Source organism: Cryptomeria japonica, chromosome 1, assembly GCF_030272615.1.
Source record: "Cryptomeria japonica chromosome 1, Sugi_1.0, whole genome shotgun sequence".
Classification (NCBI taxonomy): domain Eukaryota; kingdom Viridiplantae; phylum Streptophyta; class Pinopsida; order Cupressales; family Cupressaceae; genus Cryptomeria; species Cryptomeria japonica.
In genome coordinates this window covers 411,492,731-411,564,819 of record NC_081405.1, presented here as the reverse complement: position 1 = coordinate 411,564,819, position 72,089 = coordinate 411,492,731, and positions in this window count along the sequence as shown.

The window sequence follows — 72,089 nt, the reverse complement described above, 5'->3', positions numbered from 1 at the left end:
TAGAGTCCACATATAGAGCGACTGGTCAAAAGACCAGCGAACAGAAAAAATAGCTAAACATCAAAAAATAGCAAAGAACCCAAGGAGACACTACATTGTAATTTTCTTAAGCAGATCCTCTGCCTTTGTCACCAGCTCATCATAGGTCACCCCAACTGCTTTCAGCTCCTCTAGGTCCTTATTCACTTTCTTTTCCTTCCTCTTCCCACGGGTGCGGGTTCTGGGACCCTGGGCTTCCCCTATTCCTTCTGCATCCAGGTCAATTTCCTGGATTTCCTTTTCGTCATCAAGCTTGTTGATGAGGGTATGGGTGTTGTTGGCTGAGATTTTCAGAATGTTGAGGCTCTGCTCCGCAATGTTCTTGAGGCACTCCTCTATCTTGTCCACTTTGGCGACTGTGTCTGAGAGCGTTTTTTCACTAGTTTCCTCCAGGGTTTTTCTATCCTGTATCTCCTTTTCAATTTTCTCAAACCGGGGATTAAAGGCATCTCTGATGTCTTCTGCTTTAGCAATTGCGTTCTTCAGATCCTCGATATAATCAACAATAGTGTTCCCCTCTCCAATGTTAATAGTCTCTAGGATCAGGACTCTGTTGCAGAGTTTTTTGTACTCATCCGCAGTTTTCTTATTCCCATCAATAAGCCATTCTATGGTTTTCATAAAACCATTCAAGGCCTCGGGAGGAGGGCCAGAAGAGGGAGTCACTTTTCCAAGGGTTATCTGTTCATCCTTAGAGATATGGAGGGTAGAAATAGTGTCTGCGGCCCTGAGAGTCTCCTCCATAGTCTCCATATCCAGGCTGTGTTCAGCTTCCAGGGTCCTTGTTTGCTTGTCATCTTCCGGTTCCTTGCCAGTCTCCTCCGGATCTTTGCCAGTCTCCTCTGTTTTCTTTTGCTTCTTCCTAGTCTGGGCTTGGTCCTTACTTTTTTTCTTCATCACCCCCTTAGGGTTCTTCTTCTCCTCAGGGAAATCAGAGTACTCTTCTTCCGAAGAAATACTAATCAAGGGTTTGCTTTGAGGTTTTTTGCTCTCAGAAGAAGACGGTCTTGATTTCCTCTTCTTACTCTCATACTCTGAGTCATCAGAGCTTTCCTCATTATCAATTGAGGAATCATTGTCTGATTCCTCCTCCTCCAAGAAATCAGAATCAGACATTTCTTCTTCTGAATCCACAGAGAGCTGCCTCTGGTTGATTTTACTGGCCTTTAAATGGTCATAAATGAGGAACATAAGTCCCTGGTGCATTGCAGTATCACCCTGAGGTTTTTCTATGTAAACTTTTAGGGAGGCATTCATAGAACAGAGCAAGAAGTAAGGGAAATTCACCTTATCATTATGCCTAAAATGATTTAACAGGACAAAATGATACCCATATACTTTCGTAAACCTACCATCTAGAGTTATATACCTCATTAAAACAAAGAGAATTTCTCGCCAAGGTTTTGCAAAAGCCCTGGGCGGGTAATAGGTTTTACTCAACTTTACCAGTCCTTTCTTCTCTTTCTCAGTGACCGAGTACCTTTCAATGGCTTCCCTGCTGACCTTCCTGTCTCTGTAGAAGTTGCAACCCTCCCTGTTGAGACCCGTGGCTTTAGCTATTAATTCTTCGTCAATTTCCACCAGTTGGTCACCCATTTTAAGCATGCCCTTCTTCCAATTTTTGCAGAAGAAGCTAGTTATCTTTCCATCACGGCCATGGAGTCTCTCAATGAAGCTCGAAAGACCAACCTTCTGCAAAATTTCCCACACCTCTTCTTTCTGCTTCCACTCCTTGCAACTGCTTGGCTCATATCTTCTCCTATTTCCGCCCATGGTGTCGTTTCTCACAGCCAAGTTTAGATTATAGAACTAGTGAAACAAAGAACTTTTCAGAGATAAAACAAAAACCCAGAAAGCATGTGTAGCATTAATGATTTGATGGGTTATAAAACACGTTTTGCTAGCTTTGATGTTATAATGAGTAATAACCTCATTATAAAAGTAACTCGAAGTGCTTACTTTAGTACTTATCATAATTGCCTTGTCAATCAAGAGTTTTTGGGGTACTTCGATATCTTTCATTAATTATGATTTATCTGACATTTTGGGAAGACCGCTCTCACCTATCCACATGGTGATAGTCTCATTCTTAACCGCCACGTTTGCAGCCCAATCAACAGAACAGTTGGCCTCCTGATAGATATGGGATATGTGGCATTTTTTGAAGGTTCTAATGATTTCAATAGCCGAAAAAATTATATTGTGAATCGATCAAGAGGGATTTGAGGTCCCATTGAGACACTTAATTATATTATTGGAGTCCCCTTCTATCCAGAGATAGGGACAATTCCATTTTTGGGCTAGAATAATGCCTTGAAGGGCTGCCATAGCTTTCGCTTTATGATTGGTTTGAGTGCCAATAGGGACAACAATCATACCTTTGCAAATGCCTTTGTAGTCTCTGAGAATAGCTCCACAGCCTAAGGGACCTGGGTTTCCTTTGGCTGCTCCATCAAAATTGATTTTAAGCCATCCTTGGGGAGGGGTTTGCCATTTAACTTCAAGCCTTTTATTGTAGCTGAGATTATGACCATCAGTGATCTTCATATTCCAAGCTCTTAAGATGTTTGACTCCAAGGAGTTATTAGAGTAATAAGAGACCTCCATGGTTCCCATGTTTTCCTGAATAGCCCTTTGAATTTTATGAAAAACAATGTCTTGATTTAGGGACACATCCCTGAATATTCGGTTGTTTCTTTCCTTCCAAAGACCCCACAAAATGTGTGGAAGAGAGAGCTGCCACATACATCTCAGAAAAGAGTTGGTCCAATGAATTTGCCAGGAAGAGAAAAAATCTCTGATGTTACTGGGAAACACCCAAGCTAGACTAAAGCTCTTGAGGAAGCTTTCCCAAACAGAGGTTGAGAAAGAACAGTGGAGGGCAAGATGGTCCACTGACTCTTCCTCTTGAAAGCACAGCACACACCTATTTGGAAGGGCAAAACCTCTGCATTTAAGGTTGTCAACAGTAAGGATCTTATTTTGGAGAATAGTCTAGAAGAACAAATTGATTTTGGGAGTGAGACCTTTTAACCAAGCTTTAGACCAGAAGGGATTCATAGGAGGGGAGGGGGAAAGGATATACATCGAAGACACAGTAAAAATACCTTTGGGGTTATATTTCTAGATCAGGGAATCCTCTTCCTTATTCAGCCAAATAGCAGACAATTGGGTTTTGAGCTTAGAGAGACTGGGATGAACACTATCAATGTTCTGCTAGTTGTTCCCATCCCAGTAATCTACCACTAGGGTACCAAAAGAGCCAATACAGGAGGGAGCATGGGAAGCCCACTCATAGAAATCCATAAGGGGTTTGTCAAAAAGCTAGGGGTCCTCCCAGAATCTAACTTTTCTGCCATTTCCAAGTTTCCATGTCACACATTTAGCAATCACATCTTTACATTTAGAAACATGGTTCCAGATATGGGATCCATTTATGCTGAGATCCGAATTAAGAAAAGAAGAAAGAGAAGAGGATAGAAGAGAATACTTACTTCTCCAAATTTTGCACCATTCAGAATCATAATGAAACCATCTCCAAGCTTGTTTAGACAAGAGAGCTTCATTTAAAGTGCGAATCCTCCTGAGCCCCAGACCACCTTTGTTTTTTGGCTTGCAGACCTGATCCCATGCCACCAAGGACATTCTTTGCTTTTCCTCAACCCCAGACCATAGGAATCTTCTTTAAAATTTCTCAATAGCTTCAGCGTACTTGACTAGAATTTTGAATAGGCTTAGAGCATAAATGGGGATACTTTGAAGAGTAGCCTTAAGGAGAAGGAGCTTACCAGCTTGACTTAAGAGAGCCCCTTTCCAACCTGCAAGTTTTTTGTGAAATTTATCAACCAGCGATCTCCAATAGGAGTCAGGAGGGGCAATCCCCATGGGGAGACCAAGGTAGGTAGCAGGAAGGTCAGCAATCTTACACTCCAGAATTCTGCTGATCCTTTGTTGTCTTCTCTCCGAGGTATTAATGAAAAAGACATCACTTTTGGCTTAGTTAATAAGCTGCCCCGTAGCAGAAGCATATTTACACAAGGTACTCTTCAGAACTTTAGCTTCTGAGATGCTTGATTCCCCCATAATTATTGTATCATCAACAAACTGCTGGTGTGAACAAATAAGGTCAACAGAAGAAGGTTGGAGGCCCTTAAAGGATCCTTTCTGCACCAAGTTTTCCATGGTCTGACCAAAGCATTCTGCCATAATAATGAAAAGGATGGGGGAGATAGGATCTCCTTGCCTAAGACCTCTCGAAGATTGGAAAAAAGTTAAGGAGAACCATTGACAAGAACAACAAAGGACGCAGTAGTGGTAAGTTGGGAGAAAAGATCCACAACTCTTGGGGCACACCCAAAGGAAGTGAGAACTTTCTGAAGAAGAGACCAGTCAACCCTATCATAGGCTTTGGAGAGGTCGAGCTTAAGGATGAGACCCTGCTTCTTCGCTTTAACAAGAGAGTGAATATTCTCATGAACAGTAATAATGGAATCGAGAATTTGTCTTCCAGGAACAAACCCATTCTACTGGTGTTTAATTAAAGCCGGGAGAATAGACAAGAGTCTAGAAGTCAGGACCTTAGAAATGATCTTGTAAAAGGAGTTGCAGAGGCTAATAGGTCTGAACTTGTCCAAAGAATCAACACCTTGAATCTTGGGGATGAGAGCAATAAAAGTACCATTGATTTCCTTCAAGAGTTTTCTAGCCCCAAAGAATTCCTTAACCCCATTAGCAACATCAGTCCCGATAATGTCCCAAAAATCTTGAAAAAAGAGCATTGGGAAACCATCAGGACCAGGAGCTTTGTTTCCATCAAAGGAGAAAACAACATTTTTAATTTCTAAGATGGAAGGAATGGAAGAGAGAAAGACATTATTTTGGGCATCAATGAGATGAGGAATGTTCTGAAGAAAAGAGGACTGAGCTTCAGCATCCAGACTTTGATCCCTCGTTAGGAGGTTCGAGAAATACCTCTTAGCTTCATTCCTTATTTCATCTTCCTTGACCAGCTCCCCACTATCCACAACTAACTTGTTCATCCTGTTGGCTGCTTTATGTTTGATGGTTGACATATGGAAGAATCTTGTATTCATGTCCCCTTCCTTGAGCCAAATGCATCTCGATCTCTGCTTCCAGAACATTTCCTCTTTAGCAATAATGTCATGGTATTTCTTAAGGATCTCATTCTCCTCAGCAATAGAAACAGTGCTGAAACCATCCTTCTGGATCTGGTCCTGTATTTCTTTAAGGTTTTCCTGAATTTTACTCTTGGCCTCAAATATATTCTCAAAGTTGTTCTTATTCTAGATTCGAATGTTGTCCTTCACACTTTTGAGCTTCTTAACCACTTTGAACATTTTCGTTCCCTCAACTTGGATACTTCACCATTTTTGAATATATTTTTTAATGTTGGGGTGAAGGGTCCACAATTTTTCAAATCTAAGGGGATAGTTTTTCCTTCTATTGATCAGATCAGCATTGAAGGTGATTGGAAAGTGATCAGAACCAACGTGGATATTTGCAGACAAAGAACAGAAATACTAACTATGCCAGTCATCAGAAAAAAGAGTTCGGTCAAGGCGCACTTGAATAAGGTCATTACCATTTCTTCTATTTGTCCATGTGAAATTACAACCCTGTATCTCCAAATCATTAAGAGCTTGGGAATTAATAAAATCCATGAGGGTCATCCTACTTTCCAGCTAAGGAGGACTGCCTCCAAATTTTTCCTCCTCTTTCAAAGGCGTATTGAAATCCCCCATAACCATCCAACTAAGATTTTTGAAACTTTCCCTAGCCTGTCTAATCCTTTTCCAAAAAGAGTTTCTAGCCTTTAAGGTATTAGGAGCATAAATGTTTGTGAGAACCCATGAGGAACCATCTTTAAGATGCTAAAATTTAATACAAGCAAAATTACTTTCCTGAAAAATGACCTGGCCTTTAACAGTGTTAAGATTCCAAATGGTTGCAATGCCTCCAGAAGCACCCTCTGAACTTCCCCCACTAATATTACCATTTTTGAAGAACTTCAAAGATTCAACTTTTTCTCTACTCATTTTGGTTTCTTGAATAAGAAAAATGTCACGATTGTTATCTCTTATCATATTCCTAATAATATCATGTTTATGGGGATTATTTAGACCCCTTATGTTCCAAGAAATTATCTTCATAGCTACTTACCAATTCCCAGCTCCTTGAGAGTTTTTTGAGTTCCATCTGCTATGTTCTTGCTGGCCTCCATATCTCTAACTTTGTGGTTAGAGGGTCGTCCTGGGGAAGAGGAGACATATCCCACATCAACTTGAGCTATTCTGCTGGATTTCCTAATCAGGGATATCGAGGGTGTTGCTGCTTTCTTACTCCTGTGTTTAGGCTGCTTCCATTCCGTTTCTGACACAGGAGCCGCTTTCGGATTGATGAGGATTTTGGAAATTTCATCTTCATTACCCCATTTAGGAGTTTTGGACTCAATTGAAATAATGTTTTCTATTCTTGAGTTCTGATCCGAATCCAAAAGACTCAATCCTAAAATTGCACACTTTTGGGCTTCTTGAATTTCAAAACTAGGTATGGCTATAGAAGAGTCTATCCTTTCAACTTGTGGATCTGGGATCTCACCTTCCTCAGGTTGATAGTCTCTAGCTTCCACTACCCTGTTTTCATATGTGTCATCAACCACTTCATCTTTTGCTTTTGGAGGATCATTCTAATTCAAATCCTTTTTCTGAGTTGTTCTTATGGGACTGGCTTTGGTTGTTTCATTTCTATCTGCTTCCTGTACAGTGGGACTGAAGATAGAGTTTGAGGCTTCCTTCTGTTCCCCCAAAGGAGAAAAGCGATTGGAATTTTCTTCTTTATTTTCTGTGTTTTGAACTTGCCACACCCGTTTCTCTGGCATATTCTGGCTTTCAATCTGAGGTTTTAACTATTTAGGCTCCACCTTTTGCTTTTTTGGGCAAGATTTTGCCCAATGACCTACCTTTTTACAGTGGAAACATGCAAAAGGAATAGTTTCATATTCTATATGTTGCTTCTAGGTTCCCAGTTTTGAAACCAGGTCAATCTGTTCCGGCATATCTGCCTCAGGGGCTACTCCAACACAAAACCTTGCATGGGTTAATCTTCTTTTTGAAGCAGTGGCTGGGTCTATAGAGAGCAACTCTCCAAAAGAACTTGCTATTCCAGAGAAGATGCTTTCTGCCCAATACTCAAGAGGCAATCCTGGGAGCTTTATCCAAACTGGAACCTGCGCTAGAAGAGAATCATTCATGTTTAATTTCAGATACCATTTTCTTAGAACCAGGGTCGTCTTTCCCACCATCCAGGGAATCCCGCACAAGATCTTAACCTTATCTTCTTCGCATGAAAAAGAGAAAGATAGAAGACCTTTGGGTAGTGCTGAGACCTCAACGTTTCCCTTAAGGGCCCATTTTCGTTTAACAAAGGCCCTAACAACTTCAATGTTTGGGCGCGGACCCATAAATTTCCCTACCAAGGAGTTCGACATACTGTTGATATTATGGTCCAGAACCTGGTTAGGGATGGAGATAGCAAACTTACCACCAGAAGGGTCAGAAATGTTCTTAACAGGAGGAAGGGAGGATTTACCAGTTGGTCTAGATCCAAAAAAGGAAGACTATTTTTTCCCCTCCCTCCCGCTATCCATGGGGACAACTAGTGGCATGGGCCCCCCATTGGACCCTTCCCCCAGATGCCCAGAAGAATCCGCTGTCACAGCAAACAGAGTACCATCGGACTGTGAGTTAGCAACAGGAACTAGGAAGTCCGGGGGCTTGTCCTTATCGTCAATAGGACCAGCACCATTGATCTGGCCGCTCTCACCATTGGAACCAGGGTTCTCGCCTTGCTGGAAATTTGAAATTTGAGCTCCTGCTTCCGCTCCCGCTCCTCCCATGTTTTTAATTGACCGCTTGCCAATTTATTAAATTGTATGGTTTGAACCAAGGATGAAACTGATTAACATTAAGAGATTGATTCAGATGAAAACAAATATCAGCTTGATTTGAAGCGATGAAACTGATATACCCCTAGCGATTGATTCGATTCCGATGATCGAGAAATCTCAACTTGATATGAAGCGATGAAGCTGAGATGCCCCTTAGCCATAAGAATTTGATTTTCTTTAGTTGAAAAGATTTTTACTCAACTTTTGATGAAGATTTGAAAATTTTCTCAACATTTGAAGATGTGAGGTCATGAGTATGCCCCCTCGGGAGCGAAATCGAAAGATAGCGAGGGTACATGATGATTTTTGGCAATTGTTGACGATGATAATGATTTGAGAACAAATGATTCAGAGGAATTTTTGAAAATTTGGCGTTGATTGATGAGAAATTGAGCGCAAAATTGATTTGTAGAGTAAATTTGAGATTCAACGTTGATTCATTAGAAATTGAGCGCAAATTGGAGAAAGAGTGAGCTTTTTGATGAAAAGCGCTAAGTGGTCCAATTTTTAGAAATTGACTAGTAAAATGATCTCGAATTTCAATTTCAATCCCGAAAATGGAATCAAGACCGACAAATTAGCTAAGGGTACAATTTTCATGTCCAGCGGAGCAAGTTGAAAAATTAGGGTTTTGGCTATATATGGAGTAAAAGTGTCATTTTCAATTCATTTTAACCCTCCAAGTTTGAAAATTCAAAAAGCCTTATGTGAATAAAAATGGTGGTTCCCACTCATGTGCATAGATTCGAGCACCAGAGACGACATAATCAACCGCGGAACTATGAGCCAGCGGTAAGTGATCAATCTCAAGCCTTTTAATCATTTCATTTTTGAATTTTTTGTTGAATTTTTCATTTTTTTGGCATGTTGAAGTTCGACTTTATCGTTTTGTCGTGCGAGATAGGATCCTGTCTTGTACGACAAACTGGTTGAATGTCTTTTATCATTTGAAGTTACTAGTTTTGTCGTACTGCAACTACCCTTCTATCGTATGAGTACCTTCAAAAGAGCCCATTTTGTCGTCCTAGGGCTAGTCATGTGTCGTATCAGAGTCTTTTGTCATATTAGACCAATTCCTTATTCGTACGAGTTGCTGCCTCTGTGATGTTTTGTCATTTGAAAAACAATAAGTAGTTTTGAAGGTGCAAACTTGAAATTTTGTTTTCGCAATTGATGTAGTTGGATTTGCATGATGTTTTACTTCTCTTATAGGCTAATTTGAAATGTTTCCTGATGATCTTTTGTTTGATTTTTGCAGGTTTGATTGCCCCATGTGTTGTTCAGATGTGTATATCCACCTACGATGACATTAGTTCATCAATTATCGGATGTTGACTAGGCACATATAAATTTGTGTAGATTGACTCATCTTCTTGAGTTGTCTGATATTTGTGTGAATCACGGTATGCTCACTGCATTAGTTGAGAGGTTCCATTCAGAGCATAATACATTTCATTTACCAGTTGGGGAGATGACGATCACTCCCAAGGACATATACAGGATTCTTCGTATCCCTTTTGCTGGGGGTAAGGTAGATTATGATGCAGCATAGCGTCCTGAGCTACTAGCTGTGAGATAGGTATTTAGGGATGCAGACATTTTGACACGTTCTATCAGTTGGGACGTGATGATGACCAGGTACAGTGAGAACTTTCCACTGGCTTGCGTCTTGCCAGTTTTCATCGGCTGCTTTCTTATGCCAGATAGTGGACAGAAGGGGTTTTTATGTGGATGGGGCAGGATGTTAGAGAGACTTGCAAAGAACCCCCAGAGGTTAGGATGGGGTTCATGTATATTGGCACACATGTATTGCGAGATGCATGAGATTGTCTACCGAGAGGGAAATAGTATGGCTGTAGGAGTTTTGATACTACAAATATGGGCTTGGGAGCATCTCCCAGTATGTAGACCAATTGTGGATGATGTCAGAGATCCATAACAGCCTATTGTTTATAGATATTGTGGATGCATTACGCAGCCCCATCTGGGAAAGACCGATTATTGGAGATGGCAGCTGGACGACTTGATAGTCGTGATATGGAGACCATATAGGGGTCTGGAGCCTTGGGATGATTGGAGAGTTGTTTGTAGAGACCTATTTATGACATGACCTCTCATAGGTAGATCACAGACAGTGGTCGAGCGGTTTGTTGTTACTCGAGTGATGAGGCAGTATGGTAGACCTTAAGGGATCTCGCAGGAGTTTATTGCATATGCGTGTTATGTAGATGAGGAGAGGTAGGGATAGGGACCGAGGCTATCATACACCTTAGGCATGCAGGATTTGACTGGGTTACAATGGCTAAGATGGGATTGCCTAGATGATATTGCAGATGCGGCGTATTACCCTAGTATAGGGATTGGTTTCAACAACACCCTTTCCCGAGATTTACTGATCCAGTAGAGCAGGCACCTCATATAGAGGAGGTTGAGGATGATGCCCCTGTGCAAGCACAAGGACAGGGACAAAGGCAGGTACCGAGAGCTGAGGCTCCGAGGTGGACAAGTGGCGATCCTGACATTAGCAGCATCAGGGTGCCAGTTGGTGGTAGGCAACAACAAAGAGGAGAGGGTGGATCCCTAGGGACTGTTGGCATGAGACTGGGTGGAGCTAGGGTGACGAAGGGTGGAGGAGAGGAGGAGAGAGTAGCTCCTAGACAAGTGAGACAGAGGAGGGAGGAGCAGGAGGAGCCAGAGGCAGAGAGCCTGCGAGGGATCAGGGGGCCGACATAGCGCGGTCAATGAGAGCATGCCTACGGGTTTACAGTCACAGCTGACGATGGCACAGACTCAGTTGGCGGAGCGAGACCAACAACTAGCAGAAATGAGGGTAGAGCGAGACAGTTTGTGGCAGGAGGTACTTCATCAGATGAGTCGAGCAACCTATTATGTTGTGGCTTACAGCGTAGCAGTTCCATTAGTGCAACAGGTTGTACCTTATTTCAGTATATGGCTCGATTAGAGGGAGCTCGAGCACCTAGGCAGGATCCGGGTCAGTAGGCTCCACCTCCTCCACCACCTGGCGATGAGGGAGAGGCAGAGAGCTAGATTTTATTTTTATAGCTCTGATATTTTTTTTGTAGACACACCCATTTTTTGTAGTCCTTACAATTCTTGCTCCGATGGGAGTTTGTCAGTTGACATCATTCTGTACCTTGAGATACTGATGATTATATATATGAGATCTTGATTTGCCTTCATTGTACTTATGTTGATCGATTATGAGATGCTTTTTTATATGATTTATTCTATATGTATGCATATCTGTTTAGTATGGATGTATGTAATGCAAATGAATATGGATGTTTTTTTTTTTGTTTCTTTTGATATACAAATAAAATGAATGAAAATGAGTAATGAGTAGTGTAATTGTTTTTCATTTTTCTATGCAATAAGATGAATGCAAATGAATGTATGAATATGTATAAAATGCTTATGTATGCAGCTAACATCTCAATACACAAGTACTCGATCAGAGAAGTGATGAAGAAGAGACCACTTAGCTAAGAAATGATGATGCTTCCAACTCTCATTCAGAAGATAAAGAGATCATTGTTACCATACTGAAATCACTCTAAATTCACAAAATACAACATGAAATGCAAGATGAGATGCAAAATGAAATGCAACCTAAACCTAGTCATTAGATTTGAAATGCTTAAGTTTCATCACTGAGCGTTAACAAACATAGCAGGCAGATTAGAGTTCATTTCTTTTTATGTGCAATATTAATTATCTTGTTCGCAATGACCCTTTTTTCGTTCATATCCTTGGACAAATTTCGCAGGGACCCGGATTGCATGATAAAGAAATTCCCTCAAAACAGACAAAGAAATGATGTGAGCCTCCCTATAGCATATAAGTAAGCGGAGTCGAGGTATGTGTGGCGATTTCACCTTGATGTGAAGGCTCTTATCATAGACACCCAGCTTATTAGATGTTTCCAGATCATCAGAATCATTCCTACAAGCAGAAAACAAAGAAAATATTATGCCCCCGATCCTTGCTCCTCTTAGTCAAGATAGACTTCCTCGAGTTACTCAGAGGGATAATAATCGAAAACCAATATAAAAGACAACACACAAAGAAAATTTTCATGCATAGCTCAAACTGTTTAGTGATTGTTTTCAGTTGTGTTGTATTGCTTGTGTACTCAATGATAAAACTCTTCAGTTGTCAAGAGACAGGTGACTGACTCGGAGTAGACGACCAGGTTTCACTGACGTAAAGGTGACTTGGTTGATATTGCTTAGGTCATGTAATGTGCTTTGTCGATTAACATAAGACTATGACATTAATCAGTTTCAAGCCATGAGGGTTCCAACGAACCAGGATGTCACAAAAGTGACTGAAATATGTACAAGCAAAAGCAAAGATGTATGAACGCAAGAATGCCAACGTTGCATTGATAGATGGAGTGCTTGAGTACAAGAGGTGCCTGTTTGCTAGGTTTTCATCTGCTTGGCAGAGATTCATTTTATTTTTTTACCAAGGTGCTTGTTTACCAGGTTTTCACCATGGCATTTTCTCTCTCTTTTTTTTTCAGGACTTTTTTGTGATTTTTATGATTTTTTTCAAGACATTTTTCAACTATACAGGTTGTTGGAGTAGAGAATGCTAAGTGAAGAACTTTTTCAAGTGGATGGTGTTAATTGATTCATGAAGCTGTTCTCCTTCCGATGTTGAGAGCTTATAGGCACCAGAGCCGAAGACTACAGTAACAATGTAGGGACCCAACCATTTGGGTTCAAATTTCCCTTTGTTGTCTCGAAACTGTTGATTTTTAGGATTTTCTCTCAGAACTAGGTCACCAACCTGAAATTCTCTTTGTCGAACCTTCTTGTTATATCCTCTGGACATTCTCTTTTGATACACTCTGAGATGATCAAACACCACTTGCCGACGTTCATCCAGCAATTCGAGTTCTTGCAATCTAGCTATTCTGTAGTCTTCATCATTAACAAAACCTTGCAAAAAACTCTTAGAGATGGTATTTCCACTTCAATAGGTAATACTGCTTCGGACCCATACACCAAATAAAAAGGTGTAGCCCCAATAGGTGTTCTGATACTTGTTTTGTAAGCCCATAATGTAGGATTGAGTTGCAAATGCTAATCCCTCCTAGATTTGTTCATTGTTATGTGTAAGATAGTCAGCAGGTTTTTGTTAGATGCCTCAGCTTGTCCATTACCTTGAGGGTAATATACAGATGACCAGTGTTGTTTAATTTTGAATTTCTCACAAAGCTCATCCAAATATTTATTCTTGAATTATCCTCCATTGTCAGTCACGATGGATGAAGGTATCCCATACCTGAAAATGATATGGTTTAGGATAAACAGAGCTACTTGTTTACCGGTCGCTTTAATGATCGACACCACTTCTACCCATTTAGTGAAGTACTCAGTGGCAATTATGATAAACTTGTGTCCGTTGGATGATGTAGGATATATCTAACCAATGAGATCAAAGGCCCATTTCTGAAAAGGCCAATGTGTGATGAAGGGTATGAGATCTCTTGCTGGAGCATGTATGAGATTTCCATGTAGCTGACACTTCTCACAAGTTTTAGAAAACTTTATAGCGTCCTTCTCCATGTCTGTCCAGTAGTAGTTAGCCCTTAGGAGTTTTTGAGCTAAAGTAAGACCATTCGAATGAGATCCACAAATACCTTCATGGACTTCCGATAATGCACGTTTAGACTCTTCAGTTTCTAGACACCTAAGCAATGTACCATCGAAACCTCGCCTAAACAAATCGTTAGCAATGATGACGTACCGTGAAGCATTTTGGTTTAGGTTCCTTTTCTCATTACGAGTAAGATTTTCTGGGATAATTTGGTCATGCAAATAAGAGTAAATAAGGCTGTAGCGAGATGAGTCGTGTCCAATAATAGAACAAACTATTTGGGACTCGGGAGAATCCTAAGCAGGGTAATGTAACTCTTCCACCAGGAATTCAAAGCGAAAATTAGACTCTTGTAACTCTGGTATAGATGCTGTAGACACCCAAAATTGTCATGTCTAATTAAATAAATATTTTATTTATTTAATTATCTAAGCCTAATTCTTCTATTAATTAAATAAATCTTTATTTATTTAATTAATTCATTTATCCTCTTCTAGCCTTATTTTTCATTTAAATAAATACATTTATTTATTTAAATTATCCCTTTCCTATATTAAATAAATATTTTATTTATTTAATTGCCCTACTTCTTCTATTAATTAAATAAATCTTTATTTATTTAATTAATTCATTATCTTTTTCTACACATGACACATGTCATTCATCTCTTATTTCCTACACTACCTACCCCTTTCATTATTTTGGTATTTCTTATACCTACCCTCTAATCCTAGCCGACCTCCTTTTTACACCTCTCAATCTTAACCCTCCATTTTCTATTGTGTCTTCTATTTAAGGAGATGCTTTCTTCATTACCAAACCCTAACTACTGGATCAATTGACTACACTACAATTCTACTTGCAACCACATTCCGTTCTTTGTTGAGCTCTTGTGCATACAAAAATCTGAGAGCAAGCATATCAAACAAGATCAATGGAGATAGGAAGAATGGAGATCAAAACCCTAGTGGACATGTGATGGTATAATCTTTGTGATTTTTGAGTTATTTTGCATTGTCTTAGGTTATCTTCATATGTTATGGTGGATCTTTGTTCATTGTTAGGCTAGGGTTTGGTGGTTGAATCCATTTTAGTCTTTCAATATTGTTGTTTATTGCTATCTATTTTCACCATATACATTTTGGCACGCCCGGTGGGACTCTTGTCCCTTTGCATTTAACATTTTTGTTGCAGATTTTGCATTTTTGAAGTTGCAGATCGGACGATTTCGACGACATTTTAGGTTTTTTCCGCGTCTGCGAGTGTTCGGATCGCGTTTTTGTATTTCAGAGGCGTCTGTGATATCTTTTATCGCGTCTGTGTTTCTGTCATTTTTATTTTTTGCAGGTTTCCGAAAGTCGCGTCTGTGATCCCGAATCGCGTCTGTGAACCATCTGATCGCGTCTGCAGAATAAAGAGGCGTCTGTGTTCTGAAATCACGTCTGCGAATCACAGAACCGCGTCTGTGTTGGACAGACGCGTCTGTGTCTGGTATAACAGCGTCTGTGCATTCTGTTTTGCAAATTTTTTTAAGTTTTTCGATTCGGGTTTTCGGATTTTGTACTTAGGGTTTCAGATCTGGTTTATTTTTGGCTAACCTTTGCAGATCTAGCTAACCTGGTTTGTGCAGCTTGCTTTGGAGGCAAATACATTTTTGTTGAAGGCCCCTTTTCACAAAGTCTTTTTGGGTTTTCTTAAAATTTACCTAACTTGTGTGCTTGCAGGAAGGGGTTATCACTTGAAACAACCCAAACTACTAACAATTTTGTTGCAGGGCCTTAGCTAGGGTTTTGTAATTTTATTTGTGTGCCTTGTCTTCATAGCTTAGCAAACACTTCAATTGGTGCACTAAAATTGAACCATTGTCTTTTGTGTCTTGAGCAATAGGCTCTTTTTGTTTATTCTTTAGAGGGCCTGTCTTCCCGTGTGGTCATTAGGACTACTAGTGAGAAGAGAACGACCCAAGTGGTAGCAAAAGAAAAGCCATCTTCTTCCAAGCCACTATAATCAAATGTATTCATGGTGAAAACTATGAATAACGTGTGCTGATTAGTTCATACCGACACTATGTCTCCCCATAAACCCGTTTGATCAAATTTATTTGATCATTTGTAGGGCGTAACCCCTACCGGCTGGGAGCCTTCTGTATTTACAGAGCTGAAAGTGCCGCATGTATGGCCACACGAGCGGATGCCCTTACTAGCACCTCATTGTTTTAGATGCCCAAATCCTTCTAGTTGTTGAGGCAGGAGGTCGGACCTCTGGTAGCGGCCCACACACATACGGTTCTTAGTAGAGATACAAAGTTCGCCATGGGGAGTTTTCATGGGGACTGATGCTTGGCTGACCCGAGAAGTGAGTGCCGAGGGTGGAGCCAGTGAGGTCAAGCATCTAAGTATCCGCTCTGAATAGCGTAGCCTCGGAGGTAAAACCCCATGTGGGATCAACAATTATTGTCCTGGCCAGCCATAAGAATTGTGCTTGACTTATGATAAACATTCAAACAATCAAGACAAAACAGCAAAACATTGTGTCTTTTGTGTCTTCAAGTGTATGCAAAAACTTTTTACATCAAACAACACACTTTTTGGAGTCTAAACAGTCTGCAAACATTGGGTCATCAACACTGTGTCCTCTTGTCACGAAAAACAGTCGAAAAATCAGATTTGGTCACAGCAAAACAAATTCACAGATAGGAAAGATTGCACTAAGGTTACAGAAACGCGTCTGTGTCTGTTAAAACCACGTCTGTGTCTGATAAACGCGTCTGTGAAGTACAGAATAGCGTCTGTGTTTTTATCAGCGTCTGTGTCGAACAGAGACACGTCTGTGTCTGGAAATCGCGTCTGTGAAGTATACAGCAGCGTCTGTGTCCAAAATTGCAAAAAACTGTTACAGTCCCAGCAAACATCAACAGGAAATCTCAGAATCACGTTTGTGTCAAACAGAATAGCGTCTGTGTCTTCAAACCGCGTCTGTGAAGTATATAGAGGCGTCTGTGTCAGGATTTGAAAAGTTTAACAGTCAAGCAAACAAAGAAATCAGTTTCGGCATACTTGAGCTTCCTAGGTTGTCTCTTCAGATTTCATCTAGCATTCAGCCTGTTCTAGGGTCTTACACAGTCCATCATTGCTTCATACCTCATTTTACATTCATACTTGTCTAAACTTGAGTCAAAAGGTCACTTGCTTGTCCTCACTATACTTTGTCAACACACTACATACTACAACACTTTGTTAAGTGGTCCCTCATCAAGGTTTCTTACCTTTGGGTCTCATTTGGTCTTACTTAGAGTCAAGGTCAGCTTACCTCATCAAGAGAAACTATCCTCTCTTTGGAAGTCACACCTACTCTACTACGTACATACTTGGTCTTACACTTTGGACATTGCAAGTAAACTTCAGATTCATTTACACTCCATACAACTCTTGGTCTTACATACTCTTGTCATTTTCGTCTAGTCTCTCACATATTGCTAAACACCTAGTTCATGGTTGAAACCCGTCTTCAAAAATCTAGGAGAAAAGCTAAAGAAGCTCAAGGGTCCGTAAACATGAGTTCTTATGAGTATGACAATGATGTCTTCTACAATCCTGAGCACACTACATTACCAGACATGAATGTTTATAGACACAATCCAAATATGGAAAGCGCAAACGCTATACACAACGCTACACACAATGACAATGTTGACAATTCTTCAATACTATCAGCAGACATACAAGAATCTATAATGGATCCTCAATTCAATAGATTGGTTGAAGAGATAATGAGGAGAGATCGTCAATACTTTCTAAACATGATGGCACAAAGTGGAGCTAAAATACCACATGATTTTGACTTATCTCAACTTATGGAAAGTAGACCTTCACAACAAACTCAACCAAATAGTGGAGGACCCAATAATATGATGCCGGAGTCACCATCAGTTTTGCTTCAGAAACCAGCAATCCCACATACACAAGCTCAAATGCATGATACTTACACTCAAAGACCATCATGGAGGCCTTATGTTCAAACACATGCTCAAGATATGGGTCAACCAAGACAAATGGATACTCAAGGACTTCCTCAAAATTTTGACACAAGAAGACCTCATGCCAAAATTGGGGGCAACATAATGGAAAATGAAAGGCCCATTGAATATGGTTTATATACACAAAACAGATATGGGGTCCCTCAACAAGAAATTATGCCAAGTGCTCCATACATGTCACAACAATATAGACCTCCATATGGACATGTCTACGATCAGTATCATCCATATATGCAACAAGCTCCTCCTCAAATGGGTGTTTCAAACATGGGATATGCTACAAGAAATCCATCTCCTCCCAAAAATAATTTGGAGCAACAAATTAGAGATTTACAAAAGAAAGTGGAAGACATGGGCACATCAAAACCCACATATACTATGAGAGATATATGCCCTTATCCCTTTGATAAGAGCATTCCAATGCCTCCGTTTCCTCCGCACTTTGCAACGCCGAAATTCGACAAATATAGAGGGAGAGGAGATCCCAAGGCACACATAAGACAATTCTTCACAGCTTGCATTGAGGTAGCGGCAGAAGAAACATACTTAATGAGGTTGTTCCCACAGAGCTTAGGAGATCAAGCGATGGAATGGTTTTCTCAATTACCTCCTGGTATTAAGTCATGGGGCGACTTGGCAGAGGCATTCATTCAACATTTCTCTTACAACATTGAAACAGATGTCTCAGTTACTACCTTGTGCAATACGAAACAAAAAGAAGGAGAATCTTTTGCGTCATTTTTACAAAGATGGAGAAACTTAGCTAGCAGATGCTCTTGTGAAATCCCGCAAAAACAAATGGTGGAAATGTTCACACAAAATGTTAACAAGGCTATTGGTTATGACCTCAGAAAAGCTTGTTTGTCTACATTTAAGGATGTCATTGAAAAGGGCCTAGCAACAGAAAAGGTCTTGATTGAACAAGGAGTTATCAAACTATTCAAAGAAAACAAAGAGGACTTTAAGGGAAAGGACAAACCAAAGTTTTGGAACAAGAACAAGAACACAGTTAATGATGGTGTTGTTGATGCCAACACAGTGAGACCAAAGTTCATCTTTTCTGGATCAAATTCTACCAACAATCAAGTGAACAATCAAACGGCTGCTAAACCACGAAGGAAGTACACTCCATTGGGAGAACCACTTGAATCAGTATTCAAAAAGCTTGTAGCAAACAAAGTGATCACGGTCCCAGATTTTCCTCCATATGAACCAAAGGTAAAACCGAATTGGTGGAATGATGATGAATATTGTGAATTTCATAAGAGCAAGGGTCACAAGACAAGTAATTGCCATCGATTGAAAAACATTGTACAAGATCTCATTGACAGAGGAGATATTGAGATTGAGGGACATTCATCTAACCAAGAGCATGAGGTGTTTAAGGAACCATTCCCGAAACATGACAAGGGAAAAGGCAAAGTCACAGATGATCAAGCCAATTACACCAGAACATCTTACAATTATGATTCCACTATTAATCACATCTCAATGGACAATCATATTTCTACCATTACTATCAAAAATAAAAATCCTGAGAATCCTCCTCAGCGACCTAAAATTGTCCTAAAAGGTGTGGGATCTTCGTCCGCATCTACCTCTGAATGTCATGTTACAACCCGTCGAGGTAAGATCACATTGCCAGGTACCTCTACTAAGAATACCAATCTTCCGTCAACTAAGCCTGAGTACGATCTTGTAGAGCAATTAGGGAAAACACCCGCACTCATCTCTATTCTTGAGCTCTTGCGTATATCTCCTGCACATAAAGCTGTCCTTGACAAACCCTTGAGAGATACTGCTGTCCCTACTGATCTGAACGTGGATCAGTTTCAAGACATGGTGGGATACCTATCCGTTCCACACTCCCTCACATTCACAGAAGCCGATGACGCCTCCATAAGTCAGCCTCATAATGCACCTCTACATATTGAAGCCTTCATACATAAACACCGAATAAAACGAGTCCTGATAGATGGAGGAGCAGGTCTTAATATTTGTACATTGAGCACCATCAGACAATTGGGATATTCTGACAAAGCTGTGAATGCTACAAACCAAATCACTATTAAGGCTTATGATGATGAAGAGCGTTCGTCCAAGGGCACAGTCATCTTACCACTAAGAATAGGGCTAGTCACAAAGGACGTGATTTGTCAAGTCCTGGATCTAGACCTCACATATAACATATTGCTAGGACGTCCGTGGATTCATGAAATGAGAGCAGTCCCATCAACGTACCATCAGTGCATAAAATTTCTTCATAATGGAGTCGAGGTAACGGTCAATGGTGATCCAAATCCATTCATATATTGCAATAACTTGAGATCACATACTGAGATTATCATTCCCAGCAATCGTGAGGCTACTCCTTCTTCAGCATATATTGATCCTGAGTCATTAAAGCCCTCAACATCCAAACAAGGTGAACTTAGAGCCAAGTTTCAAGACAAAGGCATGGGAGAATACACTCTGAATCAAACAATGTTCTTACGACAAGTCATGAACTCCCCCAAGGAATATGGGAGACCACACCCTAATAAGCAAATCTCCATCATGCTCCTCAAATGGGATCCTACCGTCTTTCAAAAATGGGGCGAACTAGAGGAAGAAAGTTTATATAAAATGCTATATAAGGATGCTGAAGATGATACACATGATCAAATTATAATACCCTGTGAAAACTATGGTAAAGGTTTCAAAATTCTGCAGAGATTCGGGTATGATGGAAAAAGTCCTCTCGGACTACGCAAAGAAGGTGTCATGGAGCCTCTACAACCTGAGCTAACTACAAGAAGGGAACGCTCTAAGGGGCTTGGTTTTCTAAATCCCAAGATTCAAAACAAGAGAACAAAATAGATATGGCGAGTCAAAGTGGCTGAAGTTCAACAAGAGGATAATTATTCCACAGACTCCAATGAGTGGGAATGGGGTTCAGACAAATCCTCCAGCGACTATGAACTTAATGAGACATTTAGAGAGCCAGATGAACCTACAGAGGAGGAGGAGTTTTACAAGAAATTCAGAGTTGGTCAAGAACCGACCCATAAGGATCCCGCACAAGCTTCGTTTCAGGGCCCTAGGTCAGGATCACATAGGATGAGGACACCTGTCCCTGAGGGTGCTACTAGTGATGATAATTTGGACTCACTCACGATCGACACTGATGAGGAGAGTGCCATTGACGACCTCGATGACTACCTTGACATACCTGAATATAACCACATCTTCACTATTATCCTTGCGGACTCTAAAAACACTAAAGACCTTCTCCTCGTTCACCCCCAACTCATTGACTGGGATCAGGATGGACCACCACAGTTTGATACATTTCAAAATGACGAAGCTATTGTTGATTATCTTGGCATTCGCGATGATCTTCCTCTTGGAGACCATAAAGCAGGATATGCCATAGAGCTAAATAACATGGCATACTTTGGTGAGGGTGTCGGGCCTTCTAGTCGCAAAAATGTGAAAATAAAGACAAAACAAGGGTCTTATGGCGAAAACCACACTATGGCGCTCTCTGACTCTAAAAAAGTAAAAAGAAAGGACGTATCTGAGGGTGAAAACCTCTCTGAGGCGCCCGAAGATGGAAGGCTTGACATTCTCCCAGCATCATACGAGGAAAAATCATCCATGTTGGTAGAGGAGACTATAAAGACAAACATTGGTACAGCAGAAGTTCCACACAACATATTTTTGGCTCAATCATTGACAGAGGCCGAGAAAGCAAGGTTCATAAGCTTCTTTAAGGAACGACAAGTCAACTTCGCATGGTCTTATGCTGATATGCCTGGACTAGACCCCGACTTAGTAATGCATCATTTAACAGTCAAACCGGGGGCAAAACCAGTAAAACAGAAATTGAGGAAAATGCATCCCCAGGTGGCATTGCTAGTCAAGACAGAGCTGGAGAAATTACTAGATGTCGGATTCATACGCCCAATTGATTATCCTGAATGGATTTCCAACTTAGTACCTGTTAGCAAACCAGATCGCAGCATCCGAATATGTACAGACTTCAGGGATATCAACAAGGCTTGTCCGAAAGACGATTTCCCATTACCAAACATTGATTTAATTGTTGATCTCACAGCAGGCCATGAGATGTTATCTTTAATGGACGGATTTTCTGGATATAATCAGATCAAGATTGCACCTGAAGATCAACATAAAACATCATTCACTTGTCCATGGGGAACCTTCTGCTGGAATGTCATGCCCTTTGGGCTGAAAAATGCAGGTGCCACGTATCAACGAGCCATGACTACTATCTTCCATGATCTCATGCATGTAAAGGTGGAAGATTATGTTGATGACCTTTTGGTTAAATCAATAGATAGAAATACACACTTGGACATACTTTCAGTTGCTTTTGATAGGCTGGAAAAATACAAGGTAAGATTAAATCCAAAGAAATGTGTCTTTGGAGTAACCTCCGGGAAGCTCCTAGGATTCATTGTGTCTAAAAGAGGAATAGAAGCGGATCCAGCAAAAGTCAAGGCTATCTTGGACATGCCGCCACCCAAGAATATCAGTCAACTTCGGTCTTTACAAGGGAGACTCCAGTCCATACGAAGATTCATAGCACAACTTGCAGATAAGTGTAATCCTTTCCAGCACCTGCTACACAAAAACATTAAGTTCAAATGGGATGAGAACTGTCAACAGGCTTTTCAGGCACTTAAAGACTATCTTTTGAACCCGCCAGTTTTGATGCCACCAATTCCGGATCAACCATTGCTACTTTACATATCAGCTACTCCAACAGCACTGGGGGCACTACTAGCACAACAAATATCTGACGGCAAGGAAAAAGCAGTCTACTATATCAGTCGCACATTGGTGGGATATGAGCTAAACTACACACCAATTGAGCGTGCATGTCTCGCTGTGGTCTTCGCTTCACAAAAATTACGACATTATATGCTCACTCACAAGACCAAGTTGATTGCCAGAATTGATCCACTAAAATATCTGCTCAACAAAGTTACACTTACTGGGCGACTGGCCAAGTGGGTAATGATTTTGAGTGAATTCGACATTGAATACGTGGACAGAAAAGCAATCAAAGGACAAGCCATCGCAGATCAACTGGCAGATGCTCCCATGATAGATGATGTTCCTCTACAGTCAGAATTTCCAGATGAGTCCATTCTAACAATATCTCCTGCAAAGCCATGGCAACTATACTTTGATGGCTCATACACACAGCATGGGGCAGGAGCGGGTATACTCTTTATAACTCCCCAAGGTGATTCTATACCAAATTCATACCGCTTATCATTTCCTTGCACCAACAATATAGCGGAATACAAGGCATTAACAACTGGGTTAAGAATTGCAGTTCAGTGGAAGATCCAGGAACTTCGTGTTTTTGGCGATTCTCAACTTGTCATCCGTCAAGCAACTGATGATTATCAAACAAAAGATGAAAAGCTAATGCCTTACAAACAACTGGTAGATGATCTGAAACAACACTTTGCAAAGATAGAGTTTGAGCAGATACCAAGAGAACAGAATCGCGCTACTGATGCCATGGCTACAATTGCTTCACTCATTGACCTACCGCAAAATGAGACCTGTTATGAGTTCCTGGTTGACAACCTGCTGATTCCGTCATATGAGATCACTCCTACGGAAATGATATGTGTTGTTGGTCCTGAATCCCAGTTATATGGTTTCATATTCACATACCTTCGCGACAACATCTTACCTCCCGATTTATCGAACAACCAACGCCGCACTTTCATCCGCCAATCCTCCCGATACGTTATCCTAGCTGATATCCTATACCGACGAGGTCTAGATGGCACCCTCCTTAGATGTTTAGAGAGTGACGAAGCTCAGATTGCGTTACGAGAAGTGCACGAAGGGATATGTGGTCCGCATACTAGTGGTCCTACCTTGGCCAAGAAACTCATCAGGACTGGATACTACTGGCCTACTATGGAAAAAGATGCATATCAGTTTGTCAAGAGGTGTAAGCAGTGTCAAATTCATGGAGACCTCATACATGCACCAGCACAGGAACTACAGCCACTTGCATCTCCTTGGCCCTTTTGTCAGTGGGGACTCGATCTCATAGGCAAGATTCACCCTCCTTCTTCCAATGGACATAAATTCATTATCACAGCCACAGAGTATTTCACAAAGTGGATTGAAGCCGTGCCTCTCACACAAGTTACTGGGAAACAAATCGCTACTTTCATCCTGAACTACATCATTTGCCGATACGGGATTCCTACTTCCATTATCACCGATAACGGGCGTCCTTTCAAGAACCAGGATGTTCGTGAACTCTGTGAGTGCTTCCATATCTCTCATCGTTTCTCCACACCATATTACCCCCAAGGTAATGGCCAAGCTGAGGCGTCTAACAAAACAATTCTCAAAATACTTAAAAAGACAGTTGACGACGCTAGCCATAACTGACATGTCCAACTCAATCCCGCACTTTGGGCCTATCGTACCAGTGTCCGCACACCTACAGGGGCTACACCTTACTCACTTGTCTACGGTGCTGAAGCCATCTTGCCTATTGAGGTCGAGTTACCTTCTTTACGGGTCTCCTTGAGAAACATAATCAACGATGAAGACTACAGGGTCTCTTGCTTACAAGAACTAGAACTGCTGGAGGAACAACGACACACTGCTTTTAATCATCTCAAGGCTTACCAACAACGAATGAGTCGCAGTTACAATCACAAGGTCAAGCCTCGCACATTTGAGGTAGGTGACTTAGTCCTCAGAGAGAACCCCAAGAATCAGCAAGATAGAGAAAAGAAGGGCAAATTTGAACCCAACTGGCTTGGTCCTTACATCATCACAGCAGCATATGGATCTGGGGCATATCAACTCTCAACTACAGAAGGGGAATCTTTGGAGGATCCTATCAACAGCATGCACCTTCGCAGGTTCTACACATAAGCTCTTTTTGAGTATCCTAATGCAAAAACACAAAAAAAATAAAAAAAAATAAAAAAATACAAAAAAATTAAAAAAAAAAACAAAAAAATCGTTACTTGGTGAAAACCTGACAAACAGGCGCCTTGTGACAACAAAAAAAATTGAAAAATCGAGAAAAGTAAAGAAAAATAATTTCGTCCAACGGTGAAAACCACTTCGGTGGCGCCCTGGGCAAGTACCATGGTGAAAACTGGGTCACCAGCGCCATGCGTAGAGACTTTGCTCCTCCCTCTTTCAGGATTCTCTTTCATCTTTTCACTTCGCACACACTCACGACCAATTCACTCACAATAAACTTACCCATTCCCATCATGGCTTGTTATTGATCTACCCAAGATTGGTTAGCCATTCATAATAAACCCTCCCTTTTCACTCCCTTTCCATCCATAATAAAGCAGATCCTATCTGTGACTACGGCCAATTCCTACGTCTAGTAATGGGTGTGGAACTGAGAACATCACATGTTTCGAGGAGTACAGTTTCTTCTAGTTTCCTTCAGGTCTATCCGCGCGCAATCCGCAATAAAGCAACATTTGCATCGCAAATCCGCAATAAAGTTTCGTCTTCTCCACAATAAAGTATCAGTTTCAAATGAGACACAGCAGCAACAATGAGCTTCAACAAAATCAAATCTTTCAACAGACTCAGACAACATATGGTTCAGTGCTATCTATCCTTTTTGTGAAAGTGAACATTGTGACCACAATCAAAATTTGACTTATACAAGTGACAAGAGACACTAAACTTGAGGACTACAGTGGATGTTGGTGTCGAGTCTTGGTTTTCTTTTGGTTTTATCTTTTTGGTGACATGTCTTTTAGCTTTTCCAGGATGTCTTTGACTAGAGATTCTATCTCCAGGATGTCTTTGACTAGAAAGGCAAGGATGGGGTATCGTCACTTATTTGCATTTGCTGTCTGTGGATTGTCTTTTAGTAATGCTATGACTTGTCCAAGGATATGAGGACACTGTGAGTCTAGTATGAACTGGGGCATTCCTTGTTTGTGACTGTCTTATCTCCATGCAAACAGGTACAATGACTTTCTGGGCCGAACAAATGCCTCGATTGTCATAACCGATTCTGCCATAATAAAGCTCAATGATGATAACGCACAAGAAGCTCTTTCACGTTCATATCTTCTGTCTTTCATCCCCCTTTCTTGATTGACTTCCATCGTCCTTCTCGAGTCCGTGTAGCCCGCTATCACATGACTGAGTATAATGACACACCAAAAAACATTTGCATTTCATATAGTTGCACCTACATCACCACATATAAGCATTTCATACATACATATAGATATCACAATTGCATCACATCCTGCATACACATGTTAGCACATCTCACATTCTCATTAAGTAAATAATCATTTGCATTATCATATTCATTTGCATCACATATACAACATAAAAGAACAAAAAAAAATATATTGCATTGCATCATATACATATTTGCATCCATATCATAAACATCACATAAGAACATTTCATCACATAAGGTACACATGCATATAGCTGCCGCAAAAAATGAATCATCTCATATATAATCAAATGTGTCATAATACAATGATGTCAAAAGAATCATATGGCTACAAAAGAATCACCCGCAGGTGTCTACAATACAATAATGGTACATATACTGATACAATGGGAGCCCACTATAGCTATGAGGAACTCCCTCCCTCGGAGCCGCCTCGCCTCGACGGAGTCTGAGCTATAGATGGACCCGCCCCTGGATCCCCCTGTCTCTCTGGTGGTGGTGGAGGCCCCATAACCCCACCGCTGGATGCCTGTCTCCTGCGGCTCCCTCCTGTAGCCGTCGCTGTGCGCGACGATCTATGGAAGCTCCTAGCCCGCTGATCTGCTGGCACGGCTGCATAATATAGATCCCTCCAGTAGGCGATCTCCTCTCCGGCTCGCAAAACATATGCGTAGCCTGCCCCTGCATCCTCTGCTGCCCGCCTCCCTGCCCTCAGAGCTGTCTCGACCTCGGTGTATCTCTGGATGGCCTGATCCCTCTCCCGCTCTGTGTCTCGGACCCTGATCCTGAGGTGGCTCCTCTCTCGAACCAAATCCTCAATCTCATCTGCCTGGCCCTGGCAGATCTCCCGCAACCTAAGCACCTCATCCTCCTCAGAGTCTCCGCTCTCCGTCCCTGCCTGTGGCTCCTCCTCTACAGGTGCCTGTCCCTGTGCCTCTGCCTGCACCTGTCCCTGTGCCTGTATAGGTACCTGTGGCTGTACCTGTCTCTGTCCCTCTGGCTGCACCTGTCTCTGTCTCTCTCTGGGACCCTGTGCTGCTGGCACCTGTAGGGGCAGTCCACCCCGTCCTCTCACCACTGGAGCTGCTCTCTCCTGACCTCCCTCCCTCCGAGGTGCTACCCGTCTCTCTCCCACCACTCCCCTCCGCCTCCGCCGGCCCCTACCTCCATCCCCTCCTCCCTCATCATCCTCTCCTCCACCTTCTCCATCCACTGGCTCTGCTGGATCTGTCAACCTAAGAAATGGATGCTCTGCCCAGTACACAGAGTACTCTGCGTCCATCCCTACATCATCTACCTCTGGCCACATGTCCCATGGCATCGGCATCATCTCCGCTAGCTGCATAACTGCCTGATCATATGATAGCAGTGGGCCAAACTGCACCTGATCTCTGACCGTACGGGCATACATGCCTGAGCCTCGGGGCATCCTTTGAATCCTGCCATACTGCCTGCATACCCTGTCCACCAGCTGTCTCTCTAATATATAGAGCGTCCGCCCAATCAGGTACCTGCTCCGGAAGGTGTAGGGCAGCTCCAGTGCATCGTCCTCCCACTCCTCGCACCCCAGGTACGGCCTCCAGATCACCATGTCAATGTCATCAATGACTCTCCTCCAGTGCTCCAATCTCCCAATCCGAGGCTGGGATGTAATCATCGCATATAGGTGCACAAAACTCTGTCCCTGTCCTCTGCCTCTGAAATGAATAGGCCGTGTGATGGGAAGGTGCTCATAGGCCCACACCTGCAAGAGAGTCACACCGCAGCCCAACCCCACTGATCCATGGTATACAAACTGATGCAGCTCATAATACAAATGTGCTAGGACACATGGCCCCCATGCATACCTAGTGTGCTCTGCCATCAGCGTCTCCAAGGCCCCTCCCTAGCCCACTGCCAATCCTCGTGTGGCCCTGTCTGGACACAAGTATCCACTGATAACTCCCCCAACAACTGCCGGCAATGCTAATCCTGTGGCAGTCATGGTGTCCCAGGCTACATGGCCTGCTCGCATCTCCAACTCAGGATCCTGAAAGACCCGTCTCAAGGCCTCCCTGTCACCATCACGGTCGTAGGGGATCAACTCTCCATCAATGGGAACATGTAATATCCTGTATACATCCTCTAAGGTCACTGTCATCTCACCCATCGGCAGGTGAAACGTGCATGTCTCTGAGTGCCATCTCTCGGCCAACGCAGTCAGCAACCCCATGTTTGCCCGAAACTCGGGCATATAGAGCATATGTGTGAGACCCATCTCCTCAACGGAAATCATGTCCTGGATAGACAACTCTGGTCGCAGTCTCTGTGTCGACGGGAATCTCTCCCGTGACTCCAACATCGGCAAATACTCCTGCAGTCAAGCAAATCAATCTTGTTAGTTATCGTGGCATTCACTGTTTATCACAAAATGCTACTTGCTACCTAAATGCATATGGCTATCTACCCTAGTGACACTCACTGTTCATCACAAAGTGTTGCTATTTATCCTAGTAGTGCTCCCTGTTCATCACAAAGTACTACGTGTGTGACATTCCCTGTTCATCACAAAGTGTCACTCACATTCGCACTCCCTGTTCATCACAAAGTGCTGCATATCCTGGTGCTCCCTGTTCATCACAAAGTGCCTTGATCTATCCTAATCTTCCCAGAGGACCTGCTTGAGTGTATCCTCTCAGCAGCTTATCCAATCGACAGCGTATGTTCATCACAGAACTGCCGATTTGACCTAAAGGACTAAAACCATGCATTTAAACACACAAACGCACTGTTTCAACACACACGCGCTTTTAACTCATAAACGCGCTTATAGACTGCATAAACGCGCCTCTGCAACACAGACGCGCTTTCTGAACACAAACGTGCCTATGCCAGACACAAACGCGACCAGGGAACACAGACGTCCCTGCATGACATAAACGCTACTAAAAATCACAGACGCTGCTGAATTTCACAAACGCGTCCGCAATCAACACAAACGCGGTTCCAGGCACAGACGCGCCTGGACCCGACACAGACGCGCCTGTTGGACACAAACGCGCCTGGCGCTGACACAGACGCGGTTGCGCATTTTTGCACTTCTACACTATCCTATTCCTAGCGCATTTATTGCTCCTAAACATGCATTAATGACAAAACTCGAAATGCGTGAAAGTACGAGGAGGTTTTCGGGTACTTACCGGCTCTCCTGCATCGGCTGGTCGCTGGAATCGGCGGACACGGTCGAATCTATGAACGAATGCCATCGCTGCTGACTGCTGCTGCTCTTTTCTCGCTCTGCACTGTGATCTTCTATGGGTGTGGATGACAATGAGGATGTCTTTTGCCCGTGGTCTATCTTATAGCCTACCCTAGCCCTCGCCCTCATTTCCCGAGTCAGTCTTCCTCATCCCGTGACTTTGTCACTTTATCCAATCAGTCCATTCTATCCCATCTTTCTTATCGAGAGATTGTCTGCAATCTTTCCAGACTTTTTCATCCAATCTCTCGAGGGGGCATATCATTCCCATCCTGGGGCAACTCTGTATCAGTTCATTTTGTCTTCTTTGAAACAACGCGACAAGCCGCATTGTCTCAAAGAGGGGCAAAATGTAGACACCCAAAATTGTCATGTCTAATTAAATAAATATTTTATTTATTTAATTATCTAAGCCTAATTCTTCTATTAATTAAATAAATCTTTATTTATTTAATTAATTCATTTATCCTCTTCTAGCCTTATTTCTCATTTAAATAAATATATTTATTTATTTAAATTATCCCTTTCCTATATTAAATAAATATTTTATTTATTTAATTGCCCTACTTCTTCTATTAATTAAATAAATCTTTATTTATTTAATTAATTCATTATCTTTTTCTACACATGACACATGTCATTCATCTCTTATTTCCTACACTACCTACCCCTTTCATTATTTTGGTATTTCTTATACCTACCCTCTAATCCTAGCCGACCTCCTTTTTACACCTCTCAATCTTAACCCTCCATTTTCTATTGTGTCTTCTATTTAAGGAGATGCTTTCTTCATTACCAAACCCTAACTACTGGATCAATTGACTACACTACAATTCTACTTGCAACCACATTCCGTTCTTTGTTGAGCTCTTGTGCATACAAAAATCTGAGAGCAAGCATATCAAACAAGATCAATGGAGATAGGAAGAATGGAGATCAAAACCCTAGTGGACATGTGATGGTATAATCTTTGTGATTTTTGAGTTATTTTGCATTGTCTTAGGTTATCTTCATATGTTATGGTGGATCTTTGTTCATTGTTAGGCTAGGGTTTGGTGGTTGAATCCATTTTAGTCTTTCAATATTGTTGTTTATTGCTATCCATTTTCACCATATACATATGCAAAGGTGGCCATGGCATTTGCTGCTCTGTTTGTTGATCTGGGAATTTGCTGGAATGATACAAAAGTAAAATACTTCTTGAGATCATCAACCATTCTCTTATAAGGCATTAGTTTCTCATCTTGAGTCTGATATGTATCATTTATTTGATTGATGATTAGCTAAGAATCTCCATAGATGTGTAATTCATCAACCTTCCATTCGATAGCCAGCTCGATCCCGTTTACCAGAGCTTCATACTCTATAATGTTGTTTGTACAAGGGAAAAGAATCTTATAAGCCTTCGAGATTGAATACTTTTGATGAGTAATAAAATGTATTCCAGCACCAGAACCATTTTGAGTGAAAGACCCATCAAAGAACATCTTCTAGGATTGTTGAGTAAGGTGCATTATTGATTCATCTGGAAATTCTATATGGAGCGGTTGAGTGTCTTCAAGTGGAGCCTTAGCAAGTTGATTTGCAATCACTTGTCCTTTGATGGCTTTGCATTCCACATATTTGATATCAAACTCTATAAGAACCATGACCCATTTAGCCAATCTTTCGGTGAGTGTTGCTTTGTTGAGAAGATACTTGAGCGGATCAATCTTAGCTACTAGCTTGATGGAATGTGCCAACATGTAGTGTCTCAATTTTTGTGATGCAAAGACCAATGCCAAACATACTCTTTCTATTATAGTGTAGTTCATTTCATAAGACACCAATGTTCTGTTGATGTAATATATAGCTCTCTCTTTTTTATTTTCATCATGTTGTGCCAGAAGTGCCCTCAATGACGAATCAATAGCTAATATGTATAAGATCAATGGTTTACCCTGAATTGGTGGCATTAGTATTGGTGGATTGGACAAGTATTCTTTGATTTGCTGAAGGTGTTGTTCACTTTCTCGATCCTAGTTGTATATTACTCTTTTCCTTAATACCTTTGTGAAAGGTTGAGCTTTGTCTGCCAGCTGAGAAATAAAGTGTCCGATTGATTGGAGACGTCCCTGTAAACTTCTCATTTGACTGATGTTCTTCAGAGGAGGCATTTCCATTATAGCTTGGACCTTCTCAAGATCAACCTCGATTCCCTTCTTTGAAACGATGTAGCCAAGTAGTTTACCAGATGTCACTCCAAATGCACACTTTTTTGGATTTAGCCTGAGTTTGAATTTTTCCATTTTGTCTAGTATAGGGCCTAGCTCTTGAATATGCATGGATCTCTTCATAGTCTTCACTAAAGTGTCATCAACATAATCTTCAATATTATTATGCATCATATCATGAAAGATAGTAGTTAGCACTCTTTGGTAAGTTGATCTTGCATTTTTTAGCCCAAATGGCATGACGTTCCAATAGAAGGTTCCCCATGCACAGGTGAAAGTTGTCTTTTCTTGATCCCCGGGAGCTATTTTGATCTGATTATAGCCAGAGAATCCATCCATTAGTGAGTACATCTCATACCCAACAGTCATATCAAGTATCATATCAATGTTTAGTAATGGAAAGTCATCCTTTAGACAAGCTTTGTTGAGATCTCTGAAATCTGTGCAAACCCTAATAGATTTGTCTGCCTTTGACACAGGTACTATGTTTGAAATCCATTCTGCATAGTCTATAGCTTTGATAAATCTAGCTTTTAGCAGTTTTTCTAACTCAGCCTTGACTAGTAGTGCCATGTGAGGGTGCATCTTATGGAGTTTTTGCTTGATTGGTTTAACTCCCAGTGTTATAGAAAGATGATGCATGATAAGATCAGGATCCAGGCCTGGCATATCAGAGTACGTCCATGCAAAATTGATCTTCTTTTCTGAAAAGAGATGAGTGAAATCTTTCAATTCTTCTACTGATAGTGATTGAGCTACATGAATGATGTGTGGTGTCTCTTGACTCCCAATCTTCACTGGCTGAGTTGGCTCGATCAATATAGAAGACCTCTCCTGGAAATGACTTGGCAGTATATCAAGTATCTCACCTTCAGGCGCCTCAGAGAGGTTTTCACCCTAAAGTACGTCCTTTATTTTCTCTTTTTTAGATTCTGACACCGCCATAATGTGGTTTTCGCCATCAGATCTTTTATTTTGATTTTTTTGATTTTTGCGACTAAGATACTTGATATCTGTTTCAGTCATGTTTTCACTCTGTTTGCTGGTGGAAGAGTACATGGGTTCAACTGCATTTAGGTAATAGGATAGCATGTAGTCATTGGAAAAAGTAGGTACATTCATGGGTTGGTCTTATAGACTACAATCAATTAATTCAGGATGTACCAAGGATAGAGTGTGGACAGGTTCGAGGGAGTTCACGATATTGTCATCACAACTGCGGATCGAAAAGTTGAGTTCTATAAGACTACCTTGCGTAAATGTCTAGAGACCAGGAAGAGTCAGAACATGATTATTAAAGTGCAAAAATATTTAGTTGACCTAATCCAATAGACCTACTTGTAGCATCGTTCTCTACGCCAGACTGGACTTCATATCGAGGTTCGACAGTAACAAGATCAGTAGACAGATTCTCACCATTTACATCAGAGGATTCAAAGTTTGATGCTGAGTAGATATTGTCATAAATATGACTATTGTCAGATTCATTAGAGTCATCGGATGAAGTTTTCGAGTCTTCTTCAAGTTGTTTAGTGAATATATGTATGGTATCAACACCAATATCTTTAGTGTTGCAAGTTCCTTCAAGATTTAGCTCATTTATCATTTGTATCTGACACACCTGTTGACATGATCTTGATGGTTCTTTGACTCCCTGTCATCTACTCCAATCAGCTTCCTCTAGACTAATGACTGGTTCTACTTTTGTAGCTTCCAATTCTTCTTGTGTAGTCCCATACCTGATTTGTTTTGTTTTATTAGAGGGGTATATAATAGATGAAAAAATTTCTAGTATTCTTCCTTCTTTCAGCCGTTGTTCATAGTTTGCTTGTCTTTTTAGTCTGATTTCTTGTATCTCCTTTTGTAGCTTTAAGCGCATCAGCTCTTGAGTGTCATTTGTGATATCACTGGACTCTTCTGGAGTTTCTATACTGGATGTATCTGAGAGATGGGTTGGACCCCATTCATACTTGTTTGAGTCATTTTCTGAATCGTCTACTTGCTTCCTACCAGTGTATGTGACTGGAACTTTCAGTGGTGCAAACAATTCTCTAATTCTTTCTACTTCGTCTCTCATATCTTCTAGAACTTCAACTCCCTGTAGTGTTGTAGCTGATACCATTAGAACTTGAGTGCTAATTGTTTCTTCTCTCTTGATTGGTAGTTCCTCTTGTTCTTTTCTACACTCTGCTTGAGTTTGTTGAGCGTCAACTTCATGTGATGTTGAAGGCGATATCCTTTTCTTCCACTTAGACTTAGAAGCATGTTTTTGGTCTAATATCTTTTTTGGATTGTATCCCAGTCTAGCCTTATCATTTGTAGATTTTGTTTGCAACTAAATTGGTTCAGTAATACCCTCTTGATGTTTGCCTAGGGGACCAGTGCCTGAATATCCCATGCATTGGATCATTTTGTAGTTAGGATCATTTTGGGTTGGGGAAATCTCACAATGTCGTACTTCCTCATTTTGACTATCTTCCTTGAAAAGCCACTTAAGAACAACATCCTCTTCTATTTCATCTACCGGGGAAGTGGAAGACTATACAAAAAGACCATCACATATAATATTCGGAGTTAAAGTCTGTGTTCTCATAGCCTATAATGGTTTGCCTAGTTGTTTCAGTGATGGAGGGAGAGAGACTAATGAAAGTACTGGTTCTATCTTGTAGCCATCCATGTTAGTATTTGTAATCTTCAATTTCTTTTCTAATTTCTTCATCAGAGCTTTTGGACTTTCATCTATAGAGGCTTCCCTATTATGAGGCACAAAGGTATCAACACCTTTTGTCAATGCATTACAGGGGAGATTTGTATCAATAGGAATGTTGACTTCAACTCCGTTATAAGGAAATTTTAAGCATTGATGGTATGTAGATGGAACTACCTTCATTTCATGAATCCACGACCTGTCGAGTAAGATATTGTATGACAAAGGAAGATCAAGCACCTGGAAAATGACATCTCTTTCTACAGGTCCCACCCTGATTGGTAATGATACCAGACCTTTAGAGGTCCTTTCTTCTTCATCATAGGCTTTAATTGTTATTTTCTTGGCCGGATCAATGACATTTTCAGAAAATCCTAGTTGTGTAAGTAGACTGTAAGTAAAGATATTCAACCCCTCGCCCCCATCTATCAAAACACGTTTAAATATGTGTTTATGGATCATGGCTTCAATATGAAATAGCTGGTTATGTGGATGATTTAGGGAGTTGTCATCTTCTTCAGAGAAGGTCAGATAGTGAGGTGAAGTTAGATGACCCACCATAGACTAAAACTGATCAATTTCTAAATCTTTTGGAACATTAGTGGTGAGCAATGCTTTGTCCAGGATCTCTTTATAAGCAGAAGATATTTTGAGCATCTCAAAGATTGAGATTTGAGCATTTGTCCTCTTCAGTTGGTCAACAATGCTATATCTAGAGGATGATGATGAAGTTAGCTATTTAAATTTATCAAATGTTGATTATTTTTGTTTGTTTGATGAGGTTGGTAGGTTTAATGATGTTTGAGCCGAAGTTGAAGAACTAGCTCCTTGGAGAGTTACTTTCTTTTGAGAACGGGTCATAGCATTTGCATGTCGTGATTCATGTTGTTTATCTTTGATTATAATCACATTGCAATATTTAGGTTGGGAAGACTCAATCATGTTGATTACATTGTCATTGTTGGTATAAGCATAATTTATTTTGGCACCTCCTTTTGTCTTTGAGGAATCACCTTGTTCGTAAATAGGTAAGGGGTCCTTACAAGCTTTATGATTAGCATTTGTCGGGTGATTCCCAACAACAATTTTACCAGCGTCTATGAGCTCTTGAATCTCATGCTTGAGGTTCATGCAGTTGTTTGTGTTATGACCTTTATTCCGATGGTAGTTGTAATATTCGTTTTCTCTCCACCATTTCAGTTTGACTTCCAGATCATATGACCTAGAATTATCTGGTAATGTTATCAGGTTGTTTGCCAATAGAGTTTTGAAAGTGGATTCATATTATTCTTCTAGAGGAGTGAATTCACGTCTAGGTTTCGAAAGCCAAGGTTTCTCTTTGAACCACTCTTTTGCTTTCTTCGGAGGATTTTCTATTGCGGTTTTAGCTACTTTGAGTGCTTGCGTGCCACTAGCCAAGTTGAATATCATGGGCTTTGAGTTGGTTTTAATAGTGTCTACTACTCCGTCATTAACAACGTTCTTGTTGTTGTCTTTTCCATACTTCCGATAATTGTTCTTCTCTTTAGAGCTAGATCCTGGTTGTGTTTCTTTCCAAGGTGAGATATCTCCTTTCTTTATAAGCACATCTTCCATTCAGATAATATTATCTACTATTTTGTTAAATGATGGCTGTACTTGCATTTGGATACTATATTTCAACTCAGGGATTAGATTGTTGATGAATATATCCATTTTCTCAGAATTTGGGATAGGTCGTGAATACCTAGAGAACATCTTTCTCCAACGTTGGAGGAAAGTGAGAAAAGGCTCCCCTGTTTTCTGTTTGGTATTGCAAAGTTCGATCATAGTAACAAGATGTCGAATGTTATAGGAGTATTGTTGTAAAAACAGTTGGATTAGTTCTTCAAAAGTTTTTATTCCCTTAGGTAGACTTGAGAACCATTCCATAGCTTGTCCTCCCAAAGTCCTCGGAAAAAGGCGCATGAGATACGTTTGGTCGTGCATGAACTCCATACATAAAGCACAAAATTCTCTGATATGGTCTTGGGGATCTGAGTTACCATCATATTTGTCAAATGTTGGGATCTCAACTTGTGAAGGAAATGGAGGCATGTATAGATTTTTGTCAAACGGAAATAGGCATATTGTCTCCAGAGAATATTGTTTTGGGGACTTATCCTTATTTTTCAGTTCTGTGATTGTAGTTCGCAAGGCTTGTAATTGTCTGTATACCATTATTATAAGTGATTATTCCTTTTTAGTAACGAGAGTCTGAACATCATATCCAATAGGAAGTTTGGCGCCTTGTTTTGCTAGCTCTAGAAAATAGTCTTCTTTTTCTCTAGCCATGATAACCTTCATCATTTTTTGGAAATCTTTATCCTTTTGACATCTATGAATATTTTTTTCTGGAGGTTTAGAGTCTTCAGATTCACTTGATGAGGAATCATTGTCGGTATCATGAATAATGAGGTTGTCTTCGTTATTTTGTTTTGTTCTAGGTATAGTGGGAGATAAAGGTTTATCACAAACTGGTATCTCTGATGATGAAGGTTTAATAGTCAGAGGATCCTCTTCGTAAAATGGATTATCTTTATATGAAAAGGGTTGCCCTTTGCCTTTGGCATCTTTCTTATGAGAACTCTTGGTTTGAATAGGAATTTTTATTGATTGGTGTGACCTAAAGCTGTTTGTGATGCAAAAGTCAAGATCAAATTCAGAGCTAGTTGTTCGGTTAACGTATTGTTTGAGAGAAGCAACTAAGATTTAGTCTGGTTTCAGAAATGATCTATCCTGTATAAGATATTTATCTAAGTTGATTCGAGAGAAGTGACTAAGACTCAGTCTGGTTTCAAGAACGATCTATCTTGTATAAGATGTTATCTAAGTGACTTAGGTTTGATAAGTAGTTGATTGAACTAGCTGAAAGATGATTGACCAAATCGTGCAACACAAATGGTTGAGGTACACTGTTTTGATCTATTTATGCTCAGGATGATGATAACCAGTATTATGCTCACTGTAGACTATTTTAGGGAAGTTTGACTATTTTGGATTGACAAAATCAGAGATCCGTATGACAAGTTTTACAGGACCAGACGACAATATGCTAGCTTTAGGATGATGACAATAGTGTTTCATATGAGTTGTTGCCTAGTACCATATGTCAGATGGGTATGTCTGGAATGACAGACTGTTCAGTGCAAAATTTTATCGCACGACACATGATTCAGGATGAAAAGACAATTCTCAAAACCAGACGACGAACAATCAAGGCTTGTACGACACATAATTCAGGATGAAATGACAATTCTCAGAACCAGACGACAAACAATCAAGGCTCGTACGACACAGGATGGAGGCTCAAATGATAGACTGTTAGGACAGATGGAATATTGTATGACACAGAATATGAACCAAGAGGATAAATAAGAAGACTCGTACGACTATTTTCTGGACAGAGGAAAATTCCAGGTTTTCAATGATTGAGTATGACCAGATTTGAGATGGACTAAGTTTTGACTAGGATAGACTAGTTTTGGACAGAGTTTCGACTAGGATAGACTAGTTTTGGACAAAGTTTCAACTATGATTGACTAGTTTTTTTGGACAAAGTTTTGACTAGGATAGACTAGTTTTGGACAAAGTTTTGACTAGGATAGACTAGTTTTGAACAAAGTTTCGACTAGGATAGACTAGTTTTGGACAAGGACAAAGTTTTTGATCACTGAGTTTTTTCTTGTTTTCTCTAGTTTTGGTATTCCAGTTTTAGTTTGAGGGATGAAAACACAGAAAACACGTAATATTAATAATAACTCCAATCACAGCATGCAAACCCTACGGAATTTGGTGAGAGAAGAAAACCTTTTCTTGTAGACTCAGGTACACACCCAATAGCTAATCAGAATACGGTCGCTGAGTCTCACGCAATGTATTCTCAATGATGTATTAGTCGACTCCAAACGCTAATGGGGGCACGAAATGACAAGTATCTTGGGAGAGTTACTATCTCTCTTGCACAAAGATTATCCCCCTTTCAGAGGTGAACCGAGTAGCTTCTAATTTGAATTGGAACTAGTAAGGGGTCTGTTCAGCACGTCGAGGTATAAACTCAATTAAGAGGTCTCCTAGCCTTGAAAACCAAGGTTTAATATACCCCAAGGTACAGAGGAGAGCTATCCCGAGCACTGTCGTTGACTTAATTTTCATCAAATCATGTTTATTTTATATTGGGTTGGAGTACTTGGCGTTTAGCCGTTCCCACTTGGGTCGTTCCCCTCTCACTAGTCGTAATGGCTATAGAGTTATTAGCTCCTCGGGAGGGCAGGCCCGCTAAAGATGTACAAATCTTAAACTTAAAGAAAATGCCTCAAGGGTCTGGATTTCTGATTGTCTGTAAAGACAAGAGCATACTCTCCCACCTCTCAAAATTTTCTTAAAACATGAAATACAGATTTGTTCTTTAACCAGATAGCAAGTTAGGTGCCTAAAAAAAATGAATTTAATGAATACATAATGTTTGCTTGAATCTCCTCAGGCAACCTGCAAAGACAACGAATCAGTAGTCATATTGTCTATGTGCAACAAGCATAGTCTTCAACAAGTGTTCTGCAAAAACTGATTAGGCTGTGAAAATTCTTTGGATAAACAGATAACCAGCCAGGGTTAGTGTCAATGTAATCAAAATTGAATAGAAAACTTGAAGAATAAAACTTTCTTTTTAACCCAAAAAAATACAAAATCGTATGACAATTCTCACCGACTCGTACGATAATTCGTATAGGATCGTACGATAATTTAAGTTTGTCATTCTGGCATATAGAAAATGTCGTACGATAAAGTTAGTCTTGGAGGCCAAAAAAAAAGAAAAAAAGTAGTCTTTTGCCCCACGGTGGGCACCAGAAATGTGTGTGTGAAAAAGTGAAATAAGTCTGATAGCTGCAGGCACAACACTTCAATTAAGTCATTACATGTATGGTTAGACAAATATAAACATGAATATGAAAACCATAACAAATTGACCAATTGCCTTCTAAAAGATGCGAGTATAAGATTGCTCTCAGATTTGTATAAGCAATACCAGTTACTAGACTACACCAAGATGAAGGATTTAATCTATATGAGCTTGAGATTAAGCTAAATGGATTCAAGATGGATGAATAATTCAAGCAATAACGAATTCAAGCAATAATGGATTCAAGCAATCATGAATAAACTAAATATGTAAAAAGCTAAACTAAGATGCAATAATCTCAAAAAGCAAGCACAATATATTCAATGACTCCAGAGCGAAAAGTGTATAATAACAAATCTCCCGGGTGATTTGAATGAGAGATGAAGGCTGAATTTATAGAGAATCACAAGAGAGATCAAGAAAAAGCACAATTTAGGATTAATTGAAATAATTGAGAAATCAGATTCAGTTAACCTTGAGATAGATTCCAATTATAGTTTAATTTAAATGCATTCAAAAAAGAAGTTTGAGTTTGCATTAGAAATAAGATTTAATTAATTCCATGCATTTATGATAAAAATAGATAATTCTTTGATTTATTCAAGAAAAGAGTCTTTTCAATGCAATTGAAGTTCTTTTTCTGAAAAGCTTTGAGTTCCAATTTTAGAGAAAGCAATTAAATTCCTTTTAATTGCTTTTCTGATTTCAAGTTAATCTCAATTTAGAAGTAAGAAATAATATCTCAAGTTTGATTTCTCTCAATTCAATTCTTTTATTTTATTTTCAATTTAACTCTTGCTTTGTGATTAATTCCTCTTTTGTAATAAATTAATTCCTTTTTTTGCATGATTAAATGGCAAATTTATTAATTAATTAAATATGCAAGGATATTTAATAAATTAAAATAGGATAATTGATCAAAATGATATTCTTGGAATGATTTAATTAATATTGAGTATTTGATTTGTCATGTGACATTTGATGATTAAAGAATTAATTAATATGCTCAAGATTGATTTAATTGCCTTTGGTTAGGACCTTGGTGATGTTGTTGAGATTAGGGGCCCATGGTTTAGATGACCATTTTTAGGGTATTACAAACACATCCAAAAAACTTATCTAACCCCTCCATTCCCTTAAAGGTTGGAAATAGAATTGACAAGGCAGAAAGAGGAACCAACATTTGACCTTATAGATTAGTTGAAACATGTTTGTGTTAAGATCCCTTTATTCCAAGCCATCAAGGATATTTCAATCTACAACAAAGCCATCAAAGAGGCATGTCTTAAGAAACCAGGAAGGAAGAAAAAGGATCCACAAATAGTGCATGTGGTAGGTTAGCTTGCAGATTTAATAATTGGAAAGGTGATTGTCCCTAAGTATTCTGACCCTGGTAGTCTTGTGGTTGGGGTTGCCATTAATGGAATTCAAGTCTAAAATGCCCTAATAGGTCTAGGCACAACTATCAATGTGATGATAAAAGATATCATGCAACATCTAAACATCACCAATTTAAGACCTACTCCTACTGTCCTGCAACTGGCAAATATTTATACTGTTAGACCTGATGGCCTGGTAGAGAACCTTGTAGTAACCCAGGATTCTTGGGAATACCCAACTAATTTTATGATTCTTTCTCCTAAAGCAACTCTGGGAGGATATCCCATTATTTTAGGTAGACCTTGGTTGGCTACAAAAAATGCTTTTATCAGTTATAGGTCAAGGGATATGAAAATTTTAGATGGCATGACTACTAAAAAGCTTGCTCTTTATCCTCCAGCAAAGCCTTAGCCTGATTTGGAAAAACCAGTGTGGCATAATATAGGAGAAGAAACATATGAAGTTAATTCAATCGTACGACTTATGATGATAGATAGGGATCCTTTCCTACAACTCCAAGAAGAAGATGAAATACTCTCCAACATCATTCATAATTAAATTATGAAGCAATTGAACAACTAATTGGTTGTCCATCAAGTGTTACACACCCATTATAGACAATACTACTTGCTTCCAGTTCAACCCGCTTTCCTATAGTTGAAGACATGCTGCATACATTGTTGTCGCATGAGGTACAAATGCCATGTTTTACTGAAGCATCTATGATTGAATTGACTAAGCAAGTAGAGGTTTCACCAGATAAATGTTTTAATATTAATAATACTCAATCAAAAATAAAACGTGTCTTTGATATAATTGCTTAAATCTCACAAACAAGCATTTGCATGAGATTACCATGACATGAAAGGTCTGGATCTTAAGTTGTGTACCCATAGAATCTATATCAGGGAGGATTGTAGACCAGCAAGGTAACCCCAGAGGGGGATTAACACTACATTTAGAGAGATAGTAAAAGGATAACTACATAAATTACTAGATGCAGGATTCATTTACCCAATTTTTGATAGTTAATGGGTATCACCGTTTGTTATAGTTCCTAAAAAGAATGGGAAATGGAGAGTTTGTGTAGATTATAAGGAGCTTAATTTTGCAACTAAGAAAGATCACTTTCCACTTCCTTTTATACACCAAGTGTTGGATTCTCTAGCAGGCAAGCAATATTTTTCATTCTTAGATGGTTTCAGTGGGTACAATCAGATGAGGATTACACCTGAAGGCCAAGAGAAGATAACATTTACCTATCCTTGGGGAACCTATGCCTACTTTGTACTCCCATTTGGATTGTGTAATGATCTAGCTACTTTTCAGAGAGCAGTCTTAAGCATATTCTCATATATCTCACATGATTGTATGGAGATCTATATGGATGACTTTACTACTTATGGTGACACTTTTGAGGAAACATTAAGCAACTTGGAAAAAGTCTTACAGAGGTGTGAGGGTCACAATCTATCCTTGAACAATGAAAAGTATTTTATGATGATGCAAGAATAAATAGTATTTGGCCATTACATTTCACAAGCTGGTATTCAAGTGTATCCTGCTAAGATTGAGGTAATTCTCAACCTTTCTACCCCCATTAAAAAGAGGGATGTTGAAAGTTTCTTAGGTCATGCAAGTTCTTACAGGAGGTTTATAAAGGATTTCAGTAGCATAGCGAGTCCATTATATAGTTTATTGACAAAGGCTGTTGAATTCCAATGGACACCATAGTGTGAGAAAGCCTTCTCCGACTTGAAGAGAGCTTGGAATCAAGCCCCTGTCCTTAAGGGACCTAATTGGGCACTTTCCTTCCATATCCATATTGATGCATCAATTATGCTATTGGAGTTGATATGGGGCAAAAAGAAGCAAATGTAGAGATTGTTATCTACTTCATCAACAAAAGTTTGAAAGGACCAAAATTCAATTATACTGTCATAGAGAAAGAGATGTCAGTAGTCATTCAAAAGTTACATCATTGGTTATCAAATCTTTGTTCAACTATTAAATATCTCATGAACAAACCTTCAATCATAGGCAAATTAGCAAGATGGATATTATTAATGCAGGAATTTGATATTACCATTATTGATAAACCAGGAAAGGCAAATGTGGTAGCAGATTTTCTATCTAGGTTGATGACTAAAGAAGATCCACAAGTAATTGATGACTCATTTCCAGATGAATATTTGTTCTCTATTGCTATTCGTACACATTGGTATGCTGACATAGCCAATCACCTAGTTGCTAACAAGATTCCTTCTCATTTTTCACCAAAGGAAAAGGTATTACTTGTTGAGAAGAGCTTTAATTTCTCGTGGTAGTAGGGTGCTTATTTTATATTGGACCGGACTAGGTGATGAGAAGATGTGTACAAGAGGATGAGACCTATGACATCCTGCATGCATTCCATGATGAGTCATGTGGGGGGCATTTTGTAGCCAAAAGGATAGCCATTAAGAGACTAAATACATGGTACTATTGGCCTACCCTACACAAGGATACAACCAAATACACCAGAAAATGTGATAGATGCCAAAGAATGGGCAAACCAACTAGATCAGATGAAATGCCATTATATCCACAAGTGGTAGTTACCCCATTTGATAAATGGGGACTTGATTTTGTAGGATCCATTGGTCCTCCATCAAATGGAAAATCTTACATCTTAGTTTGCACCGACTATGTGAAAAAATGGGTAGAAGTCAAAGCCATGATACAGGAAAGGGACAAAAAAGTTGCAAAAGTTCTTTATGCAAAAAATTTCACACGCTATGGAGTTCCAAGGGAGAAGTAACAGATCAAGTGGCTCAGTTTACTTCCACTCTCTTCATAGCACCAATAAAATGAGTACAATATCAGGCATAGAAAATCTATACCTTACCATCCCCAAGCTAATGGTCGGGATGAAATCACAGATAGGGAAATTGAAACAATTCTCACCAAAACAGTGTCTATGCATAGGAAGGATTGGACAACTAGACTACCTGAAGCAGTACGGGCATACAAAATATCATGGAAAACCACCACATATTTTACCCCTTTTGAAATTCTATATGGTGAAATAGCCATGATGCCAATTCAATTTGAGCATAAAGCATTAAGAACAACACTTGAGCTTGGCTTGGATATATCTACAACATAGAAGGAGAGAATCATATAGTTGAATGCCTTGGATGAAATAAGAAAATCAACTTTGCATCAGATAGAAATGGTACAAAATCAAAGGATAAAATGGCATGATAAATACATTAGGGACAAACAATTTCAACCAGGAGATTGGGCGCTCCTCTATGATTTCAGATATAAAGATAGCATGGGCAAATTGCAAACGAGGTGGTTAGGCCCATATGACATTGCAAAGGTTTTTCCTAATGGAGCCATGCAACTTAGAACTATTGACCCTATGCAATTCAAACTATTTGTCAATGGTCATCACCTGAAACTTTATCATAAACCATCTTCCAAACAGAAGTTCCTGCAGCAATTTAATGCTACTCTCAATTCCAAAACTCCTGCAGCCAAAGAAGGCGGACTTGATGTCCCGCCTTTTGCCTAGTCAAATCTTTGCATGCATTCATAATAAATACTTCCACTCTTTGTGGGAGAAAATTTCTCCATCAATAAATGAATCACCTCTCTATCTCAGGTTCCTTGTATTCCACATCACCTCATACTCATTCCACCTCACTTTTTTCAGCCAGTTTACTTATTCAACATGGTATCTACTTCCATGATATGTGGATCTCATGCATTAATGACAACTCCAGGCATGTATTTTACAATTTATGTATATTCATTATTTCAGATGCATTTATTTTACTACACTTTTCATAATATGCATAATTCACATAGCTTATTACTTTCGATCTTCCCGCACTTATGCCAAAAGACATGTGTGGACACTTGTCACAATTTAGGTTGGGGGGAGGGAACACGTGTCATCCACGTCTTTATTTTTTGATTTATGCTAACATGTCACTTTTATTTTTATTCTGAGCCTAAGTTGAAGCTATAGTCCATATGAATGATGTGACCTTTCTTTAAATTTGCACGTTCAAAGCCTAGTTGTGTTGACACCACCTCCATTTCAAGTCATAATAACCTTCTTTAAAGAATTTAATTATCATTATAATATTGTAAGCCGATAAATATGAATTTGAAGGGTTATTGTCTTAGTGGAAGGTGAGAAGTTGCAAGAAGCATTTGGGAATTCTCAGAATGTTTTTTTTTTAAATTTGAAGGATATAGTTGTAGGTAAGCAACGGGAGGACCGCTTATCCGGATTGAACCTATGGCTCATTATGTACTTCTTCAAGATCACCTCTATGAGCATAAATTCAAGCACTATAAATGGATGGATTATTTCTTGAAGCTTGATGGTTTGGATAACAAGATTGCTTTGGAGTTTGCTCAAACTTTCTGAAATGGAGAAGCAATGGTGAAGGGATTAAAGGTAGTTGCTACAGAGGAATGAATTGTTGAGGTTTCGAGGTTGTTAATGGATGGTGAAAAGTACCTTGAATCCAAGAATGCAAGGTCTACCAGGGTTAACTTCACTAAGCATCGTGACCCTTCACTCATTATGGACAAGAAAGGGACTAGAAGGCTTTCTTCACCCAACCAATGGAGGCAGGTAGCGGTCTATGTGGTCAAATATCTCACCTGTGAAGGCAGGAAATCTTGTCTACATTCACTACATTTCAAGCTATTGAGCCACATAAGGCACAACCGAAGGATGAATGTGCCAAATGTCCTATACAATCTGCTCTCAATCATAGCAGCTAAAACTCAAAAAGGTAGGCCAAATTTTGTCTTGCACCATTGTTTAATTAAGTTACTTGTGGATAGGTCTTTGCGAGATGTATCCCAAATGTCTTGGGATGAATTTGTTTCAATTAGGAAGTTCAGAGAAGTCAATGATAGGTGTAGGGGTCATCCTTCAGCCCAGAAGGTTAGCATTACAAAGAAAATTGTTAAATTAATTGCACGTGCCTCAACATCTAGGGCAACATCTACTACAGATTCTCCTGCAGCTGAACTAAGACTGACTAAATCTTCATCTAGTGATACCAATAGATCTTCAGTAGAATCTAATGTCAATGTTCAACTTAAAACCCCAATTAGGACTAGAATTGTTGTTCAAAAATAGAAAGGTAAAGCAAGGGAAGTAGAAGCAAGAGAGGGAAGGGTAAAGAAACCAAGATTGGAAAAGGAAACCCTAAGCCCTATAAAAATGAAAACAGAAGAACAAGAATCACCTGCAGCCACTACCTAGGCTGGGAGACCTGCTAAAAAACATAAACATACCAAAGCCTCCAAAATGGTTGAAAAGGCACCGCAAAGAAGAAGTCATAAGCTCAAAGGGAAGCCTAAGAAAGTTAAACATAGTGAGCCTAGAGCGAATATTCAAATTGAATCATCAGAGTCTATCCATACTACCCCTAATGCAGAAGAGAGGAATAAAGAAGTTTCATTAGAAGGGGGATTGGGGGAGCAGCCTCAAGGGGATATAGGTCTAGATGATCTTGTTGGACTAACTATTGCAGTAGAATAGATGTTAGAACAAGTGCCAACAAGAGTAGAAGAAGAGGAATCAGTACAAAAATGACCACAAGTAGAAAGGTATAGGCCTATGGATGTCTATAGACCTAAACCTATATAAAGACATGTTGAAAAAGGAAAAAGAATGGAATAAAGAAAAACTTAAGTTGTAGGAGACAATCAATAAGAAGGATGAGGAGATTGAGAAGAAAAATGAAGAAATTGTTGCATTAAAAAGCAAGGTGGATAATATAGTAACCATGATACCACAAATTTTAGAATGCAGGTCACCACCGAGGGTATATGCAATGTATTTAAAAGAACTCAATCTCTCTTTTAAATTGTCAAGGATTGTTTCAGATTTGAACCCTTCTATTGAGACTTCGTAGGAATTTGACCAGATTTATCAGTCTTCTCCAACAACAGCTAAAAATTTTCTTTGTGAACTCTACCTTCATTACTATGCAATTCCTCATGACAGTGACTGGAATCCCTTATTGTATATTGGTGATATCATTCTTAGGGATCTAATGTCGTGAATCCAAACTGAGAATAATTGGGGGCAATAACTCAGAGCACGTAGAGAAAATGAACTCTAGATTCCTCTACCTTTAAGGGATGAAGCTACAAATCCTAGGGTCCTCTAATTTGATTGGTAAAACATTCTATTCATATCAGAATGTAAAACTCAAATCCTAGCCTTGAGAGAGGAAATATTTCAAGAATTTGAGCGTGAGTCCTGCTGTAGGACAAACAGTAATGGGATATCTAGTGTAGAGATGGAATAGTTTGACAGAGGAATTAAAGAAAGCATAGAAACATTCCCTTCAGAATTATTATGCAGCTATTAGAAGAGCACCATGGTACATACACCTAGGCAAATCAAAGTAGAATAATTAGGTTCCTCTTATTTTTCAACCGCCCATTCTTTTACGGCCAATACTAGATCACATGCAGTATGGAAATGTTTTTGATGAAGCAATAGAAAAGGCTAGATGGGACAGGCTAGAAAAGAATAAGGGGTTCTATTGGAGTCTCTCTTCCAGATACATAGGCCAGGTTATCCCTGGTGATTATAGGCTATAAGCTTAGATGAGGAATATTGTACCTGTTGGAGGACCAACAGGGAGTTAGGTTGGTGGGAAATGATGAGCTCAAATAATGGCTCAATGTTGTCCATGTCTTCTATGTTCTTGCTAGTTCTGTCAAGGGTTTTACATACTGTTTTAGGTCTTAAGGCTTTGTCAGTGATGGTTTTATGTTGTTTTCACGAACTTGACAAAAGTGGGCATGAACTTACCCCTTTATACTTCCTTTTTGGTTAAATATGGCAAATGACAAGGTGACCTTGCTATGTGGTTTATTCATATTAATCTTCCATGTAGTTGGATAAATGTTATTCTGATATGAAATGGATATACCTATTGTTTTGTGCACGCTAATGTCACGATGCAAGAATAAATGAAGGAGAATAAATGGTCAAGGCCTCACAATGTGGAAGTTCATGCCAATTAATTGGATTGAAGACAAATTCACGCCAAGATAAACATTGAAGGAGTCAACAACTAATTATTTATAACTCATGTGGATTAATAATGAAACTTTAAAGTAGTTAATCTAGATTTTCTTTGTAGCCGAAAGAACTTGGTTGTTTCCTATTTAGAGTGTAACTCCCTCTCCTTTTTCTTATGTTGTAATAAATAGCATCCTCCTAATGTCTTGGGAGTGGACTTTCTATTAGTTAGATTTAGTTAGGAGTCCTTTGGTTATAAATAAAGTTCAAACATCCCTTCTCAAAAAGAGTGAACATCAGATATTGTAATTTCAGTCTATAGTTTTATTAAAGAACTGGTTTCAGCAGTATTATGAGGTAACAATGTTTTTGGATAAATAAGATAATATTCTAGTTTGCAGTACTTAGTTGAGTTTTGGGAAGACTTGCTAAGAGGGCCCATTTAGTGAGAATTCCAATCTTTGTGTTCAGTAGTTATTTTTCATTTAGTATCTAGTTGTTGACCTGGCAGATGACTGTTCCTACAGCCACTGGAAAAACGTCACGTGACTATTCTTGCAGCCAAAGTAGATAGAGTAGTTTCCTGCTTGCTTGCCATGGATTAGATTGTTGTTGATCATTTGAGTTCAGTTTAGAAGGTAGTTTATATTAAGCATTTAAGTTGTTTCCTTTTCATGCATCTCACTTTTAGTATCATTTCCTTTTCAGTTATAGATAGTGTGGCTACAATAAGGTCTCTAGTGCATATACTTTGCTGACCCATTTCAATTACATGTCTCGGGTTGATAGAAAATGAGCCTTAATAAGGATGAAGTAACTATTTAGTATGGATGTCCAATCCCTAAGGTATGACTCTAGAGCCTAGTTATTAAAACCATTAAAGGAGACAAACAATGGCCATGTTGGGATATGACTCAAAGTACATCTAGAATTCAATTTCAATCCCCAAATACTTATTACTTCACATCAAATTTTCTCCACATCAACCCATGTTGTGAGCTTGGGGGGGTACCATCAGAGATTTCAACTTCCCTTCTTACCAAAATCTCTACAATCTCTCTTCCCCCTCCATCACTTGTACCATAACCCCAACCAAACCCACCTGATTGTCCTTATTGCAATCAAACCCAGAGCCCCACACTACTAATTACCTCACCAAATCATCTGTAACAATATTCCCCTCACAGTAAATGTTTTTGATTTTGAAATTCTCCAATTCCACAATGATTTCCCTTATTTGCATCATCCATCTATCACGAGGGCGTCACTAGCTAAGAAATATCATATCATGTGTATTCATATCGGGGGGTTTAATCTCTTGAAAATGAGGGTACAATATATTGCCTATCAGTGAAAATAGGGGGGTTTTAATTTGGGCTATGAAAAAATGCAATATTTGGTGAAAATAGGGGGGCTTTTAATTCGGGTTGTATATTGGGAGGGGGTGGAAAAAAAGAATTCTAGAGCAATATTTTTTGAAAATAGGGAGATTCTTAGTATGCCATGAACACACGTGATATAACCTAGGTTTACTAAGTGAATCCCCCGTGCCATCTATTCAGTTTCCAGTCTGGTGTGGAATTCTGTCAAATTGTATTCATTGTTATCATTGAGTCACCTTTGAGATGTATTTTCCTCGCCCCATACTCCTTCCCCAGCTCAAGACCACAAAGCACAACCTTGAATTATGACATGTTGTTTGTGGCAATACCAATTAATTTCGTGCACTCAACAAGGATCTTCTGGGTCTCATCTCTAGCAACGCATCTGATACCACTAGGGTTGAGGTTTCCACTAGTAACTCCATCGAAGCTCATCTTCACCCATCCAGCTTCCGAGACACACCAACGAACTTCCTTGCATAATTTTTTTTTGTGAATACAATCATTGGTACCAACCATTGTGGGAATAGTTAGACCATTGAAAACGTTTGCCATTTTATCATCTGATAAAGTAAAAACGTTGTTTTTTGTCATTTTGGTTTTCGCAACAACATTAACCAATTTAGTGATGGAGGCCTCAATCTTCTTCACTAATCTATCCCTTAATATTTCTTACTCCCTAAAAACCCTTTTGTTCCACTCTTTCAATACTTCCCATACAACCATCGATGGGATGACCTGCCATAGACTCCCAAATAGACTCTTCCAAGATTGCTTGGGCCACATATAGAAACAATCTTTTAGGTTCCTTGGCAATGGTGTTTGCAAATTGAGTTTCTGTAGGAAATATTTCCAACAACTCTTTGAATATGGGCACAATAGCAACAAATGGTTCACATCCTCATCCTATTTCCTACATAACAAACATCTCCCTGGTCCAATTATCCCAATTCTAGTCAATTTGTCCTGAGTGAAAATGCAATTCTGTATTACCAACCAGGAGAAAAATCCTGCCCTAGGTGAGCAAATTTTTCCCCATAGCAGCTCCTTTGGCCATTGTTGATCCTCCAACACTGCCTCTTGAACTATGTACCCTAATTTGACTTTGTATTCTCCATCCTTGGAAGCACACCAATGAATTTCATTCTCGGTCCAATCCATATGATGCATCTTTCTCCTAGTTTTCTGATTAGCATCTCCTTCTATTCTATTGGGGAATTAATATCGTTTAGGTCCTTCCATTACCATTTCTACTTGCCATTGATATTTACCATGCACCCATAGTCACAAAGCTTTTTCCCCCATCTTCTGGTTGTATCTTCTTTGATTATTTTAAGGTGTGGAAAGGAACAAAGAGTTGGGTGTCCTTCCCACGAATCCTCCCAACAAAGGGCACTATGGCCATTGTTGATTTCCCATGTTACATGTTGAGTGATGGTCTTCCTACAATCTATAATTACGTTCCATATTGTCGATCCATTCGGTGGGTCCAGCGTGTTGAGTATTCTTATGGGCTCATCTGAATCCAAGTACTTTCATCTCAGTATTTGTACCCATCTTCATTCCCCATTTCAAAACATGCTCCAAACTAGTTTTGCTCCCATGGCGAGATTCAAGATGTGGAGTTGTTTCACTCCCACCCCCTTGGATCCACATAGTATGAAATTCTTATCCCATGACAACAAAGGTATCTTATGGCTATCCTCCAGACCATTCCATAAAAAATGCCTCATAATCTGAATCAACATTTCTTCCACCGCTTTTGGTATTTCATATTGACAGAGTAAATTGGAATAGCTACTAATACTGCTTTCAACATCAATATTCTACCACCTGATGACAACCATTTCCCTCTCCATGTCTCCATTTTTGTTTTGCAGTTATTAATTAGATTTTCTTAGTAACATTTTTTGTTGTGGCCACCGAATAAGGGCATTCCAAGAAATCTCCCTAGTAGGTTAGCAATTCTAAGATCCAATATTATAGCAATATCTCTTTGCAGGCTAGGTTAAACATTCAAGAAAAATACCTCTGACTTTATCCAGTTCATCGATTGTCCCGAAGCCTTGTTGTAGTCATTTAGAATATATCTAATGGTTCTAGCTTCCACCCTCGAGGCTTTCCCAAAGAGGATCGTGTCATTAGCAAATTTTTGGTGAGTCGCTACCCCTGGTCCAAGATAAATTTCAATCCCTTGCCATTGTCCTGTCAATCGTGGTGTTGTATCATGGTACCAAACGCCTCTCCCACAATAATGAATAAGAAGGGAGACAATGATCCCCTTGATGAATTCCTCTTGAGGAATCAAATAATTTTTGAGCCATCCCATTAACAAGAATCGAAAATCTTGGTGAATTGATGCAACTAGAGATCCATTTAATCCAACCTTCCTTGAAACCAAATCTTCGCAACACCTTCAATAAGAATTGCCTATCCACCAAGTCTTAAGCCTTTAGTATGTCCAATTTGATAACCATGTTAGAGCTCCTAGTCGTTCTAGATGTGTGAATGGCCTCACATGAGATGATGATCCCTTCCACAATTGATCACCTAGGGGAGAAGTCGCTCTGCTCGTTTGAGCTGATTTTCTTTAGTACAACTTTTTAGCGGTTGGCAATGATTTTCATGACAATTTTGTATATGTTATTGCAAAGTGCTATGGGCCTAAAATCAACCATGGTATGTGCTTCCTTCTTCTTGGTGACAAGTGCTATGAATGTGTGATTGAAGGTGCCAAGGATCACCATTCTCCTTCTAGATTCCTCAACCGCTTTGCGTAGATCATCACAAATAATATCCCAGAAGATCTGATAAAATTTCACTGAGAAGCCATCAAACCTTTTTCTTATCTTCCCTTAGCTGAAATGTGGCTTTCTTTACTTCTTCCATGTTGACGGCCTTAAATAGCTCCTTGTTTTCTTCCTCATTGATTAGTTTAGGGATATGATTCATAAAATTTTCCTGTTCTTGCTCATTATCTTCTGTTACACGATTTAAAATTCCTTGAATATACTGTATTGCCACTTGATTAACCTCTTCCAATGATTATGTTTTTGTGCCATCTTCTCGTTCTACCTCTGTTAGAAATAGTTGTTATGTGGAAGTATTTTGTGTTTATATCCCCCTCTTTAAGAAAAATTTCTCTTTATTTATGTCTCTATAACAAGTCCTCCCTTGCCATTATCTCCGTAAGATTTGAATTTAGCTTTCATTCCAATTCAAATTCATCTTGGTTCATTCCATGCTCAATGACCTTCTCATTTAGATTACTTAATTCCTCCTCTATATGGGTTTTCTCAATGAAGATGTTCTTGAAATTTTCCTTATTCCAATCTTTAAGCTTTCTTTTGATATGCAAGATCTTCTGGCTAAAAAGATATATCCTTGATTTATGTCCAACTCTGACTTCATTCCACCATGTTTTGACTAGTTCGTGTAGCATTGCATCCCTAAGCCACATATTTTCAAACCTAAATGGTTTGCCTCCCTTGGGAGGCTCATCATTGATTAGAAATTGAATTGGAAAGTGATCAAAGCTCGTGTAAGGTAATATGGTTGTCTTGAATATATCATGATTGTGGTCTTAGTCACCAAATAAGAGAAACTGAACCAATTTTTTTGCAATGCTAGTAAAACCTTTCCTCTTATTAGTCCAAGTAAATCTTCCATTTTTTGTTACTACCTCTCTCAAACCACTCTTATCCACAAATGCTTGAAAATAGTGTTGCACTCTTGCCAGATTATGTATTCCCCCTTTCTTCTCTAGGTTGTTTAATGTTGCATTGAAATCCCCCCAAGTATAATAGGCACCCTATGCTGCAAATCTAGCCACTGCTTGATTTCCTTCCACAAAGTTCTCTTAGAAAGTGTTGATATCGGTCTATATATGTTCATTACCTTCACCTCTCTATTTTGGCCTAGAATTTCACATTTGGCCACCATCCAATATTGACTCCTCCTGATCAATGAAAACTAACTGCCATAGGAATCCAAACCACCCCTAGTCCTCTCGAAGCTTTGGTTCAGTCAACAAATACCCCCTCCCATTGTTTTCATAAATGCAATCTTTTTTGAGCTTCCTCCATATCCCACTTAGTCTCTTGAAGAAGGACAACATCTGCTTTGATTAGATCAATTTGGTGCTTGATCAAGTGCCACTTGTTGGGGCATTGATGCCCCTAGCATTCCAGGTAATGAGCTTCATGGCTCCTCGGGAAGGATAATTTCCTTACCGCTTCTCAATTTCATTTGTCCATTAGCACTTGCCACCAGTGCCAATTTTGTCTTGTTAGATTTGGCTCCTCTTTTCTTTTTTGATTCTACAAAGGGTTTTTAAGTTGGAATTGGGTGTGAGCAATGCTTCACTCTTCTAGGATATTCACATGTTCCTCTTCAAACCCATCATCACGATCAGAATCAGACTTGTCAAAGTCATCCCTCAATGTCCATCCCATTAATTGCCTCCCTTCCCTAACCATTAGTGTAATCATTATCTCCCCTTGGAGTGTGTTGAGCCTCTACTTCATTGATGGTGTTAAAGTGATCTAATCTATCCCCTTCTGCTTCCTTATTGTCTTGGATGCTCTGGTTAATTCCTTCTTCCCCTAGTGAAGCCTATGTATTTGTCTTTGTAATCAATATACCTGCACCTTCAGCCCTCTGACCTAACTTCTTTCTATTGTCCAAGTCTATTCCAAGAGATTCTTGTACCTTAACTTCCAATCCATGAATTTCCTTAGTCTTTTCTAATTCAACTTCTCTACCTTCCCATCCTCCTTCTGTACTCCCCTCTTCCTCTATCCCCTACACTTCAACCTCAACTACAATTTGCCCCTGATTCATTAGTTGTGCATTTCCTTGCTTGCCAATGATCTATCTTCCTAGAGAAGAGTTTTATTTGCATGTGCCTTCACCTTGATCCCCCTTCCAAGCATTATCTATATTGTCATTGATTTCTTTTTCATGGAGGGTTGTTCCCAAGTGCATGTTTTCACCTATAATCAATTCTCTTTTTTTTAGTGCCTCCTTTGTAGACACATCTTCCATATCATTCTTCCTTTCCTGCTCAATACTAATAGTCTCACCCCTTTTCTCATGCACAATCCAATCACATTTGTTTTCTCTGTTGACACAAATTGTCCCAATACATTCCAAGTTTCCATGCTCCTTTGATTTGCAAATAGGGCATAGCAACAATTGGTCTTCCCTCTCAACTTTGACTGGTCTATGTCCTATCTCCGTAAGAAGATGTATCTCCTATGGTAGTTTTTTATGTGGCTTTATCCCTAAGCCAAATCTAAGGGTAAACTCACAATGTTGGTTCCCACTTTTTCGTACATCCTGATTTTTGCTGAAATCATACATTTTAAAAAAAATATAATGATTTAAGATTTAAGAGTTCCCATTGAAATAATTAATTTAAGAGAGTTAGATAAAAGACTCTTAGATCAAAATTTCTTGGATAGAACCTCTCTACTTCTAAATCATACTTGCAATGGAGTCTCCTTTGCATCTATCAAATGCTGATAAAAAACCAATTTTACATTAGCTTTTGGGGGGTCCAATGAATTCATTTAGAAGTTTTTTTTTAAAAAGTATTTAGCCCTTATTACAAGCTTTCCAAATAGTATAATTTTTAATGTATTTAATTTTATTATTATATTTTTATTTTATTTCTTATGAATGTAGGGTTTTCACTGAACATGAACTTCTTTGTTCAGTTCTTATGGAAAAATAGTAAATGTCACCCAAAAAATTCTGAAAAATATTTATGCACTAGGCATTGAATTCCTCTTTCCAACGAAAAAAATAAAATTGTTTTTCGTTTCATATACAACAAGTTATGTAATATCAAATGGACATATGTCAAAATTATAGTTAACTCGACTTCAAATCTTAATATAATATGAAATATTGAATATAATGTTACAAAACCAATTGAAAACACTAGATATGAATGTTACAAAACCAAATTCAAAAGAATCACATTCAAATCTAGTATAGAAAAAAAGTTATGCTATACAAAGTGAGTATCACTCTTTAAAAATATTCTTTTTTGAAAAAAACTAGTTTTCGAGGCAGATAGAAAAATGGAACCAAATTGATTTCAGAAATTATCAATTTTTTTTTTTTTAGAATCTACATACAAAATGACACAAATCACTAGTTAAAATCATCTACAAATTTCTTACGGTTTAGAAGTAATAGGTGTCTGAATTTGAAGTTTTTTTTTTTTTTTTTCTCTAAAAATGAATATTTCAGTGTCAAAGCTGGAAAAAAAGTGTAACCCACTATTGTGGCTTCACCCGTAATGTAGGCCCCCTAACTTCTATCTACCATTATCTCATCCATTGAGATGAGTGTACCCAACTTGTTCCCAATCTCTTTTAGTATGCTCTCTTCCCAATATTTTGATGGGATCTCATACATCTTGATCAAAACTGGTCCCTCCTTTAACTTGTGTTTCCAAGGATTGAAATTTTGATACTAGTCAAAGATGTGTATTATTGTTCCTTCCAAATAGTGCGGGCTGATGTTCAGAGCATCACATTTTTCTCGATTCAAAAGAAATGTGACTAAGAAGTAATCATTTGCTAGGGCACAAAGCCGAATCTACACTCCCTAATTCACATAACACTAGTTCTCCACCATCCCTAATTCTTTGATTATTCCTCCCTATTTCAAAAAATCCCCCCAAACTTCTAACCTACTAATTTCATTCCTCAATTTATTTAGGTTAACTAATACTGAGATTATCAAACATGGTGGGGTGGAATCCTTACCTGGGATCTTTGCTTGTCATTTCAATGTTCCAATCTCTATAACTACTTTCTCTTTCCCTTTTCTGAGTTCCTCCACCCGCCCTTTGCCATCCAGCATTAGTGGTGTACTAGTCTTCTTCTGCCAGGATTCTGAGTTAGTGGATCTTGGCATGATTTTATGCCAAAACCTCTCATTCCTTTATTTTTGATATCCATGACTTCTAAGAAAATTGAAAGTCTACATCCTATGGTTGGCTCTATCTTGATTTCGATGAGAAATGGGTGGAGGAAAACCGTGTGGTTGAATTCAAGGTGTTTCTTTTGGTTTCCCCCACAACGCAATCACACATGTTGCAACCCTAGAGTTTTGGCTGTGATATTGAGTGATCGGATTACACATATCCACCCAGCAACCACCTTGAAAAACCCATTGTGGTATATGGCTTTTACTGATCCATTCAAAAGCCTCTCCCTTGGCTATCCAAAAATCTTGATTATATCCTTCTTGTGGTGCCCTATTATAGCATGTGTCCCAATGTCGATGATTTCCATACACTTCTGCTCCATCTTTAGTCCATTTTTTACCGGTTTTTGCTTTGAAATCCTTGATTCAAGAAGTATTCTCTACATTGACCACCCATTCGCCTGCCCTGTTGATTCTGCTCCAATCATACTTGTCATTCCACAGTTGGTCACTACTGCCATCTATAATTATAAATTAAATTAATTATAATAGTTCTTAATTATTATTAGTAATTTCATGAAAAATATAAATAATTTAAATAATTTTTTTAACTTAATGAAAAACTAAAAAGTATTCTTTCTTTTCTAATATTTTGTAAACATAGATTAATTCAATCATCTTGCACCCTTCTAATCAATTTTGAACCATTAATTTCAATAAGTAGGTTGTACATTTCATATAGGGTATGCCTTCAACATAAATATTGTAAATTAGTATGTATTTCTCTAATAAAAATGATAAAATGACATAAAAATTTGCACACAAAACAAACATCTTAAATTTACAATTAAATTTAAAAAGTTTCCATATTCAAATTAAAGTTGTAGATCTCTGTTAGGGTTTGAGGTTGCATATTGCTTTTTTTTTCAGACCACATTTATTGCGGGACCTTTGCGTTTATTATGGCTCCGACCAACTTTAGCCCAACAATTGATTTTGGTGCTGGAGTTGCTGTGACGAACCCTCATGGCGCCTCAGAACAAGCGCCCTCACAAATTTGTTCTGAAAGTGTTTCACAAGGTATGTCCTCGCCTGATGTTGTACTTCCTATTCAAGATTTTGATAATGCCTGTGAGTGGCTTGAAATGCACTTTGATAGTATTTTGTGGGTAGGATCCCTCCTGAAAGCATGCTCTGTGATTGGGTTGCCAGAGCCTGGTCTCCTCATGGAGTCCGACGTGATGGCGTCCAAAGCCTCACGAGGGGCTTCTTTTTGTTTCCTTTTTCGAACCCTTCCCATGTTGAGGCTATCTCCTCTCATGGGCCATGGACCGTTTGGTCTTCCCTTCTGGTTTTCTAGCATTGGTCTTGAGACTTTTTTGTCTCAGATGATAAAAAGTTGTGAGTCTCAGTCTAGGTTGAGTTCCTTGGTCTACCTTTGCCTTGTTGGCCTTTCATGAAAACTATTGCTCAGTTTGTTGGCAAAGTTATTTGCCTTGAACCAGACCATTTTTTAATGCTCGCCCTCAAAGAGGGTCTGCATTGAGGTTGACCTTTCACACAACCTAAAAGAAACTGTTGATATTCAAGTGGGAGGTAATACTTTCACCCAAAAGGTACTTTATTTGAACCTTCCTAACACTTGCTATTGGTGCCAGTCAGCGGAACACAAAATTAGGGATTGTCCTTGGCTATTCCAAAAATAAAACCTCTTGTTAAGGAGACCGATTCTCGACATATGCAGGGAGCTAAGAAGGATTAGTGGACTATTGTAGTTCATAAAGGCAAAAACTCTGTGTCTTCGGCCCAAATGCCACCCGTCGGTTCAAGTTCCCAGCCGACGACGGAGCCTCCTGCATAGACATCGTCTGCCCAAGCGGTCTCTACGTCATCCGCTTTGGTTTCAAACCCTAGCCAGCAAGGGAAGGATTCTTCTAAGGGTGCTACTTGACCCCCTTGGGTTCACACTCCTCAGATTGCATCTATGGTTTTTGCTCCACACTCTCTGCGCCGCTCTCACAACCCTTCTGGGCATGCTGAGATTGCAGATGGTGGTTCAAAAAAAAGATGAGTTATTTTCAGTGGGGACTCTCTTCCCGGTCTCAGTTCAGATTTTTTGCGCAATAGCTTCTCCTCTCTTGGGGACAAGGATGATATGAAATATTTTTCATGAATTATATCTCATGGAATGTTTGAGGTCTCATAGACCTCACTAAAAAGTATTTTGTTTGAGATTTTCATCAACTTGTTTTAGGCCTGGATGTTCTCTGCCTTCAGGAAGTTAAAATTGTTGGTTTCATGCTTACTATTGCACGTCATGTTATTTGGACGGATAGCCTTATTTTTGCTTCCCAACAACAATTTGGTCAAGGTGGAGTTGCTACTCTCATTTCACCTTGTTGGCTTTCTGCGGTTATTTCTCATGGTTTTGATCCCATGCAACGCACTGTATGGGTTTTGCTGTCAATTGATAATCATTCCATTGGGATTGTTAATGTTTATGCTCCCAATGATGCAGTTGATAGATCATACCTATGGCACTAGATTGCTGACAATCTGCCACCTGCAACTTGGGTCATGTGTGGGGACTTCAATATGGTTGAGGTGGCGACCGATAAGGACGAAATTTTGCCTCTTCGATGGACAGCTGGCGAGAGGGAAGCCTGGTACTATATGTGTAATAAGCTAGGTTTTTTTTGACCCCAACACCAAGTGCCGCTGCCTAGGTGGGGTCTGGTGCACTTGGTCTAATTTCAGAACTGGCTCCAACATAATATTTAAAAGGCTTGATTGTGCTATGATAACTGCACAATCTTTTTTTTCTTTTTCTGAAGATCAAGATCTGCTTGTCACTCCTCTTGTTGATGTGATGTTATCCGATCAATTCCCCATAAAGTTTAGCATTGAATGGAAGCCAACTAGGCAACATCCTTCCAAGACGTAGTTTTACCTCAACACGTCTCTCCTGGATCATCAAGCCATGATGGCCCATATTCAAAGGGTTTGGAATTTAGAACCAAGGCCTCATCATCACATTGGTTGGATTGCGTGGTAGAATGACATCATTACCCGCTCTGTGAGGTTTCTGCACATTTATGGTAGACAACTTGTCATGTACCACAGGTGCTCATATAACACGACCACTAAAGATCTTTGTGTTGCCACAAAAGCTCTGGCCTTGAATCCTTTTTATTCTAACCTGCAACTTTGATTAGCCCAACTCCGTCATCATAAACAAGTTGTAGATAAATACTCTGCTAGAGGAGCTCAAATCAAAGCCAGGTTACATTGGCTCAAGGTGGGTGACAGGGCCTCTAAAGAATTTTTCCTGGCTTTGTGTGCCCGTCATACCTCTGTAGGGATTAAGAAAATAAAAAAGGGCATGTTGTTCTAACCAAGTTGCCTGATATTCTGCAAGCCTTTGTCCATCATTATAAGAAGGTGTTCACAGTGCAGGGAAACTCTCCGGCCAGAGCCCAAGGTTTGCAAGATTGCTTTGCTGTTGTTCCCAAAAGGCATTCCGAGTCTCAGTAGACCTTTTGTGATCTCTTACCGACCATTAATGATCTCAAGGAAGCCATTTTTTTAATGGTAGATGATAAAGCCCCTGGGTGTGATGGTTTCCCTTGCGAGTTCTACAAAGCCCTTTGGCCTTGTGTTGGTCCTGACCTACATAAGGTCTACCTTGAAGCTTTTCACTCCCAGTCCCTGGAAATGATGCTTAATCAGGGTAACATCAAATTTATCCCTAAGGCTGGGGATCCAGAGGAAATTTGCAATTGGAGGCCTATTACCTTGCTCAATTTCTCATATAAGATCATTGCGAAAGCGTTGGCTCTCAAGGTTCATCATCTCCTATCTTTGATTGTTCATCCGGAGCAGACTGGATTTGTCTAGGTTTATTCTAGATAATATTATTGTTGTTTGGGAAGGGATGGACTGGGCCAGATGCTCCAAACAACGGGAAATCTTTCTTAAGATTGACTTCGCTAAAGCCTATGATTGCATTAAGTAGCCATTTATTTTGGCTATGGTCAAAGCTCTTGGCTTCGACCCCAGATTCATCCAGTTTGTCCAGATGGTATTCATGGATGCCTCATTCTGCATCAACATTAATGGTCGCTAGTCTAAGGCTTTTGGTCTTTTCAGATCCATTCGTCAGGGCTGTCCTCTGGCTCCTATTTTATATGTTCTTGCCGCAGAGGGTTTTGGGTACTTGCTAATGCTATCTCTGTTGGGCGTGTCTGTGGTATCTCCCTGCCTGAGTCACCTTCTCAACTTGTCAATGGTCATTTTGCAGATGACTCCTTTTTCACTCTCATTGAGGAAGACGATAATATTCAGGCCGCTCTTCAATGTCTGGACACCTTTTGCTTGGCTTCTGGCTCGACCATTCCATGGCACAAGATGCAATGTCATAGGCTTTCTTTTCTTCCCGCCTCATCTTGGATTCTTCAATATGATTGGAAATGGCTTCAGCATGGCAAAATTTTTTGCTTTCTGGGCATTACTTTTGCCTTTCAATCTTCGCCTGTGGATCTTTGGAATGCTGTTTTAGCTAGGATTGAGAAAAAGTTGGCCTATTGGATAACCAAGCCTCTCTCTCTGGCTAGTAAATTTCAAATTTGTTCGAAGGTTTTGGCTACCACTCATGTCTATTACTCTTCATGTTGGGCTCCTTCTAAGGCCTCTTACATTAAGTTGGAAAGACTTCTGTGGTCTTTTCTTTGGGCCTCTCATTTCGACCATCAAGGTTTTCACAGAGTTGCTTGGGAGTATTGTTGTCTTCCCAAGGAGTCTGGAGGGCTCGACCTTATTTCTACCTAGAAACAAGGGCTTACCTTATGTGCTAAATGGATAATTAGAGCCTTATCTGGTGATGAGGCTTGGAAAATCCTTCTTCGATATTGCATTTCTTTGGGATTTCCTACCAATAGGCCGACTTGGAAAGGGATTGGTTTTCAAACCCTGCTCATTATGAAAGACCCTATTTAGATCCAGGGTACTTTTGTTGTTAAAAGCATCTAGCATGCTTGGGAAGCTATTAAGACTTGGCTTCAATGGGCGAGTGATGGTTTTCATGATGGGATCTCCATGAATCAACACAACCTCTGGTGGTCACCTCTTTTTCAGGTGCAAGGGTTACCACTGGCCAAAATCCAGGGTGTTAGTGCTCTGCATTTTCACAAACGTGGCATTCAAACACCTAAGGATCTATTTTCCAGAGTTTCTATGAGTCTCTAGTCATGGGATGACCTCCAGGTCTAGTTTCATATGTCTTGACTTGATTGACAGACTCATGACCTTCTGGTTTCGGCCTTACCATCATATTTGTTTCATAAGCTTGACATTCAGTCTGTCAGACCTTGGTGGAAGGATTGGAAGTGGTATCCTCAGCCTCCTTTCACCAGCTACAAACCCAAAATGGGTTATCTTTGGTTGGTTCCTCATTTGCCTATGGTCCATATTCTCAACCAGTGGTGGCACTTGGAGTCCTCTCAGAAATCCTGGAGACTCAGGTTTCTTGTTGTCTGGTCCGCCACCACTGAACCCAAGATTGCACACTTTGCTTTTTGTGTATTTTTTCAAGGGCTGCCTTTGGGTTCCCGACTTAAGCATTTGGGGGTTCCTGATCCCCGGTGCCCTTTTTGTGGTCACCCAGAAATTTTTATGCACATTTTCTGGTTCTGTAGAAGAGCTCGACAGTACTGGAGCTGGATCCATGATTTCTTTCGGCATTTTCGGCCTGAGCCCTTTTCTTGGCATATGGCTCTTCTGAGAGATTTTCCTAGAATCTGCTTCAATTTTTCCCAGATATGGCATGCTTTTAGAATGGAGATCCTATTTACTCTTTGGAAAGATAGAAATGCAGTTCTTTTTACTCACAACTCTTTGGATATTAAAGTCTCACTTTATGCTAAAGCTTGCATTTGTAATAATGTATTAATGCAAATTTGGGTACAAACTGACAAAGTGGCTCTTAAGGTGGGCCACTTACAGGAGCTCCTTCAACACTGGGGCAATGCCCCTTGTGCGGTTGCCAGAATGTCATCAGATTATGTTTTTGTCAACCGCACTCCACCCTGTGGCCGTAGTTCCTCCACCCGACGCTCTCAGACCCCGTGGTCCTAGGCTCCTCGTCGCTCCTTTGGTGGGAGAGACGATGCGTGGAGGCACTGTTCGACTTCTCCTCCGCTTCGTGGCTCTGCCTCGGGGTGGCCTTCTATTGCTCCCGTGACTTTGGCTCATGTTGCTGGTGATGGCTCTGGGTGGCCTTCTACCACCACCTCCAAGTTTCCTCACCTGGCTCTGGCTATTTCGCGTCCCAGGCAGGAGGAAGGAGAATAAGAAAAAGATTGTGAAGATGGGTGGTCTGTGCCAGACCCGACTCCTGGCCCTGCTGATGTATGGGGCAAGAAAGATGATCCAGATCCTCCTCTCTCAGCTGCCTTTGCTTTGGCTGCTTGAGGAATTTTTTTGATGATTAGCTTTGTTTTTTGACTCCGACTTCTTGTCGTGTGACTCTCGCGGGGTGATCTTGTATCCCTCGACCTTTTTTTTGTTAAATTGTACTTTAATATTTTTATTTAATAGAGAAGGCCTATTCATAAAAAAAATTTAAAGTTGTATTATTTCAAAAATAACTTTCTAAATTGATATTAAAATATAATCATCTCTACTATTTAAAATGTTGCAAAAGAAAAAACATCATAATCTAAAAATTATATGTATGTCTCTAATAAATGTGATAGTCATCGTTGATTTGTTTTTAAATGAAAATTTAATTTATTTGTATTAGATAATAAATGTTTATGAATTTAAAAAATTACAATATATTATAATTTTAAAGTTAATAGTAAACTTAAAAAATATTGTGTTGATTTGATTAATAGTTTTAAATCCAATAATACTTCATCCCACATAGAAATAGAATTGTACTTAAAATTTTTATTATTAATACCAAATTTAAAAATCCTAATAGTAACTTTTATAATATTTATGGTTTAATTATAGTCCAAGGTGCACACATAACCAATTGACAAAGAAAAAATCACAATTATAGTTAAGTTATTAGACACAATACAATATCCAAATATATAATCTAAATAATGTGAGAACATACCAACTAACTACCATAATGCATCATTTATAATACTTAAGTTATTAGACACAATACAATACCCTAACTAACTACATAATGCATCATTTGAGATATGATAAATCTTAAGGTTAGGATTTGGATTGTGATTCAATTAATGTTAATGTTGTTTGTAATCTATTAATTATATTTTTAAGGTACATGTTTTATTAATATTTTAGTTTCAATAAATTTAAAAAATAGTTTTATTTTTAATTTAATTATTTTTCAAATCAAAATATTTATGATTCATTATACATTTTTTAAATCATTATTTTTATTAATATTTGGATTTTCATATATTTTGACTTTGCATTGAGTTTATTCTATTTTAATTTTATATTTAAGTTTTAATTTTTTTAAAACTATTTATGCCATTTTACAAAATTAAAAATAATAATCAAAAGTTATTAGAATTAATTATTTTATAATTATATATTTTATTAAAATTTTAATTTATTGTAGAACAGTTATGATTTGAATTTTTATTTTAATCTCTCTCTCTCTCTCTCTCTCTATACCCCTCTATCACTTCCTCTTTCTATCCCCACCTCTCCATATCTATATCTCTCCCTCTCTCTCCTCTATCTATATATCTATTTCTCTAAATATTTCTCACACACTCCTTGTTACTCCTCCCTATCTCTATCTCAATATCTCTCACACTTTCACACACACTCCTTGTTTCTCCCTCCCTATCTCTATCTCTCCCCCTCTCTTTTCTTCTCTCTATTACCTCCTTTATCTTTCTCTTGCTCCCTCTAGCTCTATCTTCCCATCTCTTCCTCTCTTTCTATCTATATATCTTTTATTCACTCCATCTCTCTCACTCTCTCTCTACATATCCTTCTAGCTCTCAATATATATCACTCCTCATCTCTCTCTCTCTCTCTCTCTCTCTCTCTCTCTCTCTCTCTCTCTCTCTCTCTCTCTCTCTCTCTCTCTCTCTCTCTCTCTATTCATATATCTATCTCCCTCTCCACCTGTTACAAACATAGCATGATCTTGTTGGTAATGGAATCTAATTATATTCCCAATTCAAAAAAAAATTAATCATGTTTTGATCTCTATAACTAGATGCATAGTTCATTTTAAGCTATCACTTCTCAATTGAAACCTTGGTTGCACAAACATCAGTTTTTAAATGGCCTAGCAATTGAATTTACACACTAAACAAATGTATGCAAAATACACCAAAAAATTCCCTGATTGGCCTTCCATACTTTGGTGAACCCATTGCACACCAAAGTGCGATTGCAAATTTGAATTATGTTAAAAATTATTTATTAAGAATTTGATTTGCTACTTAGATTGTAAACTTTATCTATGTCATTATGTTTTTTAATATTGATAAAATAATACAACGTGATTTTTTAAATGTTGCTTTGAAAATTAAAAAAATAATTAAAAATAAATAGATGACTCTTTATTTCTCTTTGTTTGTCTATCTCTCCCACTCTCCCCCTCTATGTCTCCTTATATATATATATATATATATATATATATATATATATATATATATATATATATATATATATATATATATATATATATATATATATATATAATCTTATGTCACCATCTATATATCTATCTCCCTCTCCCTCTTCCTATACATCATCTCTCTTTGTCCCCTCTATCTCTCTATCCTTGTATCTCTCTCTACCTCTTCCTAGATATCTATATCAATATCTCTTTTAGTCTATATTTATCTCTCCATCTTTATTTAATTCTCCCTCTATCTCTATCTCATTTTCTCTCCATCTCTCTAGCCCTTATATCTCTATATCTCTCTATATCACTTTCTACCTCTATCTTTATCTTTCTATCTCTTTATATATATATTGTACTTTCATCTATATCTATCCCATCTCCTTTGTCTCTTCTCCATATACCTCTCCTCCTCCTCCTCCACCTCTATCTTCCTCACTATCTCTATCTCCTTACCCTTCTCTCTCACTTCTCCCACTCTATATCCCCTTCTTTATATCCCTCTCTCTTCCATCTCTCTCCCTATCTCCCTATTGCAAACATAACATGAGTCTATTGGTAATGAATCTTGATTATCTTCTTGATTTAGAGGTTTTGTTTTAGTTGTGTTTGTATCCTTGTAAATAAATTCCTAGTTGATTTGAACCTATCACTTCTCCATTTAGATCTTTTTTGTACAAACAACATCATTTGCCAAATGGCCTACCAATTGACCTCATGTATTGCATAGATGTATGCAAAAAATAGACTAAAATTTCCCTAATTGATCTATCACACCTCTTTGGCATACCTATTTCACAACAAAGTGTGCAATTACTTGTAAATAAATAAATGAAAAAAACGTAGTGTCAAATTAGAATTAAAATTCTAAGTAGGATAATTTTTAATTAATATAAAATTATATATTAGCATATCTATCTTTACAAAAATATGTAATGAAAGATACCTTTGAGTGTTAGTTTCTGGGTAATAATGTATTCCCACAGGATAAAGAATTTAGCAAGGGAAAGAAAACTATTATATTATTTTTAAGTTAGTCTCGATAATTCTCAATTTGACAACTTAATAAAATATTATAATTAAAAGGTATTCTTAAACTTTTAATTATAATTAAAACTATTTTTAAATACTTAACATCAATTTTAGATTGAAGGGCCTAATTTGAGAAGGTATGCTAAGTTGCACCTAGCTCCATTTCATCATCATTATTTCAGTGAGCATTCTTCATTTTGATCCTACGTTCAATTTTGCATTCAAAGACAAAAACCATTGGCTGCAATTATCTAATTTAAAATGATGATAACCCTCTTGGCTGCAATTATCTAAGTTGGGATTTGAAACCCTTGCCTCTCACTTGATCTACATAATGATTGCAAGGTGGATTGAAATTGAAGGTTTTAACAAAATTGTAGGTGTAGGCGACCAACATTTGCAAGCAAATAAAAGAAGGGTTTGGCTATTAAATTGGAGCACCATTATTCAAGGATTTCAAAATACATGCTAGAACTATTTGGTAGATTTGTAATATCTCCCATTGAATTCTTCAAAATTTCACTTACTTTCACATTCATTTTTGCCAAACACTTTGCATGTTTCCTTAGGTTAAAGATGTTTTATTTGCAGGTTTTGGTATATTTAGAGTTATGAAGGTTTCATTGCATATTGAAAATGATTGTATGATAAATGAAATGTAAATTACATACATTCATTTGAAGGAAAAATCATGTAAAATTTTGAGAATAAATTTTGCAATAAAATATATAAGTGTGTAATATCTCTAACCTTTTTACTTTTCTCAAACATAGACTCGTGGGGGTTGTCATTTAGTTGAAGAAAATATATATTCAGTAGCAAATGATCTAATAAATATTCTTAGCTTAATGAGCAATAGCAACATGAGTAGAAATATCCACTACCAATGCATTCATATGAACCTCTTTACCATACAAGGAGTACAATTGACTTTTAAGCATAGAAAATATACTCATAAGACCTTCATAGGGTCTGAATTTGAATATTAGACCTTTATTTGCATGTATTGGACTATAAAAAAAATTTGTAGCACTTAGAATCACACAACAACAAACCAATAATACATACAACAATATGAAAATGAAAATGCAATACCCGAAAATATAACAACATCTACAATAAATATTGTTCTGTATTTCTGCCCAAAAACTGTCCTTGCATCCAAGCAATATGAGATTATCTCTTCCACAACTCCAAAATCTTAGAGAAAGTGTCCCCAAACAACAAAAAATCACCCCAATGGTCTTCTATCCACAACACCAAGATTTGTCTAGGTAAGATTTGTTGACTACCTCTTAATTTAGGGCTACAACTTGGCTATAAAGATTCAAACCTATGAAAGGAAAATGTTTCACACCACTAGCAAAGGTCCCTTACTCCTCTCAACCTCCCAATCCTCAATTTTTATATAACAAAAAAGGGCCACATATTATTTAGGAAGTTCCATGCCAAATAAAAGAAGGATTGCCTTACACATGACTCTATCTTACTAGCAACAAATCTTCATTTATTTTTAATTAATTTGACCGAATCTCTTGAAATCATGTTGAACATTAAGACTCTTATTCCTTCATAGAATACCCAACAACAATACTTGGGAAAGCCATGCAAACGAAATAAATAATATGTGTCTCCCCTTTACTTGAATGGACTCATAATACACACATAGATTAGTGGCATATAGTACTTTAATTACATTAAAGCAACACTCATATCAACAAACTTAATAAATTGATTCCATCAAGACTTCATGAATTATATATATATATATATATATATATATATATATATATATATATATATATATATATATATTCATAGGTACCCATATGAAACTCACTAGATGAATAGCAAGAATATCAATAACTCCAACATCTGCACATGTCTCAGAATGAGACTTTATAAATTTTACTATAAAACCCACTATGGGATTCCTGAATAAAATCTCTGACTAGAACTAGGTTTTCATCCAAAACCTGACAGTCCCAAAGGTTTTTGTCCTGAAGTTTATAGAAAGCCAAAAGCTCTTAGAGATATACAAGAGAAATAATAAAACTAAGCCTTTAAAACTGAGACCCAAATTGTCCTTTCGTAACTCTCCAAGGAAGCTTCTAAAAGACATTCCAAATTTCCCTCATTTTAACATTTAATTTTTGCAAATGGAAAATACTAGGTGACCTTTTATAATTCTTCATTGACATTAATGTCACTTTAATGACCTTATTAACTAATTAAAATAAGTTGTCATTTTTTTTTGAAAACTTAAATTTTAATTATTTAATTAATTTCTAAGGTCCAAATAAAAGGGACATTGCAAGACTGCTTCATTCGTAATTGATCATGATCATTATTTATCATCATAAAGATTTGGGCAACAACTGTGGACATGACTGTATAAGGCTTTTAGACACTTTACAAGGCTACAACCTACATAGAATTTCATCATTTATGAAGGACAAAATTGTTAAGATGGGACTAATCACCCATCATTTATCTATTGATCACACCACATTTGATTTTTTTTTCAATTGATCACCATCATTAATATTCATTTTTGGTGTACCCATTTGATTTGAAAGGCACCACACAGGATCTTAGAGGATTTGACACTATTCAACAACCTATTAGTTTTATCTCATATTTGCATTATTGAGTGGATTTCCATCATTGTTAACCTAAAATTTATGTTAAGTTTTTGCATGCAAGCATTAAAATGGTTATCATTGAATAAATTAAAAGATCAAGGTTTATAAAGTTTGAGATACTTGATAATGTGAAATTGATTTTCCATTCGCAATGCACTCCATGATCAAAATCAAAGGATGGTTGTGAGTTTTTTTCCACTACTTGCAATTGAGTCGACAAATAATTTTTGAGTCCAATTTGGTGTTCCAACTATATTTTTTTGCTTCAAAAATTATATATTGTGATGTTGTGAAAATTAAGAATTAGGATTTCACGAAGTAAATCCACTAAATAACCCAATTAACAAAACTACATTGAAAGATGATTGAACCCAAATAGATCTAGCCTCAATTGAAATGAGAAAAGGGTTGAGATTTTAATTGGATTTACTAGTTATTATTGGTTATCCTCTTTCTTAGTTGATTTTGGAATGTAATTATGTAATTAGGGTAAAAGTATGAATAATTGAAGTAAATTATCAAAAATAGACTACTACAGGTATCCCATAGAGCCACAAATTGAGGTCTCGACAAAAGAATATGTTTAAGAGGTTCAACCTAATTTTTCAGGACCAGGTAGCACAAATTTGCCCTGGTCCTCCAAATTTTTTGCTGTCAAAAGCTGAACTTGTTTGTCACTATTGACACTACCATAATTCCTGAGTACAACTCATGTACTTGTTCCCTTGATGAAGTTTTATTTGACCTTCATACAAATGTTTTAGGGTTTCATGTAGAACGTCTTCCTAAAACATTCATCATGGATGGCATATTCAATACTTGAACTTGACTTCACTTCTACTCTAATGCTTGATAAATGATTGATTACTTGCTCACTTGAATTGAATTTCGTGAAAGTATAATTGAGATCTTGATTATGATTAGGTGATTGATTAGGTTTCAAATGAGAGGGGTAGACCTCCTTTTATACTTAATTGCTCAAAAACAAATTAAATTTCTAGAGTAATCTGACATGGGATCAAATTTCCCACTCAAATGAATGGCTATTGTAGGGCCCAAAAATGGGTCCTAATTTAGGACCAGGGCGCCCAACACCTTGGTCCTGATTTAGAAAAAGGGTGCCCAATGCCCTGGTCCTGAAAAATCAAGACTCAACATGAGGGGGAGATAGGGGAAATGATGAAAATGTAGGATTGATAGGGAGTGCTAGAAGAAAAAACACAGTAATCAAGCATCGAAAGCTGGAACGCCAAAGTGAGGCCTAGGTGAGGATGAAATTGTGAGTACACTTTATGATGCTACATATATAAAAAAAGAAAAGCAATAGAAAAATACAAATTTTGCAAACTCCCCCTCTATAAGACCAATAACGAAATATAAGGTGTTCACATTCATTCTATCCTATATTCTGAAGATAAAGGAAGCATAAAGCTGCTACAACTTAGAAAGACAAATGGATAGTGCCTCTCCAAGAGTTCTAATGTTGTTATGCAACCAAATGGCATAGTTAATATTATTATGTGACTAGTAGGGTATCTAAATGGATTTAATATGCATATCAAATATTATAAACAACAATACATAATAGTCCTTCGTCATCACCTAATGGCATAGATAGCTGATCCAATGTTGAGATGTTAAACACCTCTTTGCTCATGGGTTGATATGCCAAATAATTGTAGTGAAATGCAAAAATAGATGAGTCAAGTTTATATATAAATGTGCATTTATAGTAAATTTTGCAAGCTTTAAAAGAAAAGTTTGTTTTGTTAATCTACGTTATCAAATAAGCGATTTAGCAAATAAAGACTACTTTAAAATAGTTTTAAAGGAAAAAAAGAAGTAAAGACCTTTCATATTTTAATGCATTTAACTATCACAAACACATCAAATTAAATGCTTCTAGTTTTTATTGATAGAGGTTTTGACATCCACGTGTGAGTGTAATACACCTCTCAGTGTAATGAAGGTTTTTTTAGAGAGTGTATTATGATACATAATATAATTAAAAAGTTGTTAATACGTGTAAGGCATGTTATATATTGACAATAAAAAGTGATTCTTTGGCTAATACATAATATTCTTAATAAATAATAATATAATTGAAGTTTGAATATTTACTTAAGTAATATAAATAAAGTGTAATAATTATATTTGTATAATTGACAATGACATTGTTGGAGTTAGCAACTTGTAATGACAAGTTTGTGACATTAAAAAATACACCATATTCATAGTTCTTATTCAAGATGGAAAGCTAGGTAAACTCCAAATAATTTTTTTTCTTTAGTTGGCTAGTCTATTTTTGTATCCAGTATCTATGACTCATTGCTTCTTGTAAAAGTCATGTCAAGGTGATTATGAAGGCATTGTTTAGTTTCATAAAGGAGAAAATCCAATGGGAAAAAACTCCTATCCAATAGAGAGAAATGATACAAACAAAGGATGATGCATGGAGGACTAACTGATACACTCCAAGGACTACATCCATCACGAATATGCAATTAATGTTCCCCCATATGAAGGAAAAAGAGAAACAATATATCCCTCACATAATGAAGAAGCTCCAATGTTGATGAAGTATGCCTGAAAATAAAAGATAATTCAATGTTTGCAAGCAACACATCTTCCCTTGGAAAGAAAAAAACCCCTAAGTTGATGAAGAAGCTACTCCATGTCTAACTGAAAGGAGGAAGAAAGGCTCCAAATGTGTATCTCTTAAACTGACTAGGAGTCTCCAAGCTTGAATAATCTACATCATGATCATGGTAAAACTCAACCAAGAGACATGATGAATCAAGAGAAAGAGGAAACTCATTTATTACAATCTTCAAAGATAATGAAGTGTGATAACAGTTGTGTTGAAACTATCATCAAATAACAGAGAGAGCCCCTCAAGTGTGTCTCTCAAATCTACAATATGAGACTCCACAAAAAAGTTTGAAACACATGTCAAATACTCATCCCACAAAGAAAGATCTAAAATACAATGATAAAACTATTGAAGAGAAGCACTCAAATATAAGGAAGTGAGAGATGGAGGAGTAGGAAATTCAACACTGGTCTCTAGATTACTGAGATTTAAGTGATCAAAATTTTCCTCATCAACATGATTGAACCTTAATGAAAAGGTGTGTATATCAATCAAAGGAACACTATCATAACCAGGATAAAAATGAGAAAAGGAATACAAATGGGATGAATGATCAACCACCCCTATAGCAATGATCTCTCTAGTCTCTATTTCCCTGATGTATGCATATGAAGATTGAACTCAATAGATTTACCTTGTCCATTATGAGCAATTTGATATTTAAATAAAAAGGAGATTAGATGACAATGAGGGTACATAAAGTACACCATTAAAATTTCCCTTTCCCATTTCACCAAAAACCTTCATGTATGTGTTGTTACCCATCAATATATTAGGTGAATTACAAGGCTCATAAGAAGAGAACATGTCCATATAATATGCCACATGATGACATTTTCCTAAATCAAGAAACAATCTCCCATGTTTAGGAATTATAGAGGCCAATAAAGATTTACCTTTCATTTTGTCAAACCCATTTGCAAATCCTATGGTCTCTAGCTGTGTTGATGAAGATGTTGTCAATTGTGACACTGAAGAAGGAGACACAAATGAGGGTAGCGGGATGTTGTTTTTCTAAAGAAGGTGTGTGACTTCATCAATATTCCTATCATAACACTTATGCTCATCATTTCATTGTCTTTTACAACAAGCACATTTCAACTTCTTCTTTTCAAATGATTCCTCTTTGGAAGAGAGATTGGACTCAAGGTTATGTTGTAAAGGAGAATTCTTAGATTTATCGATAGACTTAAGATCCTTATTTTTCTTCTTACCTTTGTCACTTGAATCCTTTGGATTAGGATATTTTTCATGAATAACGGATAACCTTGGAGACTTCAATGTGCCCACATGTGCTAACTTTTCTTGTTCCCTTGTGAGTTGAGCTACAAAATCATCGAGAGAAGGCAATTTGTGTGCACTTACCAAGGCATCCACATTATCAT